Source organism: Bufo bufo, chromosome 7 (assembly GCF_905171765.1).
Source record: "Bufo bufo chromosome 7, aBufBuf1.1, whole genome shotgun sequence".
Classification (NCBI taxonomy): Eukaryota; Metazoa; Chordata; class Amphibia; order Anura; family Bufonidae; genus Bufo; species Bufo bufo.
This window is the reverse complement of record NC_053395.1, coordinates 67,631,111-67,703,199: the sequence shown is the minus strand read 5'-3', so window position 1 is coordinate 67,703,199 and position 72,089 is coordinate 67,631,111.

Here is a 72,089-nt window from a genome sequence, read left to right as displayed (position 1 = left end):
GGCTCTCACAAAACCCCTACGCGTTTCCCCTATTGCTAGGTTCATCAGGGGGTATTCACAGTCATGGGTAAAACCGTCATATTTGAAAAGATAAACCAGATATACTTATGATATAGTGGAGGACACAGGACCAGAGACGCAAACGATAACAAGCATAGGACCAAGGGACCAATTGATATGTCCCACCTGTGAAAAAATAGAGACACTATAAGGTTGAAAACTTAATATAGAATTATAATGTTGCCCCCCATATCACAACACTTACTTTGTGTCCTAAGCAGTCAAAAGACTAAAGGGCCCAGTACGATAAGGGCCAGCGCCTTACCCAAGAGGCTGTAACATAGTAACATAGTAACATAGTACATAAGGCCGAAAAAAGACATTTGTCCATCCAGTTCGGCCTGTTATCCTGCAAGTTGATCCAGAGGAAGGCCAAAAACCCTGTGAGGTAGAAGCCAATTTTCTCCACTTTAGGGGAATAAAAAATTCCTTCCCGACTCCAATCAGGCAATCAGAATAACTCCCTGGATCAACGACCCCTCTCTAGTAGCTATAGCCTGTAATATTATTAAGCTCCAGAAATACGTCCAGGCCCCTCTTGAATTCCTTTATTGTACTCACCATCACCACCTCCTCAGGCAGAGAGTTCCATAGTCTCACTGCTCTTACCGTAAAGAATCCTTTTCTATGTTTGTGTACAAACCTTCTTTCCTCCAAACGCAGAGGATGTCCCCTCGTCACAGTCACAGTCCTGGGGATAAATAGCTGATGGGATAGATCTCTGTACTGACCCCTGATATATTTATACATATTAATTAGATCTCCCCTCAGTCGTCTTTTTTCTAAAGTGAATAACCCTAATTTTGATAATCTTTCAGGGTACTGTAGTTGCCCCATTCCAGTTATTACTTTAGTTGCCCTCCTCTGAACCCTCTCTAGCTCTGCAATGTCTGCCTTGTTTACAGGAGCCCAGAACTGTACACAGTACTCCATGTGTGGTCTGACTAGCGATTTGTAAAGTGGTAGGACTATGTTCCTATCACGGGAATCTATGCCCCTTCTGATGCAACCCATTATCTTGTTGGCCTTGGCAGCAGCTGCCTGACACTGGTTTTTGCTGCTTAGTTTGCTGTTTATTAAAATTCCTAGATCCTTTTCCATGTCAGTGTTACCGAGTGTTTTACCATTTAGTATGTACGGGTGACTTGCATTTTTCCTTCCCATGTGCATAACTTTACATTTATCAGTGTTAAACCTCATCTGCCACTTCTCTGCCCAAGCCTCCAATCTATCCAGATCCCTCTGTAGTAGTATACTGTCCTCATCAGTGTAAATTACTTTACACAGTTTAGTGTCATCTGCGAAAATTGATACTTTACTATGCAAGCCTTCTACAAGATCATTAATAAATATATTGAAGAGAATAGGGCCCAAGACTGACCCCTGAGGTACTCCACTAGTGACAGTGACCCAATCTGAGTGTGTACCGTTAATAACCACCCTCTGTTTTCTATCACTCAGCCAGTTACTTACCCACATACAGATGTTTTCTCCCAGTCCGAGCATTCTCATTTTATATACTAACCTTTTATGTGGTACAGTGTCAAATGCTTTGGAGAAGTCCAGATATACGACATCCATTGATTCGCCGCTGTCAAGTCTAGAACTTACCTCCTCATAGAAACTGATTAAATTAGTCTGACATGACCGATCCCTCACGAAGCCATGCTGATATGGCGTTATTTGCTTATTTCCGTTGAGATGCTCTAATATAGCATCTCTCAGAAAACCTTCAAACAGTTTACCCACAACAGATGTTAAACTTACCGGCCTATAGTTTCCAGGCTCTGTTTTTGGCCCCTTTTTGAATATTGGCACCACATATGCCACGCGCCAATCCTGTGGGACATTCCCTGTCAGTATAGAGTCTGCAAATATCAGAAATAAGGGTCTGGCTATGACATTACTTAATTCCTTTAGGATACGGGGGTGTATGTCATCCGGTCCTGGCGATTTGTCTATTTTAATCTTTTTAAGTCGCTGATGTACTTCTTCCTGGGTCAGACAGGACACTTTTAATGGGGAATTTATTTTTACATTCTGCATGTCATCTGACAGTTTATTTTCCTCAGTGAATACATTGGAGAAAAAAATATTTAACAGCTTTGCTTTCTCCTCGTCGCTCTCTGCGACTCCCCCGGGTGTCGGGTGATGGCTCTCCCTCTGTAAGCAGAGAATTAAACACATAATATAAGGCATAATCAATGCCAAAGTGTTCATTTGCCAGTTCTCAGTAAATGGTCCTTACTTACGTTTAGGTTGCGTCCCAGTAACGTCCTGTTCCTCCTGCTACTCCCACTATCTCTAGTTTCCCTATATACCCTCTTACCAGCTGTTCATACTTGGCGCTGATTATCACGCCAGGCGGGTCACTTCCGGAAATCCGACGCCACCATCTGCGTCATTACCGGTCCGTGAGCCGCACACAGAGATTACCTTCGGTCCCTGCAGTGAGGGCACACGTCACTTCCGTCCGAGGTGCCTAAGATAACACCGCAGTGCGCCACCTCCGTCGTGTGGAACGCACAGGGCGGCCACATCCGGTCTCATGGAACGCATCATAGTGTCATATCCGGTCTGTGAGTCGTCCCATTTAGAATACGACAGATACTTTGTCAAAGGAGGCGGCCCCACAGACCTGACTACATCATGAATTGATGCACACGCAACGTGGACCTGAAGAGGCAATCTACTGTTTATATATGCTATTACAAAAGACAGTTAGCAAGGGGCAGGGAGATTAAGTGTGAGAATGATGAACAAACGTCCATTTACATAGTTTTCACCTAAGTGTCCTTCCTAGATAATAGGTGACCACTAGCACACATCAGATAGTTAGTGTGCAATATCTGGATACATAACGTATCCTATTTATTTTATCTTGGCTAGAATAAAATTACCGAGTAGCTCTATTCCTGATCAAAGGGATAAAGGGAAAGCACATAGCCACCCCCACAGATCATAGAAAACAAGAAAAAGTTAATCTTTCATTAATCCCAAGTGGTGCCTGGGATCTGAAGCGGTGAATCCAGACGCACTCCTTCTGGAGGATTTTCCGGTCCCAGTCTCCACCCCTTGGTGATAACGGGATGGTCTCTAGGACCGAAAATCTCAGACAACTGGGATCACCTCCATGGATGTCATTTACATGTGACGCGACAGGTGTGATCTTCTTCTTGACCACGTCGTTCACATGTTCACAAATCCGCCGCCTGACCTCTCTGATGGTCTTACCTATATAATCCGTAGGGCAAGGGCACTGGCAAATATATACCGCACCCTTGCTCTTACAGTTATAAAAGTCCCTGATTTGGTAAGTTTGACCAGTAGCTGAGCAGGTAATTGATTTTGCAGTGGAGATAAAAGCACAGGCTTTACAGGAGCCACACTTGAACATACCGCAAGGCTTGCGGTCCAGCCAAGTCCCCACTCCAATTGGTGTAGTGTAGTGGCTATGGACAAGGCGGTCTCTTAGACTCCTCCCCCGCCTATATGTGACACTCGGTTGTTTAGTGAGTACATCCCTGAGGTCAGGGTCCATGTGCAGAATAGGCCAGTACCTTTTCAGGACTGACATAACCTCCGTGTTTGCTGAGTCAAACATTGATATCAGGCGTATTGGTTGTTGCCCACTCTGTGCCTTAGGTTTAGGGACGAGGAGCTCCGTGCGTTCCCTACCTAGGGCATTCTGGAACACGCCCCCGAGAACCGTTTGGGGGTAGCCCCTCTCCCTAAATCTCGTCTGTAACTTCTTAGCCTCACTGTAGAACGCTTCACCCTCAGAGCAGTTTCTCCGGGTCCTCAAAAATTGGCCCCTCGGTATACCACGTTTGAGGGGTGTCGGGTGATGGCTCTCCCAATGTAACAGCGAGTTGGTTGCGGTTTCCTTCCTGTACATATTTGCAGTATGTTTTTCTCCTTCCCTGGTTATCCGTACATCTAGGAAGGTAATTGTGCACGGATCAAACTCGAAGGTAAACCGCAAACCAATATCGTTGCTGTTAAGGGCCCCGACAAACTCTCGGAGTTCCTCTGACCCACCCTTCCAAATCACGAATATGTCATCAATATAGCGTGTCCAGAAGGTGATCTTATCGGACCACCAGGTCACAACATCTGGGAACACGCATGTGTCCTCCCACCAGCCCAGGAAGAGGTTGGCATAAGTGGGGGCACAAGGGCTCCCCATTGCCGCCCCCCTGAGCTGGTGGTAGAACCGTGAATTGAAAAGGAAGAAATTGTGGGTCAGAGTGAACTCGAGAAGTTTGAGGATGAAGATGTTATGCGCTCTACAGTGGATATCTCTTGTCTTCAAAAAATAATCTGCTGCAAAAAGGCCCTTGTTATGTGGGATTGAACTGTATAGGGATTCAACGTCTATACTGGCCAATATGCATCCCGGGTCCACATTGATCGCCTCAATCTTGCTGAGGAAGTCCATCGTGTCCCTCGTATATGATGGTAGGGACACGACGAACTCCCTCAGCACGCGATCAATATAGATACCGCAATTCTGTGTTAGGGAATTCACCCCGGAGACGATAGGGTGGCCCCTTAGAGGTGTAATACCCTTATGGACTTTTGGTAATCCATAAAAGGTGGCTATGGTGGAATGAGCCGGGAGAAGAAAGTCATACTCCGCCATCAAAATCAATCTATCTGTAAGGGCATCAGTCAGAATGATCTTGAGATCCTCATGGTAAATGTCCGAGGGATTCATAGGTAACACCCTATAACCCTCCCTATCCTTCAAAAGGTCTAGACACATGGCCTGATAGGCTACATGATCAAGGATTACCAGGTTGCCACCCTTGTCAGATGATTTAATAATGATCGATTTATCTTTTTCGAGGGCAGTAAGTGCTGACATCTCTGCCCGAGACAGATTGAAATGGCGGGGAGATATCCCTTCCAGTTTTTCAAGATCGTTTATCACCATCTGCATGAAGATGTCCACACACTCATAGTTCATGGGTGGGGGCATCTTCCTGCTAGTGGGCTTAAGGTTGGTAAACGGTCCCTGGCCTGGAGGACGGCTACCCTCCTCTCCCAATTCACATAAGGAATGCAGTGAGGTCAAATCGCCCTCACTAAGACCAAGTCTGGCACATGTTTCTCTATCATTATCCCTAAAAAACTTATGCCACTTCAGACGTCTAGTGAACAAACTCAGATCCTTTGTCCAAGTAAACAGGCAGAAGTTGGTGGTATTATTTTATATGATATGAATTAGTAAAAGTTACGTCTTAAAGGTGTCAATACTGCTGGACATACGTATATTAATGGTGAGAAGCTAATTCCCTTGGACCCTGCACCTGAGCCCTCACTGGTGCCACCGAATTCCTTCATCTTCTCTCTCTCTCTCTCTCTATATATATATATATATCTATATATATATATATATATATATATATACATACACAGTACAGACCAAAAGTTTGGACACACCTTCTCATTCAAAGAGTTTTCTTTATTTTCATGACTATGAAAATTGTAGATTCACACTGAAGGCATCAAAACTATGAATTAACACATGTGGAATTATATACATAACAAACAAGTGTGAAACAACTGAAAATATGTCATATTCTAGGTTCTTCAAAGTAGCCACGTTTTGCTTTGATTACTGCTTTGCACACTCTTGGCATTCTCTTGATGAGCTTCAAGAGGTAGTCCCCTGAAATGGTTTTCACTTCACAGGTGTGCCCTGTCAGGTTTAAAAAGTGGTATTTCTTGCCTTATGAATGGGGTTGGGACCATTAGTGGCGTTGAGGAGAAGTCAGGTGGATACACAGATGATAGTCCTACTGAGTAGACTGTTAGAATTTGTATTATGGCAAGAAAAAAGCAGCTAAGTAAAGAAAAACGAGTGGCCATCATTACTTTAAGAAATGAAGGTCAGTTAGTCAGCCGAAAAATTGGGAAAACTTTGAAAGTAAGGGCTATTTGACCATGAAGGAGAGTGATTGGGTGCTGTGCCAGATGACCTGGCCTCCACAGTCACCGGACCTGAACCCAATCGAGATGGTTTGGGGTGAGCTGGACCGCAGAGTGAAGGCAAAAGGGCCAACAAGTGCTAAGCATCTCTGGGAACTCCTTCAAGACTGTTGGAAGACCACTTCAGGGGACTACTGTAATGACCGGCGACACGCACAGGGAGGGAAAAGGGAAAGCCCTGCCCAAGGGAGAGGGAAAGGTGGTGACCCCTAACTCACCTTGCGGCTGGCACCTGACTGCCCTGACGTCCCTAGACGGGTTCCTCACCCGTGCGGCGATCACGTGCCTAAACCCTGGCTTTCCCTAAAATGAGCCCTAGATGGTGAACGGGCCGGTGGGATCGCTAGTCCGCACCACTGACACTAAGAGGGAAACACCAGGGAGAGGACAGACAATACAGACAAACACATACACCCAGGTGGGCGACCACAGCAGACCACAAAGGTCCAACAGGGTTCCAGAGGGTAGCGTTCTGGACCAACAACCAGAGAACGCAGCAACACAGCTCCAGAGGGTCAGAATAGATGTCCAGGCAGGAAGCTCTATATCTGGCAACCAGAGAAGTGTGAGAGGGGAATATAAGGAGGTTGGGAGTGCTGGACAAGGAACAGCTGAGGAGAAGGAGCTACAGATCCCTGAGTGAGCCAAAAGGGTTTTGAAAGCAAACCCAGAAAGCTACCATAAGGAAACAGCCCTATCTTACATAGAGCGCGCAGCCAACCGCTGCGACTTCCTGACTCCGCGTATAACGGAGTCAGGCGTGGTTCTAGACACCCTCGTGACAGTACCCCCCTCTCTACGAGGGGCCTCCGGACACTCAGGACCAGGTCTCTCAGGATGAGAGGCATGAAAAACCCGAACTAGCCTGTCGGCCTTTACCTCAGACGCAGGAACCCACATTCTTTCCTCGGGACCGTAACCTCTCCAATGCACCAGATATTGAAGAGAGCGGCGGACCCGACGAGAATTAACAATTTTGGATATCTGAAATTCTAGATTACCATCCACAACAACAGGAGGGGGTGGCAGCGGTGACGGTTCTAGAGGTGGAACATATTTCTTGAGTAACGACTTATGAAAGACATTATGGATTTTAAAAGTCTGAGGTAACTCCAGGTGAAAAGTCACGGGGTTGACGATGGCTACAATTTTGTAAGGACCAATAAACCTAGGACCCAGTTTCCAAGAGGGAACCTTCAATTTTATATTCCTAGTAGACAACCACACATAGTCATTTACTCCTAGGTCCGGACCTGGTGACCGTCTCTTATCAGCCATGCATTTGTATTTACCTCCCATATTTTTCAAGTTAGCTTGCACCTTCTGCCATACCGATGAAAGCGATGACGAAAACCGTTCCTCTTCGGGAACCCCAGAAGACCCCCCCTCTTTGAGAGTACAGAATTGGGGATGAGAACCATATGCACCAAGAAATGGTGACTTGCCAGTGGATTCCTGACGACGATTATTTATGGCAAACTCAGCTAACGGTAAATATGATGACCACAACTCTTGGTTTTCAGACACAAAACATCTTAGATATGTCTCCAGGTTTTGGTTGGTACGCTCAGTCTGTCCATTCGACTGAGGATGGAAAGCTAAGGAAAAGTGTACCCCCAAACAGGAACAAAAAGCTTTCCAAAATTTAGAAATAAACTGGGTACCCAGATCCGAAACAACATCGGAGGGGACCCCGTGAAGCTTCACGATTTCACTGACGAATACCTTAGCATTAGGTAGTGCGGGTAACGCAATGAAGTGTACCATTTTGCTAAACCTGTCCAGACCCGCAGACAAAGGTAAGTCATTGATAAAATCCATTGACAGATGTGTCCATGGTCTATTGGGAATGACGAGTGGTAATAGAGACCCTGCAGGACGTGTATGTGAAACTTTTGCGCGCGCACAGGTAGAACAAGAAGACACAAAATCCAATACATCCTGACGCAACCTTGGCCACCAAAAACGACGAGACAATAGCTCCAAGGTTGCTTTACTACCCGGGTGCCAAGCAAGTGCCGAATTATAGAAACATAGAATGTGTCGGCAGATAAGAACCATTATGATGTTCCTTTAATAATTTGAAACGCAGGATCAACGGTACAAACAATTTCGCTGAGGGGCAAGAGACCGGGGCGTCCCCCTGGGCCTCTAACACCTTCCCCTCCAGAACAGAGTGTACCGCAGAAACAACCACTCCTCTTTGAAGAATGGGCACCGGATCACTCACATTACCCCCTCCAGGGAAACAACGAGATAGTGCATCAGCCTTGGTATTCTTTGCCCCAGGACGATAGGTAATCACAAAGTTAAACCTGGTAAAAAATAGCGACCACCTAGCTTGTCTAGGGGTGAGACACTTAGCTGATTCGAGGTACAGAAGATTTTTGTGGTCCGTAATCACAGTGACGGGGTGGACTGCCCCCTCTAAAAAGTGACGCCATACTTCAAACGCTAGTTTAATAGCTAATAGTTCCCTATTGCCAATATCGTAGTTCTTTTCTGCTGCAGATAGTTTTTTAGAAAAGAAAGCACAAGGACGCCATTTGCCAGGAGACGAACCCTGAGACAGCACCGCCCCCACTCCCACCTCTGACGCATCGACTTCAACAATAAAAGGCTGAGAGACATCAGGTTGGACTAGTACAGGTGCTGAGGTAAACCTCTCTTTTAGAGAGGAAAAAGCAACTTTAGCGGCGTCAGACCATTTAGAAAAATCAGTCCCCTTCTTAGTCATGTCAGTAAGGGGTTTTACAATAAGTGAATAATTTTTTATGAATTTCCTACAGAAATTTGCGAAGCCCAAGAACCGTTGCAGTGCTTTGAGGCTCTCAGGAAGATCCCAATCTGAAATTGCCTGGACCTTCCTAGGATCCATACGGAAACCTGAAGCAGATAAAAAAATAACCTAGGAATTGTATCTCCTGAACGGCGAAGACACATTTTTCAATTTTAGCATATAATTTATTCGTCCGTAGGACCTGCAGTACTTGTCTGACATGCACCTCATGTGTTCTCAGATCAGACGAATAAATTAAAATATCATCTAGGTATATTACCACAAACCTGCCGATTAGATGACTAAAAATGTCATTAACGAAATGTTGAAAGACGGCAGGAGCATTGGTCAGACCGAAAGGCATAACAAGATTTTCATAATGCCCCTCAGGGGTGTTAAAAGCTGTCTTCCACTCATCCCCCTCCTTAATACGAATCAGATTGTAGGCCCCCCTAAGATCAAGTTTGGAGAACCACCTAGCACCCGCAATCTGGTTAAACAGGTCAGGAATGAGAGGAAGAGGCTATGGGTCTCGGATGGTTATCCGATTTAATTCGCGAAAATCTAGGCAAGGACGCAGGCCCCCATCTTTCTTTTTAACGAAGAAAAACCCTGCAGCCACGGGTGAAGAAGAGGGTCTGATGTGTCCCTTAGCCAAGCTCTCGGAGATATAATCTTTCATGGCTTGTCTCTCTGGACCTGAAAGATTATATAACCTGGTCTTGGGTAATTTTGCGCCGGGAATAAGGTTAACTGGGCAATCATAAGGACGATGAGGTGGTAACTTCTGACAACCCTTTTCAGAAAAAACATCCTCAAAATCCGAAATAAATGTAGGTAGGGTAGTTATGGAGGCGACTAAGCAATTGCTATTTAAGCAATTTTCTCTGCACTGCTCACTCCACTCCAATATCTCCCTGGCCTGCCAATCCACCACTGGATTGTGCGCTACCAACCAGGGAAGACCCAGCACTACCAGAGTGGGAAGCCCCTCCAGAACATAACATGAAAGCATCTCGTTATGGTGGTCCCCTACCCGAAGGTGTAAATTATGAACAATGTGGGTGAGGTTTCTCTGAAACAGAGGAGCAGAATCAATAGCGAATATGGGAATAGGTCTCTGTAGCGTACAGAGAGATAAACCCAAAGTGCGGGCAAAATGGGCATCTATCAAATTTACCCCTGCTCCACTGTCTAGAAAGAAAAAAATAGTCTCCATCTTATCACCAAAAACAATAACCGCTGGTAACACAAATTGCGATGTACGTATGGAGGAAACGTATACCCCCCGGCTGACATCCTCCACACAGCCTGGGGTTAGTAGTTTTCCGACGGTCTTTTGTTTCTGAGGAAAGAAGGACAGACATTAATGAAATTACCCCTCTCCCCACGAAAAAAACAAACCCCACGCCTACGGCGAGCCTCAGGAGGACGGACCTGACGAGTAGTTCCTCCTAGCTGCATAGGCTCGTCTAAGTCCGTACAGACTAACTGCTGCTTGGGAGGGGTTACCAATGGCTCCGGTTTTTTCAACCTGTCCCTAAGGCGTCTATCTATTCGGATAGAAAGGGACATAACCGCATCAAGGGAAAAGGGGGTCTCATATAATGCAAGCGCATCCTTAACCCTTTCGGATAACCCAGAGCAGAACTGACTCCTGAGAGCCGGGTCGTTCCATTGAGTATCCGTAGCCCACCTACGGAAGTCAGAGCAATACTCCTCTACCGGCCGCTCTCCTTGTAGGAGTCTCTAAGTACAGATGATGTAGTAGATAGGTATAAGACCCCTGAATTCAGAACACACACAGTGTGACCTGAAGTCTGGGTGGGTCAAATTCTCAATCCACCCCCCAACCCTACCGTGAAACAAATATGAGTTTTGACATTGCATACATCACTACAAAATATACAGGAGAATACAGGACCACATACCTTATCCATCCAGTGACATCTCCTGTGATGTAGACTTTCCTCAGCGTCTTCATTCGGATATAAGACCGCCATGACACCTTCTTTCAGCCGCGTCTCATCTATGCAGAGTTTTATTATTATTAGTTATACAAAGGGGTCATTATATATTATAATTATACAGAGAGGCTATTAATAATGGGCCCTCTGTATAATTCGAATATATAAAATAGCCCCCCTGTATAATTATTATATAGAATGGCCCCCCTGTATAATTATTATATATTATGACCCCCCTGTATAATTATTATATATTATGGCCCCACTGTATAACTATAAATTATAGTTATACAGTGGGGCCATAATATATAATAATTATACAGGGGGACATTATATATTAGAATTATACAGAGACATAGGGCCCATTATTAATAGCCTCTCTGTATAATTATAATATATAATGGCCCCTATGTATAATATATGATGGCCCCCTTATATAATTATTATATATTATGGCCCCACTGTATAACTATAATATATAATGGCCCCCTGTATAATATATCATGGCCCCTCTGTATAGTATAAACCGGTGCCCATTTTTTCAAAATATTCTGGCCTCCTTTGTATCTCTTCTGCCCACCTCCATAGTGCCCCCAGTACTTACATAAAAAAATAATAATAATACTCACCTCTCTTCATCACCTCTTGTAGTCTCTGCTTGGGCGTCCCGGCGCAGGTGGTCAGGAACACATCACCCTGCCCTCCTGCGCCGCTTCATCATGTCATCTCGTGAGACCTGGCGCAGGAGGTCTCGGTGATATAATCGCGATCTCCTGGACTCCTGCGCCGCTCTGCTGCTTCTTAAAGCTTCAGGCCAGGCGGAACGGAAGGGATGGGAGCCATAGGCTTCCATCACCCTCATTTTACTGTCTTCTGCCTGGCGCCCCCTACAATTTGGTGCCCGGGGCAACGGCCCTCCTGGCCCCCCCACGCTACGCCCTTGGGTTACTGGCATTACGGTGATTGGCTGCCCGAAACGTGTCATCGGGTGCTATATAGTCAGTGTTAGTCAGGGAGAGCTGTGCTGAAGAAGGGAAAGATAGTGTAGGGAGTGATATTTTTTTTTTGTAAGTTGAAAGACTTGTCAGAGACCCAAAAGTCCTTTTAAGGACTATTGTTGTATGTGGCAGCAGCTATATATACTTGTAGCGCAACCTGCGCTAAATTGCTAAAGCTTTACAGACCCAAAAGTCCTTCTAAGGACTATTGTGTGTGGCAGCAATATCTATTTTTAGCGCATCCTGCGCTAAATAGTGTGCAATAGTTAGTCCGCTGCAGACAGCGACATTATCTGCTCTACATCTCCTATGTAACGTGTGCGCATCCCAAAAATATCAGTGACAACTAGTGTACTTTTTCCGTAGACGGTGTCCGCTGCGGATAGTGACATTACCTGGGGTAAATCTCCTGTGTACCATTTCCACATCCCAAACACCTGTGACATTCCCTGTAATTTTATATTAGCTGCTGTTGACATCAGCGACATTATCTGCAGTATTTCTCATGTGTAATGTGTGCGCATCCGAAAAATATCTGTGACATCCAGTGTACTACTTCTGTAGACGGTGTCCGCTGCAGACAGTGACATTAGCTGCGCTACATCTCCTGTGCAACGTGTGCACATCCAAAAAATATCAGTGGCATCCAGTGTACTTTTTTCATAGACAGTGTTCCCTGCGGATAGTGACATTACCTGGGGTACATCTCCTGTGTACCATTTTCACATCCCAAATACCTGTGACATTCCCTATAATTTTATATTAGCAGCTGCTGACATCAGCGACATTATCTGCGGTATTTCTCACATGTAACGTGTGGGCATCCCAAAAATATCAGTGACATCCAGTGTACTTTTTCCGTAGACGGTGTCCGCTGCGGACAGTGACATTGGCTGCACTACATCTCCTGTGTACCATTTCCACATCCCAAATACCTGTGACATTCCCTGTAATTTTATATTAGCTGCTGCTGACATCAGCGACATTATCTGCGGTATTTCTCATGTGTAACGTGTGTACATCCCAAAAATATCTGTGACATCCAGTGTACTTTTTCCGTAGACAGTGTCCACTGCGGACAGTGGCATTAGCTGCGCTACATCCTGTGTAACGTGTGCACATCCAAAAAATATCAGTGACATCCAGTGTAATTTTTCCATAGCCAGTGTCCGCTATGGACAGTGACATTACCTGGGGTACATTTCCTATGTAACATTTTCACATCCCAAATACCTGTGACATTCCCTGTAATTTTATATTATCCGCTGCTGACATCAGCGACATTATCTGTGGTATTTCTCCTCTGTAACGTTTCCACATCCCAAATACCTGTGACATTCCTCTCATGACATCAGTGACATTATCTGCGGTATATCTCCTGTGTGACGTTTCCACATCCCAAATACCTTTTTTTTTTTTTTTTGCGCATATGCTTACAAATTCTACGCTACAATACATGTGACATAATTTCAAGCATATATAATTTAATATGAAAGTAGGCAAGCAGTAAGGATCAGAAAAGTGACCGTGATGCTAATGGTGCACTCAGAGAACGTGGCCCTGGGCGCGTTGAAACTGTGCCTGCTGCCAAAGCACAAGAAAAACAATCATCCACGATACCTAGCTTCATGTCCCAGTTTGCAGGGTGGCGCAGGACACCAGTCTTGAAATCAGACCAGTGCAACCAGGTGGTCGGTTGGATTGCAGCAGATAATGCTACCAGTCGGTTAACCCCTTAAGGACCAGGCTAATTTTCACCTTCAGGACCAGGCCCTTTTTTGCAAATCTGACCAGTGTCACTTTATGTGGTGATAACTTTAAAATGCTTTGACTTATCCAGGCCATTCTGAGATTGATTTTTCGTCACATATTGTACTTCATGACACTGGTAAAATGGAGTAAAAAAAAATCATTTTTATTTATAAAAAAATACCAAATTTGCCAAAAATTTGGAAAAATTTGCAAATTTCCAAGTTTCAATTTCTCTACTTCTTTTTTTTCTTTTTCAATGTCTTTTTATTGATTTCAAGATAGAAAGGGGGGGTACAAACAGTTTGCAAATCAAGCTTACAATAGCCACGTTCAAATACATGGAGGCAGTAATAGTAGCATAATAGCATAGTAGTGTGTAGACAGGGATAGAGCATATCCTGAAAATTAAACAGAGGTAACATGGGACTTTTACGCCCTCCAAAATTAGAAGAATCGGGATGTTCAGTCCATTGGCTTAAGATATGTAGCAGGGAAAGCAAGGCAAAGAGAGTTATAAGGAAATTTCATGCCCTGGAATCTCCGCCGTCATCCCCTACTTTTAATTACCAGAGGTAACCATAACTCACAGGTGTTACTAAACTGTTAGGTGGGGATGTCGGTGAGGATAGCCGGGATGCATTGCTACCGTCTACACATGCGATGGTGTCTACAATCAAAAAATTAGGATATCATGACCGATAACGATTAATGAGAACAAAGAAACAAAACAAAACAAACAGGTGGAGAGGGAGAGGGGGGGGGGAGGTAGAGGTGCCTATTCAGGAGTTGTATAGCAAGATAGCAAGATATGTGAGTGTCATATATTGAAGTGGAGGAAATGAGCTGGGATTGTATCGTTCAAGATAATTGTCTGTATATTGAGGATTAATATTTATGAATTAGTGAGCCCAAGCAGTAAAGTAGGGATTAAGGTGTTAAGGATCTCCAGTTGTGCCAGGGGGACCAGATTTCCTTATATTTGTGGTGTGATCTCAATTCCCAATGAGACAATTCTTCCAGTCTGGAAATTGAGGATACTTTGTGAATCCAGAATGTCTCTGACAAAGGACCATTTGATTTCCAGCTTGTTGCTATGATAAGTCTGGCTGCCGCAATAAGGGGCCTTAAAAGACTCTTCTCAGATAGAGATATTGAATTTGGCATCATGTTTAGTAGAGCGATTTTGGGACAGCATGTAATCTTCTTTGGATCTTTTTTGTCTAAGATGCAATTTATATGAATGAAAACCTGGTTCCAGAAGGATTTTGAAAATGGGCAAGACCACCATATGTGCAGAAAGGTGCCTCTCTCTTTGAGGCATCTCCAGCACATGTCAGAGGTAGTGCTATACATTTGACTTAATCTAACAGGTGTGAGATACCATCTGGATATCACCTTGTATGTGTTTTCTTGTATGTTAGTACATCTTGAGGATAGTTTGGGTGAGAGTAAAATTTCTTTGGTGTCTTCGCTCGTGAAAGTAGTGTTTAAGTCTTTCTCCCATTCTTTCAAAAAGTAGAGGGATTTTGGCGAGTCTCCTAGAAGTAAGTTCTTGCTTATCGTATGTATGAGTTTCCTTGGTGTCTGTGTTTGAGAAATTAGATTTTCAAACCAAGAAGGTTCTCTGGTTTGGCATTCTTGCGTTAGGGCTAATCTTAGAGATTTCAATATGATATTGTGCTGAAGGTAGCTCAGTTTGGGAGTGTCAAAATACTCTCTCATATCCTGAAGGTTTAATATAACTCCATCCGAGTCTAGTAGGTCTGAGGGTGCAGTATTACTGTTGCGTATTTGTGCTGGAAGAGTTGTGTAACCTTCACCAATTGTGATGAGAAAATCACTGAGCTTACTTAAGTGAGAAGGGAATTTTGAGCAAATGTCTCTTATAATGTTTCATTTTCCAGACTGATAGGGTGGCATGAACTAATAAATTGTCCTTATTTACAAGGGGGGTTTTGTGGGGGTCTGAAAACACTTGCCCTTTTAGAGGGTACTTTGTTAGTTCTTTTTCTAGTGAAATCCAAGTTTTATGTTTAGGGTATCTCATCCAATCTATAATTCTGCTTAAGTGGACAGCATAAATGTACTTGTTTTGAGAGGGGGCGCCAATTCCGCCTTTGGTTATGTGCAATTTTAGAATATCGTGTGAGATCCTCGGTCTTATGTTGCCCCATATGTAATTGGAGCAAATTTTCTTGAAGGAGGCTTTGGTAGTTTGATTGGGAGAACCTGTATGAGGTATGTGAGTTTAGGTAGAACTAAGTTGTTGAACATATTCTTTCGTCCAAGCCAAGAAATAAATGTAGGTTTCCAGGAGTTCAATATATTTGGTATGGTTTTAATAAGAGGAGTGAAATTTAAGGTGAATAACCTATTAAGGTCAGGGGGAATGTTAACACCTAAGAATTTCAGGGATGTTTGGGTCCATTGGAAAGGCGAGTCTTTTTCTAGATATTTTAGAGCATTGTGGGAATATAGTATACCCATCGCTTGTGATTTGGTGATATTAATTTTGAAGTTGAATATTTCTCAGAATCTGTCTAGAATATCAATTATAAGAGGAAAAGCTTGTTTAGGATTTGAAATAACTAGTAATAGGTCGTCTGCATATGCGGCTTGTTTTATTTCAATAGTGCCGCATCTTACGCCTTTAATATCAGGGTTTTGTCTAATGGCTTGTAGCAAGGGTTCCATTGACAAAATAAATAGTAGAGGGGATAAAGGGCATCCCTGTCTAGTTCCGTTGTTTATGTGTACTGCCCGGGACAGAATGTCATTTATCTTTATATAAGCACAAGGGGATGCATACATAGAGAATATAGCCTTAATGAATGAGGTGGGGAATCCAAATTTCTCCAGGGTGCTATTAATAAAGGGCCAAGCCACTCTATCAAAGGCTTTCTCAGCGTCTGTCCCGAGCAGTACAATAGGACAATTTCTCTACTTCTATAATACATATTAATACCTACAAAAATAGTTATTACTTTACATTTCCCATATGTCTTCTTCATGTTAGGATCATTTTGGGAATGACATTTTATTTTTGGGGGACGTTACAAGGTTTAGAAGTTTAGAAGTAAATCTTGAAATTTCTCTGAAATTTTCAAAAACCAACTTTTTAAAGGGATTCTGTCACCAGGTTTCACCCCTGTCAGCTAAACATATGCTGATGTTCAGGGCTTAATCACGATTCCTAATGTGGGCTTATAAATGTGATCTGTAGCCTTATTTTGCTAAAAAACAGCTTTTACTAACCTGTTACTCAAAGAAATAAGGTGCCCAAGTGGATGTCAAGCGATGCAAGGAGCCCGCCGCACCCACCGCCGTTCGTGCCAAGCCTCCTAATCCTCTGTGCCGCCTCTCGCTCTCTCTCCCTCCCCCCTCCTCCTGCTGTAAGATCTCGCGCGTGCGCACAGGGCTCTGAGAGCCTGGCGCCAGAGTGCAGGTCCTACAGGGGGTTGATCGAAGTGCCGGCGCATGCGCACTTTGCTGTAAGAAGCCAAATGGAGAAGTCCGCACGGGCGCATCAGGCAGAGCCCTGTGCGCACGCGCGAGATCTTTCAGCAGGAGGAGGGGGAGCGAGAGGCGGCACAGAGGATTAGGAGGCGGCGCAGAAGTCTGGAAAGGCGGCGCTGGGCACGAACGGTGGTGAGTGCGGCCGGCACCTTGCATCGCTTGACATCCCCTTGGGCACCTTATTTCTTTGAGTGACAGGTTAGTAAAAGCTGTTTTCCCCGTGCGGGGAAAGTAACATGACCGTTTTATAGATCAGGTCGTTACGGACGCGACAATACATATGTGTAGTGTATTTAATTTATTAAATTTTTATTCAGTGATAAGTGTTTTTTTATCTTTTACTTTTTTCACTTTTTTTTTTTGACCCAGACCCACTTGGTTCTTGAAGATCCAGTGGGTCTGATGTCTGTACAGTACAGTACACTATATAGTGTATTGTACTGTATTTTACTTACACTTTGTCTGAACAGATCTATGCCTTTAGCACAGATCTGTTCAGCACCATGGACAGCAGGATGCCTGAGAAGGCATCCTGTTGCCATGGGAACCTTCCCCGTCTGCCACAATTGAGCAGACTGTGACACCATCCTGTCTGGGGGCTGCAAAGGCACAGCAGCCCCCCAATGGGAGAGGGAGGGAGCTCCTTGACTGTTAACCTTTTCCATACAGTATGCAATGTGCTGACACTCTGGCATACCCACTGGACGCCAATGAATATTCAAGAGGAGGCGGGCAGGGGATGAGAAACTGCAAAAAGCGATGCAAACTGCAGGTCTGAATTGACCTTCGGTTTTCTGCGATTGCCGATACGGGGGGTCACATGACCCCCCCACCGGCGTTGTGACAGGATGCCCGCTGAATGATTTCAGCGGGAATCCTGTTCCTATTAACCCCCGCCACGCCGCAATCGCGTTTTAAACCCATGACGTACCGGTACATCATGTGTCCTTAAGTACTCGGGAAACATGCCGTACCGGTCATGTATCCGTAAGGGGTTAAGCACCACCCTGTCTTCGACCAAGTCCAGTCTCAGTAGCCAAGAGTCTGCTCAACACAATCCTCACCTTGATCCTCCTTCCTCCCACCATGGAGAGTCTGGGCAAACAAGTGATCCCACACTCGGATATTGGACCTCTTTTCAGTGCCATTCCGTGATTTGGCCCTCTCGCCAAGCACGCTTGAAGAGGGACAGATCTTGTGCCCTGATTCCCAAACTCTTGAGCATCCACAGTCACAAGAAGATGACGAAGGGGAATGGCAATTACTGTTTAATGAGGTGGATGATGATGAGACAGTTGCCAATAACTCAACAGCAATTACTGTCTCAAGAGGTTGATGAAGAGGATGAGACAGAGTTGTCAATAACTGAGGTTGTGGTTAGGTCAAGTCAGGAGGATGAGCAGAGTGAGGAAGTGGAAGAGGAGGTGGTGGACGATGATGTCACTGACCCAACCTGGAAAGGTGGAAAGCCGAGTGAGAACAGCAGTACATAGGGGGAGGGATCTGCAGCACCGCAACAGGCTTGAAGAGGCATCGAGGTGGCAAAATGGAGAAGGCAGGCCACACCAAACAGGCCTTCAACTGTTTCATGGAGCACCCCCTTGCGGAAATCTCCCTTGCTTTGGCGCTTTTGGCGCTTTTTTGAGGAAAGTGCGGACGACAAAAGAATAGTGGTTTGCAACCTGTGCCGTACCAAAATGAGCCAGGGCATGAACACTAGCAACCTCACCACCACCATCATTATCCGCCAGCATTGTGCCGAACGCCTGGGTCCACTATCTGTGTCTGCGGGTCACACCACTGCCTCCTCTTCCCCTGTGTTATGTGCTGGCCAATCCCCTGTCGAAGGCGCAGGCCAGGATGCCTGCCACCCTGCATCTGGAACTTTGCAAGCACCATCAGCGACCACATCCACTTCCGTGTCCCAGCACAGCGTACAAATATCTTTACTCCAGGCATTTGAACACAAGCGCAAATACCCAGCCACGCACCCACAGACCATAGCACTATAGTTTGCAACCTGTGCCATACCAAAATGAGCTGGGGCGTGAACACTAGCAATCTCACCACCACCAGCTTGATCTGCTACATGGTATCCAAGCACCTTAATAAGTGGGCTGAACTCCTGGGTCCACAATCTGGGTCTGCGGGTCACACCACTGCCTCATCTTTCCCTGTGTTACACGCTGCTGGCCAATCCCCTGTCAAAGGCGTAGGCCCAGATGCCCCTCGCCCTGTACCTGGACCTTCACATGAACCATCAGCAACAACATCCACTTCTCTGTCCCAGCGCAGCGTCCAAATGTCCATAACACAGTCATTGAATGAAAGCACAAATACCCACCCACCCACCGGCCATAGCACTAAATGCGCAACTTTCGAAATAACTGGCACTTGAAATGTCATTTAGGCTTGTGGACACTGAGGCCTTCCATAGCCTGATGTCGGCGGCCATCCCTCAGTACGCATTTCCCAGCCGCCACTATTTTTCGTTGTGTGCCGTGCCCGCCTTACACCAGCATGTGTCCTGTATCATCACCCGTGCCCTGACCAATGCAGTTACTAGGAAGGTCCACTTGTCCAAGTGTCAGTGGTTATGTGCTTTTGGCCAAGGACGCTACATTTACCTGACGGCAAACTGGGTAAATGTTGTGGAGGCCGGGAGCGAGTCGTACCCTGGGATGGCACAGGTGCTACCGACACCAAGGATTGCGGGCCCTACTTCCATCAGGGTTTCCGCCACCACCTACATTAGTGACTCCAACCCTCACTTCCCCTGCTTCGCCTCCTTCTCCACTTCCACCTCAGAATTATCCTCTTGCAGCACCAGTCAGCCATCATTTGGTAGCTGGAAGCAGTGTAGCACTGCAGTTGGGAAGCTTCAACAGGCCGTGCTTAAGCTGAACTGCTTAGGTGACAAACAGCACACCGCCGCAGAGCTGTGGCAGGGGATAAGTGAATAGACTGAGCTGTGGCTCTCGCCGCTCAACCTACAACCAGGCATGGTTGTGTCTGATAATGGCCGTAACTTGGTGGTGGCTTTGGAGCTCGGGAAGCTCACATACATCCTATGCCTAGATCACGTGTACAACTTAGTGGCTCAGCTGTTTCTCAAACCCTACCCCAATTTGCCTGTGCTACTGGTGAAGGTGCTGTGCGTGTGCACATTTCCGCAAGTCATCGGTAGCTTCTGTTGGTCTGTCAACGCTGCAGCAGCGACAATTGCCAGCCTACGACCATTATGAGACGTGAGCACGCACTGGAACTCGACGTTCCACATGTTGGCCAGGCTTTGTGAGCAGCAGAGGTCAGTAGTGGAATACCAGCTGCAACATAGTCGTCGCCTTTCCAGTCAGCTTACGCTCTTCACAATCGACGAGTGGGCATGGATGTTTTAAGAAACTTTGAAGGTTTAACACAGATGGTGAGCGGCGATAACGCTATTATCAGCGTCACCATCCCACTTCTGTGTCTACACAAACGCTCGCTGCTCGTAATTAAGGCTGACGCTTTGCATATGGAAAAGGTGTAAATGGAGGGAATACATTACACAGGGTGATAGCCAGACCACCCTCAGTTCGACTTCTCAGCGCAAATTGGATGATGATGATGAGGAGGAGAAGGAGGAGCAGGAGACAGTTTCCTCCTCTACAGAGGGTGGTACCCATGGAAGTTTAATTCCATCTGTTCAGCGTGGATGGGCAGAAGAGGATGAAGAGGATGAGGAGATTGAGAGTCATCTTCCTGATGATGACTGCGAAGTCTTGCCTGTTGGAACTCTGGCACACATGACTGACTTTATGTTAGGCTGCCTTTCCCGTCACCAACGTGTTTTACGCATTTTGGACAACACCGATTACTGGTTGTTCACCCTTCTCGACCCCTGCTAAAAAGAGAACTTCTCATCTCTCATTCCTATGGTGGAGAGAACTACAAAAATTGTGAAATAACAGAAGGTCCTTGTTGAAAAATTGCTGCTAAAATTTCCAGCTTACAACACTGGCGGCAGAGTACGTAGTTCCTTGGGCAACCGAGGAGGGGAGACAAGGGGAACTCACAGCAGTTCCAATAGAGGCAGGGCAACACTCTCCAAAGCCTGAGACAGTTTCATGACACCCTGCCAGTACCCACACCCTGATGCGTGGCCTAGTGTCACAAAGAGGGAAAAATTTTGGAAGATGGTGAAGGAGTACGTAGCAGACCGTGTCAGCATCCTCAATGATCCTTCCATGCCTTATAACTACTGGGTGTCCAAGCTGGACATGTGGCACAAACTGGCACTCTAAGCCTTAGAGGTGCTGGCCTGCCCTGCCGCCAGCGTTTTGTCAGAGCTGGTATTTAGTGCTGAATACTGATAAGCACATCTGCCTGTTAACTGAAAATGCTGACAGGTTGACTTTTATAAAAATAAACAAGGCTTGGATTGCCCCTGAATTCCCTACTCCACCAGAGGAAAGCGGTTGAACATAAAGGCACTTTAAATGTGTTTTTTTATAATATACTGAATACACTGTATTCCCATGCACCCCTTCTACCACAAAAAAGGGTATATGGGTCAATTCTCCTTTTCTCGTTGTCCTCCTCCTCCTCTTCCATCATATCAACACGCTTATTAGTCTGCCCTCACTCCTAATGTTGTAGAGGGTCAGCTCACCTGCAGGCAGTCGCATGTAATGTTTTAGTGGGTCAGCTCACCAGCAGGCCTTCACTCTTTTAGAGGGTCAGATCACCTCATATTGGAGTGCTGGATCCTTGTAATTTTTGGCAGCCCTTTCACTTAGTGCATAGGCTTTATGAGTGTAGGAGTCCCGCTACCTGAACAATTGTGCCACAATGTCCCTCCTTTATGTGATATACAGGTTGTATCGGAGTGCCTCTTCATTGTAATTTTTGGCAGCACTTGCACTTTATATACAAGTAAATATACAGGAAAGATTGTCTCCTAATAATTTTTCCTCTAAAATCTATTTTATCTTCGGTTTTGAGGAATCAACACAGATGGTGAGCGTCGATAATGCTATTATCAGCGTAACCATCCCACATCTGTATCTTCTCAAACGCTCGCTGCTCACAATTAAGGACAACACTTTGCATGTGGAAGAGGTGGAAATGGGGGATGACATTACACATTCTGCATGGGTGGGCAGAAGAGGAGGAAGAGGATGAGGAGATTGATAGTCATCCTCCTGATGACGACAGGCACACATGGTTGACTTTATGTTAGGTTGCCTTTCACGCGACCCGCGCGTTATATGCATTTTAGACCACACGGATTACTGGCTGTTCACCCTTATCAACTCCCGCTACAAAGAGAACTTCTCATTTCTCATTCCTCTGGTGTAGAGAACGAGAAAAATGGTGCAATACCAGAAGGTCATTGTTGATAAATTGCTCCAAAAATTTCCAGCTGACAACGCTGGCGGAAGAGTCCGTAGTTCCTTGGGCAACCGAGGAGGGTAGACAAGGGGAACACACAACAGTTCCAACAGAGACAGGGCAACACTCTCCAAAGCTCACTCTGATGCGCGGCCTACTGTCACAAGGAGGGAACAATTTTGGAAGATAGTGAAGGAGTACATAGCAGACTGTGTCAGCATCCTCAATGATCCCTCAGTGCCTTACAACTGCTGGGTGTCCAAGCTGGACACGTAGCACAAACTGGCACTCTACGCCTTGGAGGTGCTGGCCTGCCCTGCCACCTGCTTTTGTCTGAGAGGGTATTTAGTGCTGCTGGTGGCATTATAACTAGTGATGAGCGGCATAGGCAATATTCCAATTTGCGATATTTCGCAAAATTTTGCCTGAATATTTACCATAAATTAGCAAATTCGTGATCTCCAGTCATTATTTACTTGATTGCGAAAATCAGCAATGCAATATATATTCGCGATAGAAATTTGCGATTAGAATATTCGCGATCAACACATGTGTAGGCAACTTTCCTATTGATTGCTAGGGATGTTGCTAAGTGCAAATATTTGCGATAAATTCACGATAAATTCGTGATTAGAATATTCACAATCAACACTATTCGCAAATACGAATATGTAGAACTATTTTCAAAATATTTCCCCAAAAATTCTCAAAGTGGCAATATTCGCTATTAAAATTTGCGATTTGAATATTCGCGCTCAGCACTAATTATAACAGATAAGCGTATCCACCTGTCAACTGAAAATGCTGGCAGGTTGATTCTTATAAAAATGAACAAGGCCTGGATTGACCCTGACTTCTCTACTCCACCAGAGGAAAGCTGAACATAAAGACACTTTAATTGTGTTTTTTATAATGTACTGAATACACTGTATTCCCATGCACCCCTTCCACCACAAATAAGGGTATATGGTTGAATCTTCCTTTCCTCATCCTCCTCCTCCTCTTCCATCATATCAACATGCTTATTCGTCGCATATAATGCCCTCGCATATATACCATCGCATATAATGTTTTACAGGGTCAGCTCACCTGCAGGCCCTCGCATATAATGTTTTACAAGGTCAGCTCACCTGCAGGCCCTTGCCTACAATATTTTACAGGATCAGCTCACCTGTGGGCCCTTGCATATAATGTTTTACAGGGTCAGCTCACCTGCTGTAACAGTCCTAAAGGCTCACCTGAGTCAGAGGACCGCTGGCTGGAGGTAGGAGTGGAGCCCAGTGGCAAGGACCGCAGGCAGGTAGTAGGTGCAGGAAGTCTGGCAGAGGCGTAGTCGGTAGGCAGGCGGTGGGTCAGGGCAGGCGGCAGTAAGCGTGGTCAGACAATCCGGATGGCAACGGTGGTAGCAGTTCAGTAGGTAGGGACAAGCAGAAGAGTAGTCGGTAGGCAGGCGGTGGGTCAGGGCAGGCGGCAGTAAGCGTAGTCAGACAATCCGGATGGCAACGGTGGTAGCAGTTCAGTAGGTAGGGACAAGCAGAAGAGTAGTCGGTAGGCAATTCCTGGTCAGCAGTGGACTTCCAGTTGTAGCAAGAGCAGCAGATGAGGAGAAGCTTGATCAAGGCTCAGAGCTCAATAATCAGCAAGCTAGAGTGCAAGGGGCTGGACTTATATAGGGAAGTACCAGGTGTGGGGAATCAAGGGTGATGAGCAAGGCTTGGCAAGACTGAGGTTACATAATAGGTTTCAGGGAGTAATGTTCAGAGAGGACGGTAGCCTAGTAAGCAGGGCTACCGCCTGGGATGTGGCTGGTCACGGGTTCGAATCCCGACAGTACTCCCCCCTTCCAAGGTGACCTCCGGGCACCGCAGGGGCAGGCTTACCGGGGTGCCGTTGGTGGAACTCTTTTACCAGTCTGGGGGCGTAGACATTTTCTTCTGGCTCCCAGGAGTTATCCTCGGGAGGGTAACCCTCCCACCCAATTAGGTATTGTAGTCTTCCCCGGTGGATCCTGGAGTCAAGGATCTTTGCGACAACGTATTCTTCTTCACCCTGTACCCTCACGGGTGGTGGAGGGGGCGAGTGGCGGCCTGTGAAGGTGTTCTCCACGTATGGCTTGAGGAGTGAGCAATGGAAGACAGGGTGCACCCTAATGGAGTCCGGAAGGTCGAGCCGGAACGTGACCTCGTTGATTTGTTCGGTGACCCGAAACGGACCCATGTATCTTTGGGCCAACTTTTTGGAGGGGACCTTCAATCTGAGGTTCCTGGTGGACAGCCACACCTTGTCTCCCACATGGAAGCCCGGGGTGGGTTTGCGACGTCTGTCTGCTCCCTGTTTAAAACGCCTCTGGGCGAGCTGGAGGTTGTCTATAATGTTCTTTTGTGCCTCCTGTAGGGTTGTTAGGCGTTCGGCCACTGCTGGGAGGGTGGAGGCGACGGGCAGGTGGGGAATGAACACCGGGTGCGAGCCTGTGTTAGCAAAGAAAGGGCTGTGCTTGGTTGAGCTATGCTCAGCATTGTTGTAGGCGAACTCGGACGTGGGGAGATGGTCAAGCCAGTCATCCTGCAGGTGGGAGCTGAAACAGCGTAGGTACTGCTCTAGGGTCTGATTAGTTCTTTCAGTCTGCCCGTTTGACTGAGGGTGGAAAGCGGAGGATAGGTTCACTTTAACCCCGAGCGCCAGGCAGAAGTTCTTCCAGAACTTTGAGGCAAATTGTACGCCTCGGTCGGAGACCACGTCGTCCGGGATCCCATGCAGCCTGAAGACCTCTCTGAGAATTAGATCGGCCGTCTGTTTGGCGGTGGGTATGCCTTTGTAGGGGATGAAATGGGCCATCTTGGTGAGACGGTCGACCACGACCAGGATAGTGTTCATCCCTTTTGAAGGAGGAAGGTCTACCACAAAGTCCATGGAGATCGAGCCCCAGGGGCGGGAGGGAATAGGGAGGGGTTGTAACAGACCCACGGGGGAGGAACGAAGAGTCTTATTGCGGGCACAGACCGCGCACGAGGAGATGTACCTCTTGATGTCCTCCTTGTATGTTGGCCACCAGAAGGAGCGGGAGAGAAGCTCCTGGGTCTTTCTTATGCCAAAATGGCCGGCCAGCTTGGAGTTATGGTTGAATTTGAGCACTTCGAGCCGTGCAATTTCTGGTACATATAGTTGTAGGTCCTGATGAAACCAATGACCGTTCTTAAACGTAAGGCTGATATTCCTTGTGGGGTGGGCGAGGAAGGGGTCATTTTCGTATCCTTCTTTGATTGTGCCCAGGAGTTCTTTAGAGTAGGTGGCCCCTACGACCCTTCTCTCGGGTAAGATGTTATTTTGGCCCTTGTTACTCTGTGAGGGCTCGGAAAACATTCTGGAGAGGGCATCAGCCTTGCCGTTTTTTGATCCAGGGCGATAGGTGATGAGATAGTTGAAACGGGAAAAGAATAGGCTCCATCTGGCCTGTCTGGCTGAGAGTCTCTTAGCGCTGCGGATGAACTCGAGGTTCTTGTGGTCAGTTAGTACGATTATGGGGTTGGTGGCTCCCTCCAGCAGGTGTCTCCACTCGGAGAAGGCATCCTTGATCGCCAGTAGTTCTTTGTTCCCGATGTCATAGTTCTTCTCGGAGGGGGACATCTGGCGGGAGAAATATGCGCACGGGTGTAATAGCATCCTCTCCCCTGTCCGTTGTGACAAAACTGCCCCCACCGCAGAGTCTGATGCATCCACTTCAACTGTAAATGGGAGCTCGGGGTTCGGGTGGATTAGGATTGGGGCAGAAGTGAAGAGGAGTTTCAACTTAGTGAAGGCCTCCTGGGCCTCGGGTGTCCAGGAGAAGGGTACTGCCTTCTTGGTGAGTTGGGTGATTGGTGATATGACCTTGGAAAAGTTCCGGATAAACTTCCGATAGATGTTGGCGAAGCCAATGAATCTTTGTATCTCCTTCTCGTTTTTCGGAATGGGCCAGTTCATCACAGCTTGGACCTTCCCCGGGTCCATACTTAGGCCCTCTGGGGAGATGATGTATCCGAGGAACTGAGTGGTGGTTCGCTCAAACTCGCATTTCTCTAGCTTGATATAGAGAGAGTTCTGTCTGAGTCTCTGCAGTACCCTGCGGACGTGTTCGCGGTGCTGCTCGAGGTCTTCAGAGAAGATCAAGATGTCGTCCAGGTAAACGACTACAAACAGATCCAGCATGTCCCTGAGGACGTCGTTAATGAAGTGCTGGAAGGTGGCGGGAGCATTGCAGAGTCCGAAAGGCATGACCAGGTACTCGAAATGACCATAACGTGTCCGGAAGGCGGTCTTCCATTCGTCCCCAGGGCGGATTCGGACGAGGTTGTAGGCCCCTCGAAGGTCGAGTTTGGTGAAGATCTTCGCTTTCCGGAGTCTCTCAAGGAGTTCGGAAATCAGTGGGAGCGGGTACCGATTTTTTACGGTTATGTCATTAAGCTTTCTGTAGTCTATGCAGGGACGCAGGGAGGAGTCTTTTTTCTCTACGAAGAAAAAGGGGGCTCCCGCGGGGGAGGTGGAGGGCCGGATGAACCCCTTCCTCAGGTCCTCGTCCAGGTACTCTTTCAGAGCCTTGAGTGCAGGCTCTGAGAGGGAATAGATACTGCCAAAGGGTATTTCGGCCCCGGGCAACAGTTCTATAGGGCAGTCATAGGGTCGGTGTGGTGGCAGCTTGTCTGCGTTTTTCTTGTCGCAGACATCCTGGAACTCGCGGTATTGAGGGGGTAGCAGATCCTTGACGGATAGTTTTGAGATGGTGGTGTCTTCGGGTGGAAGGACGGGTTTGTGGGAGCAATTTAGCGTGCAGAACTCGGATGGGAATCGTATGCAGCGGGTTTCCCAGTCCACCGAGGGGTTGTGGGTGGCCAACCATGGGATGCCCAAGATCACTGGGAACTTCGGGGAGGCGATCAGAGAGAAGTGGATCTTTTCACGGTGATCAGGTTCTATGAGGAGTTGTAGTTCGGTGGTCTCGTGAGTGGCCGGCCCCGAGGAGAGTGGGGATCCGTCGACGGTTTCCAGGTCAACGGGGGCTGCCTTGATTGTCAGTGGAATGTTCTTTTCGCGGGCGAAGGTTAGGTCCATGAAGTTGCCTCCCGCCCCGGAGTCTAACATCGCTGAACAGGGGAGTTGTCGCCCCTCAATGTCGATGAGGATGGGGACGATGAAGTGGGATCCATGAGCCGCCGTGTTGTTATTTTCAGGGGCTGCTGGCGGGGTTGGAGTCTGTGGTTTCTCCTTTAGCTCCGTGACGGCAATAGTCTTTCGGATCTTATGAGGACATTTGATGGCAAAATGACCCGGCTCCCCACAGTAGAGGCAGAGGTTTTCGGCCAGCCTTCTCTCCTTCTCAGCTGTGGATAGAGACCTACGTAGAGCGTCGACCTGCATAGGTTCAGTTACTGACTGGGGGTCGCGCTGGGCGGTGGAAGAGAAGGAGTAAGTGGGTCTGTGGTCCGAGGACCAGAGTCTTTCTTTCTTCCTCTCGGAGAGTCTTTGATCTATCCGGATGCATAACTGAATGAAGTCATCCAGATCGTCCGGGGCCTCAACTCTGGCGAGTTCGTCCTTTATTAATTCTGACAGGCCTCGCCGGAATTGGCTTCTCTGTGCCGCTGGGTTCCAGGTGGTGTCCGTGACCCAACGGCGAAACTCGGCGGTGTATTCGGCGACGGAGCGTCTCCCTTGCCGCAGACCATGTAGTCGCGCCTCGGCTGTCGCACAGCGGTTGGGGTCATCGAAGACTTGGCTCATGGCGGTGATAAAGTTGTTTAGGTTGTCCAGGAGCTGACTGTTAGTCTCCACGTATGGTGATGCCCATGCTAATGCTTCATCCGTCAGGAGATTGACCACGAATAGCACCTTCTTTTTCTCGGTGGTGAAGGGGGCCGGGTACATCTGAAAATAGATGCGGCATTGGTTTAGAAACCCCCGATACTGGCGTCTGTCGTCGCTGAATCTTGATGGGAGTGGCATGCGGGTGTCTGCGGGCGCGCCGCGGACGTCCAGGAGTTGCCTCTGTAGTTCAATAATCTCCCTCTGTTGGCTTTGGACTACGCCTTGGAGCTGGGCAAATTTCTCCTGATATGTAGTACCAAATTCTTGAAGTTCGGAGACCTGCTTACGCAGAGTGGCCATTGCGGACTCCATAGTGCGGCTGATTATTCTGTAACAGTCCTAAAGGCTCACCTGAGTCAGAGGACCGCTGGCTGGAGGTAGGAGTGGAGCCCAGTGGCAAGGACCGCAGGCAGGTAGTAGGTGCAGGAAGTCTGGCAGAGGCGTAGTCGGTAGGCAGGCGGTGGGTCAGGGCAGGCGGCAGTAAGCGTGGTCAGACAATCCGGATGGCAACGGTGGTAGCAGTTCAGTAGGTAGGGACAAGCAGAAGAGTAGTCGGTAGGCAGGCGGTGGGTCAGGGCAGGCGGCAGTAAGCGTAGTCAGACAATCCGGATGGCAACGGTGGTAGCAGTTCAGTAGGTAGGGACAAGCAGAAGAGTAGTCGGTAGGCAATTCCTGGTCAGCAGTGGACTTCCAGTTGTAGCAAGAGCAGCAGATGAGGAGACGCTTGATCAAGGCTCAGGAGCTCAATAATCAGCAAGCTAGAGTGCAAGGGGCTGGACTTATATAGGGAAGTACCAGGTGTGGGGAATCAAGGGTGATGAGCAAGGCTTGGCAAGACTGAGGTTACATAATAGGTTTCAGGGAGTAATGTTCAGAGAGGATGGTAGCCTAGTAAGCAGGGCTACCGCCTGGGATGTGGCTGGTCACGGGTTCGAATCCCGACACCTGCAGGCCCTCACCTTCAACCTATTAGAGGATTAGCTCACCAGTAGGCCCTCACCTATACAATCTATAATAGGGTCAGCTCATCTGCAGGCCCTCGGATATGATGTTATACAGGGTCAGCTCGCCTACAATCTTTTACAGGATCATCTCACCAGCAGGCCCTCACCTACAATCTTTTACAGGGTCAGCTAACCTGCAGGCCCTCGCATATAATATTTTACAGGGTCAGATCACCTACAATCTCTTATAGGTTCAGCTCACCTGTAGGCCCTCGCATATAATGTTTTAGAGGGTTAGCTCACCTATAGGCCCTCGCATATAATGTTTTACAGGGTCAACCTACCTGCAGGCCCTTGCATATAATGTTTTACAGGGTCAGCTCACCTGTAGGCCCTCACCTACAATCTTTTATAGGATCAGCTCACCTGTAGGCCCTCGCATATAATGTTTTAGAGGGTTAGCTCACCTATAGGCCCTCGCATATAATGTTTTACATGGTAAACTCACCTGCAGGCCCTTGCATATAATGTTTTACAGGGTCAGCTCAACAGCAGGCCCTCGCATATAATGTTTTACAGGGTCAGCTCACCTGCAGGCCCTCGCATATGTTTTACAGGGTCAGCTCACCTGTAGGCCCTCACCTACATTCTTTTACAGGGTCATCTCACCTGATGGCCCTTGCATATAATGTTTTATAGGGTCAGCTCATCTGTAGGCCCTCACCGAAGACCTTTTAGATGGTCAGCTCACCAGCAGGCCTTCAAACATAATTTTTTCAATGGTTAGCTCAGCAGCAGACCCTCACCCCTAATGTTTTAGAGGGTCAGTTCAGCATTTCCTTGCTCAAAATGATTTTGAAGGTTACCAGCAGGTCATCAATCATACTTTTTAAAGAGTGTGTATGATGCCTTCCTTTATGTGTAACAAATGGTGTATTGGAGTGCCGATTCCTTGTAATTTATGGCAGCCCTTTCACTTAGTGCATAGGCTTTATGAGTGTAGGAGTCCCACTACCTGAACAATTGTACCACAATGTAAATGAGGCCCTCCTTTATGTGATATACAGGTTGTATCGGAGTGCCTCTTTCTTGTAATTTTTGGCAGCATTTGCACTTTATATCCAAGTAAATATATATACAATGTTTTCGCTAAAATCTATTTTTTCTTCAGTTTTGGGCGTATTATTGTCAGTCTGTAAAAGTGCCGTACTACTCGGACAACATAGTTCCCAGCAGCGACCTGGGAGTCCAAGATGCTTCCAGACATCCTCCATATGCTGTTCCCGAACCATTTCCGTGGTGTTTCCATCAATTTCTGACCCTTTCCTATGATCCATACAGCCTCCCCTCTTCAGAGCAGGGGGTGTCTGGTTTAATGCTTGGGTTCACTCATTGCCCGAACACCTAATGCTTAATGCTTGATCAACACCACCTTTCCCCAATAAACCCTGCCAAAAAAATATAAAATCCTGTCCCTACATGATCTGTCCCTTCTGCTGCAGCTCTCCCTGACTAAGACTGAGTCGAACCACGTTCCGGCCAGGCAATATCTGTAATAACAGTAACCAACATGGCTATAACACTACAGTGAGTGCCAGTACCTCTGCGCACGTGCGGGAAGGAGACTCGAGAATCGCGCTGGAGCACACTATGATGCTCGAGTAAAAGAGTTTTTGGCCGAGCATATTCGCCCAACACTAATGGAGAAATCTTTGTGAGGTAAAGAGCTGGTTCTAGGTTTGTTAGAAAGAAATTGTCACGTATATTTACGGTAATCATGGAATAACTCCTTTAAGATGAACTGTATAAAAAAGCAATGGTGGAATTCATATGAATTGTATGTAAATGTTATATGCTTTGAAATCATCTAACAAAAGGAAGAAAAAAAAAACACCTTGTTATACAGTCAAGTTCATGTGTCCATAGAGAGTTAATAATAGTAATTTACTGAAATTTTGGATATTTACATGGTAATGTACTTTGATATTCACATGATTTACTTTCTGTTACTGAAAACATAAGCAGCATAAACATAAACAGCATAAAAAAGGTTCTATTGAACTTTTATGTTTGTTTGCCAAGTTAATTGTTTTCTCTTGATTAAAAATGTCTTCCTCTTCTGTGCCTTAATAAGAAACCCTGCCAACTGGATTGATAACCTCCTTGTCAATTTAATAATGTTTGCCCTTTTAATAGGCATTTGATTTGCTCCATAGAGACCAACAGAGAAAACCGAAAAAGACAAATAAATCAATACATCACTTTTGATGACCATCTTGTACAAGTGTAATCAGATTCAAGTTATTGGATTTTTTTATTGAAAAACTTTTCAAGTACATTTGAAAGCTTTATCTTTGCTCCCACTGGATACTGTTCTCATTCTGTTGGTTGGAAATCAGTTTAAAGGATATAGGATTTGCTTTATACTGTGCTATATAATTAGCAGATTAGTCATAGTGGTATGACAATGGAGAGAGCTTGTATTGTTACTGTACCCGTACTTGATCTAAAAGATATAAGTAGATTTTTTAAAATTCAGAAACAATGTAAATAATTTTGGCCCATGGTATTTATGTGCTTAGTATTTATTATAAACTATCATAAGCATTAGGCTGTTTTTACATAGTCTGGGTTTGTTCAGTGTTTGATCAGTGATTTTAATCAGTGATGGTGAGCCCAAATCAGGGGTGGATCAAAAACACAGAACAGGCTCAAATCTTCCCTTTATACTGTAATTCTGTGCATGCTCCATTCCTGGGTTTAGCTCACAGTCTCAATGGTTTTGGAAATTACTGATCAAAGACTGGGTGAAAGTGGATTTAGAAGGCAACATTTTGCACTGTACAATATACAGTGGTTCTTTGGGTTGCAATGGCCTTGAGAGTTTCATTAGTTTATGCGCTACACCAAAGAGTTAAGCTGATTTCACACAAGTGTTTTGATCAATGTTAGATCAGCAATTATCATCAGTGACTATGAGCCAAAATCAGGAATGGAGGCTACACAGAGATAAGGTATAATGGAAAGATCTGCACCTCACTGATCAAACACTGACTTTATCGAAGCAGCCTTAGAGTGTTTCACACAAAATGTAGACAGTAATGTTGCACATAAGTTACAACTAGTAGTGTTGAGCGCGAATATTCGAATAGCGAATATTATTCGCGAATATCGCCACTTCAAGAATTTGCAAACATTTTTTTCCATCTGAACACATGATTCCTCTCTGCTTCTTGCTTGTGGGCCAATGAGAAGGAATCAATGTCAAGTTCACAACAATACTTAGTGCACCAATCAGTAATCTGTAGTCAGACCTGCTAAAATGTGAAGTTGCACGTAGTGCAAAAAAATATTCTAATCACTGCCGATTAGCGCAATTGCAAATATATTGGAGCACTTGACGCTATCTGCATATAAACCTATTGTAATGTTCTGCCATGCCAACCATTTTCTCCAGTCTCAGGAGAAACTCATGAAACTTCTAGCAGCTTGAAAAAAGTAGCCAAAGTGACCCACGCCTATATTTCACGTTAAGAATTCGCATTGTGCGATTTTTACATTGCCGATTTTTCGCATTCGAAAAATAATCTCGAATTCTCGAAATTCGTGAATATATGACGAATATTCGAAAGAAAAATCGTGAAATATCGCAAACTCGAATATAGCCCCTGCCGCTTATCACTAGTACGTAGTGTTGATCGAGCATGCTCGGCCGAACACCAGTTCAGCTCGAGCATCTCGATGCTCGGCAAATGGCGGTATTCGGCCGAATACCGCATGGGCTCGAGCGCAATGCTCGAGTCTCCTCCCCGCACGTTTGTTGGCTGCTATGCAGCCAATAAACATGCAGATAAGTACTGCCCATCACTGTAATGCGGTTGGTTACTGGAATTACAGTGATGAGCTGGCCGGAACGCGTCATCGGGTGCTATATAGCACCCTTAATGCTATCTATGACTGACATTTTTAAATTATCAGCTGTGACTGCAAGGTCGAGAAGTAAACATAGTAACAAAAGAGACACACAGTAGCCAGCGGTATCGTGACGTCGCTGGTAGGGAGGTTTCAAAAGCTTGGTTCCACCCCCTTCACAATTAGACTGCCCAAAACCCCTGAGGACGGAAGTGTTTGGCAAAACATGTCGGGGGGCAGAGCGTGAATGTTACATGTGTTTTAAACAGCAAGTGACTGCAAAAGCAATAGACATGCAGCCTGAATGAGCAAATAGGGAGTGATAAGAGGGAACCCACAGACTCAAAGGTGCAGCGCACTGTGGGACAAACAGTGTGATCCCATAACAGCACGGCAGATACCGTGGGAAAATAGTGGAGCCTGTTAGGCAGAAAGGAATGGGAGCCCCATAGGTAGCCCCACTGCAAAAAAATAAGGCAACAACAAGCGGAAATTGCAGTCACAGCTGATAATTTTAAAATGTCAGTCATAGAAATTTTAGTGATAAAGAAATAAACGTTACATTTTATACATAGGCATAAATTAACACATGTAAACCTAGATATAGCACCCGATGACACGTATTCGGCTCAGTGTTAGCCAGGGAGAGCTGTGCTGAAGAAGGGAAAGATAGTGTAAGGAGTGAAATTTTCTTTTTTCAGTTGAAAACTTGTCAGAGGCCCAAAAGTCCTTTTAAGGATTATTGTTGTGTGTGGCAGCAGCAATATATATTTTTAGTGCAACCTACGCTAAATTGCTAAAGCTTTACAGACCCAAAAGTCAGTTTAAGGACTATTGTGTGTTGCAGCAATATTTATTTTTAGCGCATCCTGCGCTAAATAGCGTGCAATAGTTAGGCCGCTGCAGAAAGCAACATTATCTGCGCTACATCTCCTGTGTAACGTGTGCGCATCCCAAAAATATCTGTGACATCCAGTGTACTTTTTCTGTAGACGGTGTCTGCTGCGGACAGTAACATTACCTGGGGTACATCTCCTGTGTAGTGTTTCAACATCCCAAATACCTGTGACATTCCCTGTAAGTTTATATTAGCCGCTGCTGACATCAGCGACATTATCTGCGGTATTTCTCCTGTGTAACGTTTCCACATCCCAAATACCTTTGACAATCCCTGTAATTTTATATTAGCTACTGTATCCTGCGCTAAATAGCGTGCAATAGTTAGGCCGCTGCAGAAAGCAACATTATCTGCACTACATCTCCAGTGTAACGTGTGCGCATCCCAAAAATATCTGTGACTCCAGTGTACTTTATTTGTAGACGGTGTCCGCTGAAGACCGTGACATTACCTGGGGTACTTCTCGTGTGTAACGTTTTCACATCCCAAAATATCTGTGACATTCCCTGTAATTTTTTATTAGCCACTGGTGACATCAGCGACATTATTTGCTGTATTTCTCCTGTGTAACGTTTCCACATCCCAAATACCTTTGACAATCCCTGTAATTTTATATTAGCCGCTGCCGACATCAGCGACATTATCTGCGGTATTTCTCCTTTGTAACGTGTGCGCATCCCAAAAATATCTGTGACATCCAGTGTACTTTTTCGGTAGACGTTGTCCGCTGCGTACTGTGACATTAGCTGGGGAACATCTCCAGTGTAATGTGTGCATATCCAAAAAGTATCAGTGACATCCAGTGTACTTTTTCGGTAGACGGTGTCCACTGCGGACAGTGACATTAGCTGGGGTACATCTCCTGTGTAACGTTTCCACATCCCAAATACCTGTGACATTCCCTGTAATTTTTTATTAGGCGCTGCTGACATCAGCAACATTATCTGCGGTCTATCTCCTGTGTGACATTTCCACATCCCAAATACCTTTTTTAATTTTTTTGAGCGTACAATTACAAATCCTACGCTACTGTATGTGTGACATACTTTCAAGCATATATAACATTTAATATGAAGAAGGCAAGCAGTAAGGGACAGGGAATTGGCCGTGATCTGATGGTGCACGCAGAGGCTGTGGCCCTGGGCGCGTTGAAACTGTGTCTGCTGCCAGAGCACAAGTTTTATTACACCCCGCCAGCACTCAGACTCTGATGCGTGGCCTAGAGTCACAAGGAGGGAAAAATTTTGGAAGATGGTGAAGGAGTACGTAGCAGACCGTGTCAGCGTCCTCAATGATCCCTCTGTGCCTTACAACTACTGGGTGTCCAAGCTGGACACGTGGCACGAACTGGCGCTCTACGCCTTGGAGATGCTGGCCTGTCCTGCCGCAAGTGTTTTGTCAGAGCTGGTATTCAGTACTGCTGGGAGCATAATAACTGATAAGTGAATCCGCCTGTCAACTGAAAATGCTGACAGGTTGACTCATAAAAATGAACAAGGCCTGGATTGCACTTAACTTCTCTATTCCACCAGAGGAAAGCGGCTGAACATAAAGGCACTTTAAATGTGTTTTTTATAATGTCCTGAATACACTGTATCCCCATGCACCCCTTCCACCACAAAAAAAGGGTATATGGTTCAATTTTCCTTTTTATTGTCCTCCTCCTCTTCCATCATATCAACATGCTTATTAGTCTGTCTTCGCTCCTAATGTTGTAGAGTGTCATCTGACCAGCAGGCCCTCACCTACAATCTTTTAGAGGGTAAGCTCACCTGCAGCCCCTCACATGTAATGTTCTAGAGGGTCAGCTCATCAGCAGGCCCTCAACCATAAAGTTTTACACGGTCAGCTCTCCAGCAGGCCCTCACCTACAATCTTTTAGGGGGTCAGCTCACCAGTAGGCCCTCAACCATAATGTTTTACAAGGTCAGCTCACCAGCAGGCCCTCACCTACAATCTTTTAAAGGGTCATCTAACCTGCAGGCCCTCGCATATAATGTTTTAGAGGGTCAACTCAAAAGCAGGCCATCACCTACATTCTTTTAGAGGGTCAGCTCTCCTGCAGGCCCTCACATATAATATTTTTAATGGTTAGCTAAGCAGCAGGCACTCTCCCATAATTTTTTCAATTGTCAGCTCAGCAGCAGGCACTCACCCCTAATGTTTTAGATGGTCAGCTCAGTAGCAGGCCCTCGCCCGTAATGTTTTAGAGGGACACCAACAGGCCCTTGCTCCTAATGTTTTTGATGCCCTCCTTTATATGTAGCAAAGGGTGTTTTGGCGTGTCGGTTCCTTGTAAATTTTGGCAGCCCTTTCATTAATGTGCATAGACTTTATGAGTGTAGGCGTCCCACTACCTGAACAATTGTACCACAATGTGATTGAGGCCCTCCATTATGTTATATATGCAGGTTGTATCAGAGTGCCTCTTCCTTGTATTTTTTGGCAGCACTTGCACTTTATATACAAGTAAATATACAGGAAAGAATGTTTCCTAACAATTTTTCCTCTAAAATTGATTTTATCTTTGGTTTTGTGCGTATTAGTGTCAGTCTGAAAAAGTGGCGTACTACTCGGACAACATAGTTTCCAGCAGCGACCTGGGAGTTAAAGATGCATCCAGACATCCTCCCCATGCTGTTCCCGAACCATTTCGGTGGTGTTTCCATCAATTTCTGACCTTTTCCTATGAACTAGACACCCTCTCCTCTTCAGAGCAGTGGGTGCCTGGTTTAATGCTCGGGTCCTCCCATTGACTTCCATTGAGCTCGGGTGCTCTGTAGAGCACCCGAGCATCCCGAGGTGTTCGACCCGAGCACTTTGGTGCTCGATTAACACTAGTTGTAACTTCTTTCTTTGCAGATCCTGCAAATAAAGGAATCAATTTACAGATTTATTGGCCAAATTTCAATTAAATATAAAACATGTATAATCTGCACATGCAGTTATGCTTTTGTATTCCCTGTCTATTTATACCCAAATGGATCTGAGAAGCTGAATTAAGCTTTATGTTCTCCACTGAGAATAAGTGTTAGGGCGCATTGACATGAAAGTGGTTTGGTTCCATATCCAAGCCACAGTTTTTGCAGCTTGGATGTGGACCCATACACTTCAATGGGGCCGCAAATGTGTTTTGCTGATCTGCAATTTGCGGACCGCAAAACACGGCACGTTTGTGTGCATGAGCCCTTAAAGTGTTTTTCATAAAGAGGTTATCTCAGGAAAAAGATTCTGTATTTTTTAAACCAGTGCCTTGACCTGAATACTTTTGTAATTTCATGTAATTTAAAAATTTTGTATAGCCACTGTTACCTAACAAAATGTATTTGAACAGCACCTCCTGCTGTTTGTTCTTTTCCTTATTTCTCTGTTCACAACAGTAACAGTGCTGAGGTGGTAACACATACTCAGTTCTATCACTGTTGCTCTGACAGTTACAGGGAGAGAAAGACATGCCCCTGAACTTCCAGGCTGAAATAAATCTAGCAGAGCAATAGGAGCAATAAATGGGGAGATCTCTGGATCCATGTGAGATGCTGGCCTGTTTCTAAGTTTGTTAGAAAGGGACTGTCATATATTGTATGATGACTGATTTTCATTTTTTAGATTAAGCATGCGAAATCCCTTGAATCCCCCCCCCAACTTCTATGGTTGTGTAAACCAATTACAAGATCCTCACTGTAATGTAATGTGAATTGAAAAGATTTGAGAATGAATAAACTTACGCAGGGTAAGTGAATAAATGTATTTACTAAGTGTGATTAAATATACGATAACACAAACAAATCACATACAGAATAATAAAAAGTAAATAAACATCACTAGTAGAGTTTAGCGAACACCTGGATGTTCGGGTTCGAGAAGTTCGGCCAAACTTCCCGGAAATGTTCGGGTTCGGGATCCGAACCCGATCCGAACTTCGTCCCGAACCCCATTGAAGTCAATGGGGACCCGAACTTTTGGGCACTAAAAAGGCTGTAAAACAGCCCAGGAAAGAGCTAGAGGGCTGCAAAAGGCAGCAACATGTGGGTAAATCCCCTGCAAACAAATGTGGATAGGGAAATGAATTAAAATAAAAATAAAAAAAATAAAAATGAACCAATATCAATTGGACAGAGGTCCCATAGCAGAGAATCTGGCTTCACGTCAGCAGAGAATCAGTCTCTTCATGCCATAGCAAAGAATCTGGCTTCATGTCAGCAGAGAATCAGTCTCTTCATGCCATAGCAGAGAATCTGGCTTCATGTCAGCGCAGAATCAGTCTTCATGTCATAGCAGAGAATCAGGCTTCACGTCACCCACCACTGGAACAGGCCACTGTCACACATTTAGGCCCAGGCACCCAAGCAGAGGAGAGAGGTCCCGTAACAGAGAATCTGGCCTTATGTCAGCGCAGAATCTGTCTTCATGTTATAGCAGAGAATCAGGCTTCACGTCACCCACCACTGGAACAGGCCACTGTCACACATTTAGGCCCAGGCACCCAGGCAGAGGAGAGAGGTCCCGTAACAGAGAATCTGGCCTTATGTCAGCGCAGAATCTGTCTTCATGTCATAGCAGAGAATCAGGCTTCACGTCACCCACCACTGGAACAGGCCACTGTCACACATTTAGGCCCAGGCACCCAGGCAGAGGAGAAAGGTCCCGTAACAGAGAATTTGGCCTTATGTCAGCGCAGAATCTGTCTTCATGTCATTGCAGAGAATCAGGCTTCACGTCACCCACCACTGGAACAGGCCACTGTCACACATTTAGGCCCAGGCACCCAGGCAGAGGAGAGAGGTCCCGTAACAGAGAATCTGGCCTTATGTCAGCGCAGAATCTGTCTTCATGTCATAGCAGAGAATCAGGCTTCACGTCACCCACCACTGGAACAGGCCACTGTCACACATTTAGGCCCAGGCACCCAGGCAGAGGAGAGAGGTCCCGTAACAGAGAATCTGGCCTTATGTCAGCCCAGAATCTGTCTTCATGTCATAGCAGAGAATCAGGCTTCACGTCACCCACCACTGGAACAGGCCACTGTCACACATTTAGGCCCAGGCACCCAGGCAGAGGAGAGAGGTCCCGTAACAGAGAATCTGGCCTTATGTCAGCGCAGAATCTGTCTTCATGTTATAGCAGAGAATCAGGCTTCACGTCACCCACCACTGGAACAGGCCACTGTCACACATTTAGGCCCAGGCACCCAGGCAGAGGAGAGAGGTCCCGTAACAGAGAATCTGGCCTTATGTCAGCGCAGAATCTGTCTTCATGTCATAGCAGAGAATCAGGCTTCACGTCACCCACCACTGGAACAGGCCACTGTCAAACATTTAGGCCCAGGCACCCAGGCAGAGGAGAGAGGTCCCGTAACAGAGAATCTGGCCTTATGTCAGCGCAGAATCTGTCTTCATGTCATAGCAGAGAATCAGGCTTCACGTCACCCACCACTGGAACAGGCCACTGTCACACATTTAGGCCCCGGCACCCAGACAGAGGAGAGGTTCATTCAACTTTGGGTTGCCCCGCAATATAATGGTAAAATGAAATTAAAAATAGTATTGAATGAGGAAGTGCCCTGGAGTAGAATAATATATTGTTAAGGGTAGTTAATATCTAATCTGCACAAGGGATGGACAGGTCCTGTGGGATCCATGCCTGGTTCATATTTATGAACGTCAGCTTGTCCACATTGGCTGTAGACAGGCGGCTGCGTTTGTCTGTAATGACGCCCCCTGCCGTGCTGAATACACGTTCAGACAAAACGCTGGCCGCCGGGCAGGCCAGCACCTCCAAGGCATAAAAGGCTAGCTCGGGCCACATGGACAATTTGGAGACCCAGAAGTTGAATGGGGCCGAACCATCAGTCAGTACGTGGAGGGGTGTGCACAGGTACTGTTCCACCATGTTAGTGAAATGTTGCCTCCTGCTAACACGTTCCGTATCAGGTGGTGGTGCACTTAGCTGTGGCGTGTTGACAAAACTTTTCCACATCTCTGCCATGCTAACCCTGCCCTCAGAGGAGCTGGGCGTGACACAGCTGCATTGGCGACCTCTTGCTCCTTCTCTGCCTTCGCCTTGGGCTTCCACTGGTTCCCCTGTGACATTTGGGAATGCTCTCAGTAGCGCGTCTACCAACGTGCGCTTGTACTCGCGCATCTTCCTATCACGCTCCAGTGTTGGAAGTAAGGTGGGCACATTGTCTTTGTACCGGGGATCCAGCAGGGTGGCAACCCAGTAGTCCGCACACGTTAAAATGTGGGCAACTCTGCTGTCGTTGCGCAGGCACTGCAGCATGTAGTCGCTCATGTGTGCCAGGCTGCCCAGAGTTAAGGACAAGCTGTCCTCTGTGGGAGGCGTATCGTCATCGTCCTGTGTTTCCCCCCAGCCACGCACCAGTGATGGGCCCGAGCTGCTTTGGGTGCCACCCCGCAGTGAACATGCTTCATCCTCATCCTCCTCCACCTCCTCCTCATCCTCGTCCTCCTCGTCCTCCAGTAGTGGGCCCTGTCTGGCCACATTTGTACCTGGCCTCTGGTGTTGAAAAAAACCTCCCTCTGAGTCACTTCGAAGAGACTGGCCTGAAAGTGCTAAAAATGACCCCTCTTCCTCCTCTTCCTCCTGGGCCACCTCCTCTTCCATCATCGCCCTAAGTGTTTTCTCAAGGAGACATAGAAGTGGTATTGTAACGCTGATAACGGCGTCATCGCCACTGGCCATGTTGGTGGAGTACTCGAAACAGCGCAACAGGGCACACAGGTCTCGCATGGAGGCCCAGTCATTGGTGGTGAAGTGTGTCTGATCCACAGTGCGACTGACCCGTGCATGCTGCAGCTGAAACTCCACTATGGCCTGCTGCTGCTCGCACAGTCTGTCCAGCATATGCAAGGTGGAGTTCCACCTGGTGGGTACGTCGCATATGAGGCGGTGAGCGGGAAGGCGGAAAATATGCTGTAGCGCAGACAGGCGAGCAGCGGCAGGGTGTGAACGCCGGAAGCTCGAACAGACGGCCCGCACTTTATGCAGCAGCTCTGACATGTTGGGGTAGTTGCGAATGAACTTCTGCACCACCAAATTCAGCACATGCGCCAGGCAAGGGATGTGCGTCAAACCGGCTAGTCCAGGGCTGCAACAAGATTTCGCCCATTATCGCACACCACCAGGCTGGGCTTGAGGCTCACCGGCAGCAACCACTCGTCGGTCTGTTGTTCTATACCCCGCCACAACTCCTGTGCGGTGTGGGGCCTGTCCCCCAAACATATGAGTTTCAGAACGGCCTGTTGACGTTTACCCCGTGCTGTGCTGAAGTTGGTGGTGAAGGTGTGTGGCTGACTGGATGAGCTTGTGGAAGAAGAGGAGAAGGAAGCTGAGTAGGAGGAGGAGGAGACAGGATGCAAAGAATGTTGCCCTGCGATCCTTGGCGGCGGAAGGACGTGCGCCAAACAGCTCTCCGCCTGGGGCCCAGCCGCCACTACATTTACCCAATGTGCAGTTAGGGAGATATAGCGTCCCTGGCCGTGCTTACTGGTCCACGTATCTGTGGTTAGGTGGACCTTGCCACAGATGGCGTTGCGCAGTGCACACTTGATTTTATCGGACACTTGATTGTGCAGGGAAGGCACGGCTCTCTTGGAGAAGTAGTGGCGGCTGGGAACAACATACTGTGGGACAGCAAGTGACATGAGCTGTTTGAAGCTGTGTGTGTCCACCAGCCTAAATGACAGCATTTCATAGGCCAGTAGTTTAGAAATGCTGGCATTGAGGGCCAGGGATCGAGGGTGGCTAGGTGGGAATTTACGCTTTCTCTCAAATGTTTGTGAGATGGAGAGCTGAACGCTGCCGTGTGACATGGTTGAGATGCTTGGTGACGCAGGTGGTGGTGTTGGTGGTACATCCCATGTTTGCTGGGCGGCAGGTGCCAACGTTCCTCCAGAGGCAGAGGAAGAGGCCGAGGCGGCGGCAGCAGCAGCAGAAGAGGCCGAGGCGGCGGCAGCAGCAGAAGAGGCCGAGGCGGCAGCAGCAGAAGAGGCAGCAGGGGGAGCCTGAGTGATTTCCTTGTTTTTAAGGTGTTTACTCCACTGCAGTTCATGCTTTGCATGCAGGTTCCTGGTGTCACGGCTGTATGTGAGCAACTATAGTATACACAGTAAAAGAGCTACTGACCGGACCCAAACTAGGGAGGATAAAGGGTGACCCCTGTTCGACCCTCAAAGCTCTCCCTATGCTGCTAAAGCACATGCCCGGATCCAAATGGCGGAACGAGGCATGCCCACGTGCCTAAGACTGATGACCACTGTAACCCCTACAATAGTGGAAGGGGCACGGCCACCGGTGCCCTACTCAGTATATGGAGGGAACCGTGGCCACCTCAGATCCAGTCAGAAATAATCAGGTACACAACAATGTCTGTACACTTAGCTGAAGGTGTTGCAGCCGCAGAGAAGACGGATCCAAGGACAGCTGGCAATATCCGGAGTGCTTGCTGCAGCAGAACACAGGTCCAGTGAACTGATAGCTACAAGTGAAGATACTAAAGCAAGAGCTACAACTGAAATGAGAACTATAATCCACGCCCTACAATAGGAGGAGGGGTGATATAAAGAGAGGGAAATCAAACGCATAAGGAACAGCTGGGAGGAAGGAAACCAAAAGTAAACAGAGCAGTGAGAACTCCTCCCAGCTCTAGTAGTGACATCATCACAGGGGTGGAGAAACAGAGCTGTGAGAACGTCCCAAAGCTCTGGTAGTGACAGTACCCCCCCTCTACGGGTGAACTCCGGACACCCAGGACCCACCTTCTCAGGATGAGCCCTATGAAATGCCCTGATGAGGCGAGTGGCTTTAATGTCCGACACCGGAACCCACATCCTCTCCTCAGGACCATAACCCTTCCAATGAACGAGGTACTGAAGAGAACCGCGGACAATGCGAGAGTCCACAATTCTGGAAACCTCAAACTCCAGATTGCCATCAACCAAAATCGGAGGAGGAGGCAAAGAGGAGGGTACCGTGGGCTGGACATATGGTTTTAAGAGAGATCTGTGAAATACATTATGTATCTTCCAAACCCGTGGAAGATCAAGACGGAAGGCAACAGGATTGATGACTGACAAGATTTTATAAGGCCCAATAAACTTGGGACCCAATTTCCAGGAGGGAACCTTCAGTTTAATGTTTCTTGTAGACAACCACACCAGATCACCCACATTCAGGTCCGGACCAGGCACACGTCTCTTATCAGCCACACGCCTATACCTCTCACTCATCTTTTTAAGATTACTCTGAATCTTTTGCCAAATGGTAGACAAAGACGAGGAAAATCTCTCCTCCTCAGGTAAACCAGAAAGAGCCCCTCCCGAGAATGTCCCAAACTGCGGATGGAACCCATATGCACCAAAGAATGGTGACTTATCAGAAGATTCCTGACGACGGTTGTTCAGAGCACACTCAGCAAGAGGGAGAAATGAACACCAATCCTCCTGGTTCTCTGCCACAAAACAGCGCAAATATGTCTCCAGATTCTGATTGAGGCGCTCAGTCTGACCATTCGACTGCGGGTGAAAAGCAGAAGAGAAGGACAGCCGAACCCCCAGGCGAGAACAGAAAGCCTTCCAGAACCTGGACACAAACTGCGTGCCTCTATCGGAAACAATATCAGAGGGAATGCCGTGTAATTTAACAATATGGTCGACAAAAGCTTGCGCCAACGTTTTAGCATTGGGTAAACCAGGGAAAGGTACGAAATGAGCCATCTTGCTAAAACGGTCCACCACCACCAGGATCACCGACTTCCCCGAGGAACGAGGAAGATCCGTGATAAAGTTCATGGACAGGTGTGTCCAAGGACGGGAAGGTATGGGTAACGGGAGAAGGGAACCTGAAGGCCGTGAACGAGGGACCTTAGCGCGAGCGCACGTCTCACAAGCAGCCACAAAACCGTCCACCGACTTACGAAGAGCCGGCCACCAAAATCTCCGAGCAATGAGATCTACCGTGGCTCTACTCCCGGGGTGACCAGCAAAAACCGTATCATGATGCTCCTTAAAGAGTTTGTGACGTAGCTCAGGAGGCACGAACAACTTCCCAGAAGGACAACGGGCAGGTGCCTCAGTCTGGGCAGCCTGGACCTCGGCCTCCAAATCGGAATATAGAGCAGAAACAACTACCCCCTCCGCCAAAATGGGACCCGGGTCCTCTGAGTTTCCTCCTCCCGGAAAACAGCGAGAGAGAGCATCAGCCTTCACATTTTTTATCCCAGGTCGGAATGTAACAACAAAATTGAATCTGGAGAAGAACAGAGACCATCTGGCCTGTCTCGGATTCATACGCCTGGCCGACTCCAAGTATGCCAGATTCTTATGGTCGGTAAAAACGGTGATAGGGTGCCTGGCCCCCTCCAACCAATGGCGCCATTCCTCGAAAGCCAACTTGATGGCCAACAACTCCCTATCTCCCACATCATAGTTTCTCTCTGCCGGGGAGAGTTTTTTAGAGAAAAAGGCACAGGGTCGCCATTTGGCAGGAGAATGGCCCTGGGACAAAACCGCACCCACACCCACCTCGGAAGCATCCACCTCAACAATAAAAGGTAAGGAAACATCGGGATGCACCAAGACGGGAGCAGACGCAAAACTCTCTTTAATCTTAGAAAAGGCTGCAAGCGCCTCCTCCGACCAAGAGGAAAAATCCGCCCCCTTTTTTGTCATGTCAGTGAGGGGTTTGACAACAGAGGAATAATTCAAAATGAACTTTCTGTAATAGTTCGCAAAACCCAGAAAGCGCATCAATGCCTTCTGATTCTCAGGAAGCTCCCACTCAAGTACAGCACGGACCTTCTCCGGATCCATGCGAAAACCAAAAGCAGAGAGGAGAAAACCTAGAAATTGAATCTCCGATACCATAAAAAGACATTTCTCCAGCTTGGCGTACAATTTATTTTCCCGCAGAATCTGCAGAACCTGAAAAAGATGATCCTGATGGGTCTGAACATCAGGGGAAAAAATCAAAATATCATCAAGATACACCAATAAAAATCTCCCCATTAAATGGTAGAAAATACTATTAACAAAATGCTGAAAGACGGCCGGAGCATTCATCAGGCCGAAAGGCATAACGAGATTCTCGAAATGCCCGTTAGGGGTATTAAAGGCCGTTTTCCATTCATCCCCCTCTCTGACCCTGACCAGGTTGTACGCGCCTCTCAAATCCAATTTGGAAAACACCTTGGCCCCAACAATTTGGTTGAAGAGGTCCGGGATCAGAGGAAGGGGATAGGGATCGCGAATCGTGATACGGTTCAGCTCCCTAAAATCTAGGCAAGGTCTCAGAGAGCCATCTTTTTTTTTAACAAAAAAAAAACCCGCGGCCACAGGTGACTTTGAGGGTCGAATATGCCCCTTCTCGAGACTCTCAGAGATATAAGTTTGCATTGCGATTCTTTCCGGTTGTGAGAGATTGTAGAGGCGTGCTTTTGGCAGCTTGGCGCCGGGAATGAGGTTAATGGGACAGTCAAACTCCCGGTGAGGAGGTAGCTCCTGAACACCGCTCTCGGAAAACACGTCCGAGAAATCAGAGAGAAATGATGGCACAGTTTTTGTAGACACCTCTGCAAAAGTCGCTGTGAGACAATTCTCTCTACAAAAGTCACTCCACTCATTTATTTGCCTTCGTTGCCAATCAATAGTGGGGTTATGTCTAGTGAGCCAGGGTAACCCCAAAACTAGAGGAGAAGGCAATCCGTTAAGGACAAAACAAGATATATCCTCCACATGAGTGTCACCTACAGCTAGCCGGATATTGTGAACAATGCCCTTCAGAGATCTCTGTGAGAGTGGAGCAGAGTCAATAGCAAAAACAGGTATATCCTTTTCTAATGTGCAAACCTGAAAACCATGCATGGCTACAAATTTAGTGTCAATAAGATTGACGGCCGCTCCACTATCGACAAAAATTTCACAAGAAATGACTTTGCTCTCTAGCGCCACCCTGGCAGACAGGAGAAAACGGGAACTGCAGGTCAGAGGAAAAGCATCAATTCCTACATCAACTTTGCCCAAAGTAGCAGATGAAGCAGAGTTTGATAATTTACCTTTTGAGGTTTTTCTCTTATTATCACTCTTAGTACAGTTCAAGAATCTCCTAGACGGACAAACATTTGCCAAATGACCTATGCCCCCACAACAAAAACACACCATACTCTGAGGACTAAATCCTCTTTTATCAGGGGCAAGTCGACCTAGCTGCATGGGCTCCTCCTCAGAGGGGAGCGAGACAGGATGAGGCCCCTGCACACTGAATGAGTCCGCACCACTGCACCTAGACTGACAATGGCTGGACAGAGAGGTCTCGTTTCTTTCTTTTAGACGCCTGTCAAGGCGTGCCGCCAATGGCATGGCAGACTCTAAGGACGTTGGTCTCTCATGGAAAGCAAACGCATCTTTCAATCTCTCTGAGAGACCATGACAGAACTGACTCCGGAGTGCAACATCATTCCAACCCGAATCAGCTGCCCATCTCCGAAATTCAGAACAATAAAGCTCCGCAGACAGTTTGTTCTGGCATAAAACACGTAAGTTAGATTCGGCCAGAGCAACACGATCCGGGTCATCATAAATCTGCCCCAGGGCCACAAAAAATCTTTCCACGGATCGAAGGGAGGGATCCCCTGATGGCAGCGAAAAAGCCCAAGTCTGAGCATTACCCCTGAGCAGGGAGATGACAATCCTCACCCTCTGCTCCTTAATTACCAGAGGAGTGGGGACACAAGCAAAAATGGAGTTTGCATGCCTCTCTGAAGCGAACAAAATTCTCACTGCCCCCGGAGAACGTTTCCGGAAGTGAGACCTTTGGCTCGCAACAGACTCCATGAGCCGGAGCAGAGCCCAATGCTTGAAGCTGAGTCATAGATTGACGGAGATCCGCTACTTCCAAAGAAAGACCCTGCATGCGGTCAACCAGGCCAGAAAGCGGATCAATGTCAAAAAAGGACGGTTTTGGTGGATTATAATGTCATGGCTGTATGTGAGCAACTATAGTATACACAGTAAAAGAGCTACTGACCGGACCCAAACTAGGGAGGATAAAGGGTGACCCCTGTTCGACCCTCAAAGCTCTCCCTATGCTGCTAAAGCACATGCCCGGATCCAAATGGCGGAACGAGGCATGCCCACGTGCCTAAGACTGATGACCACTGTAACCCCTACAATAGTGGAAGGGGCACGGCCACCGGTGCCCTACTCAGTATATGGAGGGAACCGTGGCCACCTCAGATCCAGTCAGAAAATAATCAGGTACACAACAATGTCTGTACACTTAGCTGAAGGTGTTGCAGCCGCAGAGAAGACGGATCCAAGGACAGCTGGCAATATCCGGAGTGCTTGCTGCAGCAGAACACAGGTCCAGTGAACTGATAGCTACAAGTGAAGATACTAAAGCAAGAGCTACAACTGAAATGAGAACTATAATCCACGCCCTACAATAGGAGGAGGGGTGATATAAAGAGAGGGAAATCAAACGCATAAGGAACAGCTGGGAGGAAGGAAACCAAAAGTAAACAGAGCAGTGAGAACTCCTCCCAGCTCTAGTAGTGACATCATCACAGGGGTGGAGAAACAGAGCTGTGAGAACGTCCCAAAGCTCTGGTAGTGACACCTGGTCATGCAGGTTGTGCTAAGGTTCAGAACGTTAATGCCTCGCTTCAGGCTCTGATGGCACAGCGTGCAAACCACTCGGGTCTTGTCGTCAGCACATTGTTTGAAGAAGTGCCATGCCAGGGAACTCCTTGAAGCTGCATTTGGGGTGCTCGGTCCCAGATGGCGGCGGTCAGTAGCAGGCGGAGTCTCTTGGCGGCGGGTGTTCTGATTTTGCCCACTGCTCCCTCTTTTGCTACGCTGTTGGCTCGGTCTCACCACTGCCTCTTCCTCCGAACTCTGAAAGTCAGTGGCACGACCTTCATTCCATGTGGGGTCTAGGACCTCATCGTCCCCTGCATCGTCTTCCACCCAGTCTTGACCCCTGACCTCCTGTTCAGTCTGCACACTGCAGAAAGACGCAGCAGTTGGCACCTGTGTTTCGTCATCATCAGAGACGTGCTGAGGTGGTATTCCCATGTCCTCATCATCAGGAAACATAAGTGGTTGTGCGTTAGTGCATTCTATCTCTTCCACCCCTGGTGAAGAGCTAGGTGGATGCCCTTGGGAAACCCTGGCAGCAGAGTCTTCAAACAGCATAAGAGACTGCTGCATAACTTGAGGCTCAGACAGTTTCCCTGATATGCATGGGTGTGATGCGACAGACTGATGGGCTTGGTTTTCGTGCGCCATCTGTGCGCTTTCTGCAGAAGACTGGGTGGGAGATAATGTGAACGTGCTGGATGCACTGTCGGCCACCCAATTGACTAATGCCTGTACCTGCTCAGGCCTTACCATCCTTAGAACGGCATTGGCCCCCACCAAATATGGCTGTAAATTCTGGCGGCTACTGGGACCTGAGGTAGTTGGTACACTAGGACATGTGGCTGTGGCAGAACGGCCACGTCCTCTCCCAGCACCAGAGGGTCCACTAACACCACCACGACCATGTCCACGTCCGCGTCCCTTATTAGATGTTTTCCTCATTGTTCCCGTTCACCACAATTTTGAGAATGGCAAATTTGGGAATAGTTTTTCAACCCAGAAAAAAAATAGGGCTTTTCGCTACAAATAACTTGACCAGATTAAACAGTACAGATTTGCTTGAATAGAAATGTGAGACCTGTTTTTTTTTGCACTGTGTGACAGGTTAAGGTTTAATCTCAGAATCAGACTTCTATCTGCACGGTAGCGTGTGTCTTAGGTTTTTCTGAATGACACTATCAGTACCTTCAATGTAAGATATCCTTTTTGGGAAAGATTTCAAGTAGGCCTCAAATACCAGAAACTAGTTATTTTGAGAATGGCAAATTTGGGAATAGTTTTTCAACCCAGAAAAAAAAATAGGGCTTTTACGGTCGCTACAAATAACTTGACCAGATAAAACAGTACAGATTTGCTTGAATAGAAATGTGAGACCTGTTTTTTTTTGCACAGTCTCAGCCTGCACCAGATGTAGTATATGGCCAAAAAATAATCAGACTGTTGATGGTTAAATGCACTTGGGTGACACAGGCTCAGCCTGCACCAGATGTAGTATATGGCCGAAAAATAATCAGACTGTTGATGGTTAAATACACTTGGGTGATACAGGCTCAGCCTGCAGCTGATGTAGTATATGGCCAAAAAATAACCAGACTGTTGATGGTTAAATGCACTTCGGTGACACAGGCTCAGCCTGCAGCTGATGTAGGATATAGCACAAAATAACCACACTATCGATGGTTAAATACACTTGGTGATAGCTTGTGCTGGCGCACCACAAGTCACAAAATGGCCGCCGATCACCCCAGAAAAAAGTGATCTAAAAACGCTCTGGGCACCCTCAAAAAAGTGAGCAAGTCAATAATAGCACTTCAATGATCCACAGCTGCAGATCGATCACAGAATGAAGTCTTTTGGAGGAGTTAATCTGCCTAATCTCGCCCTAACGTCGCAGCTGCAACCTCTCCCTACACTGATCATAGCAGAGTGACGTGCGGCGCTACGTGACTCCAGCTTAAATAGAGGCTGGGTCACATGCTGCACTGGCCAATCACAGCCATGCCAATAGTAGGCATGGCTGTGATGGCCTCTTGGGCCAAGTAGTATGACGCTTGTTGATTGGCTGCTTTGCAGCCTTTCAAAAAGCGCCAAGAAAGCGCAGAATACCGAACCCGAACACAGACTTTTACGAAAATGTTCGGGTTCGGGTCCGTGTCACGGACACCCCAAAATTCGGTACGAACCCAAACTATACAGTTCGGGTTCGCTCATCCCTAATCACTAGCCTAAATATAGGTTAGGGATCTGGTCAATCATGCTAAAACATATGGCTTTCTACCAAGTTTTAACAGATGACCGACACCAAGGTGTGCAAGAGATAGGGCAAATCAATACTTGAATCCTACCTAAGATAAAATTTCTGGTGGAATCCCAATTAATTGTTAGCGCAGACAACAGTTATTGCCATCAGCCCCTCCTGCACTGTGCATTATACAGTACAGACCAAAAGTTTGGACACACCTTCTCATTTAAAGAGTTTTCCTTATTTTCATGACTATGAAGGCATCAAAACTATGAATTAAAACATGTGGAATTATATACATAACAAACAAGTGTGAAACAACTGAAAATATGTCATATTCTAGGTTCTTCAAAGTAGCCACCTTTTGCTTTGATTACTGCTTTGCACACTCTTGACATTTTCTTGATGAGCTTCAAGAGGTAGTCCCCTTAAATGGTCTTCCAACAGTCTTGAAGGAGTTCCCAGAGATGCTTAGCGCTTGTTGGCCCTTTTGCCTTCACTCTGCGGTCCAGCTCACACCAAACCATCTCGATTGGGTTCAGGTCCGGTGACTGTGGAGGCCAGGTCCTCTGGCGCAGCACACCATCACTCTCCTTCATGGTCAAATAGCCCTTACTTTCAACGTTTTCCCAATTTTTCAGCTGACTGACTGACCTTAATTTCTTAAAGTAATGATGGCCACTCGTTTTTCTTTACTTAGCTGCTTTTTTCTTGCCATAATACCAATTCTAACAGTCTATTCAGTAGGACTATCAGCTGTGTATTAACCTGACTTCTCCTCAACGCAACTGATGGTCCCAACCCCATTTATAAGGCAAGAAATCCCACTTATTAAACCTGACAGGGCACACCTGTGAAGTGAAAACCATTTCAGGGGACTACCTCTTGAAGCTCATCAAGAGAATGCCAAGAGTGTGCAAAGCAAAAGGTGGCTACTTTGAAGAACCTAGAATATGACATATTTTCTGTTGTTTCACACTTGTTTGTTATGTATATAATTCCACATGTGTTAATTCATAGTTTTGATGCCTTCAGTGTGAATCTACAATTTTCATAGTCATGAAAATAAAGAAAACTCTTTGAATGAGGTGTGTCCAAACTTTTGGTCTGTACTGTACATGTCTCTGAGATGACTCAGGAATGTGGTCTTATCAGCACAATGGGGGATGGGTATTACATTTACAAGGCACATCTTTACACAGAATGATAATAATAAAAGGGAACAGAATTTAAGGGACAGAACCAATCAATACTTAAAAAATATCCTTACAATACACACAGGGTTTATGCATGTTCTACATATGCTCTACATTATAATTTCTTAATGATATGGGATTACCTTGAGAAAAGATATGACTTATATTATAGAAATATCATTGATGTTACACTTATGGGTCCAAACTCCAGCTATTGAACTGATCAAGAAAACACCAGAAAAAAGTTCTCACACAAGTGGTCCTTCAGACTTTCCTGCTTGGTGTGAGAACAGTATTTTCAATTCTCTGGGAACTAACTAGGCCACTCACATATCAGGCTATTTTTACATTGTTCACATGTACCTGTCTATATTTTAATGCTATTTGTTCTACGAAAACTATAACATGACCTAAAAAAGTAATCTATATATTTTGTAGACATTTGTAAGCATGCAGTGTACTGAAACACACTGCTTAATACTGTTTCATGTAAAATGTGCTTGTAAATATGTTATCATAAAGTTGCATAGGGAGGGGGAGATTCTAACAAGCCTCCCAGGGTTAACTCCGTCCCACACAGTGCACAGATCAGAAGGAGCAAGAAGGTCAGTGTGTGCAATGTCTGACCTCCGCAGCCATTTTGGAGAGTTATCCAAACTCCATACTTAATTTCATGTACCAGCCCATAGAAGGGAAAAGATTACAGAAGAACCAGCCAACTCAGAGAGGGAATGATAATATTGACAAAGGAAGGTAACTGTCATTCATCAGCCTCCTTTGCATCAGCCTCCTTTGCATCAGCTGGAGAGATCCTAAGTAGAGTTGAGCGGACACCTGGATCAACAAGTTCGGCCGAACTTTAGAAAAGTTCGGGACCCGAACTTGACCCCGAACCCGAACCCCATTGAAGTCAATGGGGACCTGAACCTTTGAGCATTAAAATGGCTGTAAAAATGTCATGGGAAGGGCTAGAGGGCTGAAAATGGCATCAAAATGTGGTTAAGAGCATGGCAAGTGCTCTGCAAACATATGTGGATAGGGAAATGACTTAAGATAAAATGAAATACGTAAAAAAAAAAAAAATCTTGATCTAGGAGGACGAGGTCCATATGAAGTAGGAGGTTGAGGAGGCGGTGGATGTGGCGGTGTAGGTGGAAGCGGCGGTGGAGGAGGAGGAGGTGGCCTACCCTGCTTTTTGGTTTTAAATTAATTTTTCTTTTTTTAAATTAGGGTACACCCCAAAACATTGGGAAATATAACCTGTGATAACCCCCTCCAGTCGTCCTAAACACACGTTCAGACAATACACTGGCTGCAGGGCAGGCCAGCACCTCCAAGGCGTAAAGGGCAAGCTCAGGCCATGTGCCCAATTTGGAGACCCAGAAGTTGCAGGGGCTGATCGTGTAGGCGTGTGCAAACTTACTGCCCCACCATGTCGCACGTCCCCGTGTTGTTCACGATACAATGCAATATCTGCTCTATCAACTTTTGATGTTCTTTTCTGCGCCTACCATGGTGATCACGGGTGGCGGGGAATCAGGGTTCCACGCTGGAGAGGGAGCGAGAGAAAGAGATCACATCCAAGGGAGGATTAATTTTTTCAAATTTAAAATTATAGATTTGAATTATGGGACAAATTAAAGTGTGACAACTTTTTAAAGTTTAAGCATTAAATGAGAGGATATGGCGCGCATTAGTTACTGAAGAATTTATTAAATTTTATTCCCTGTCAACTATGCAGAGCAGGGGTTTCTATCCGGCAAAATTAGAAAAATGTCACCTGACAATGTATATGACGATTTTTTTACATTTATGTTCCTGTCAACTATGTAGAGGTGCCCCAGTGACATCCACCAACCATTTGGATATCTTCTCTATCAACTTTCGATGTTCTCTTCTGAGCCTACCATGTTGATCACAACTATCGACGAATCAGGGTTCCACGCCGGAGAGGGAGCATGAGAAAAAGAGACCAAATTTAAGGGAGATAAATAAAAAAGAAATTTGGGGGTCGAGTGGAAATGTGGTAAAAGCTGTTAAATTGAAAATGTGGGAAAAATTACAGAAGCCCAAATGTGGGCCAGAAGAGTAAAGCGGAATTATGGGAAAAATTATTGAGGCGAAAATTTTGAACACATTACAGAAGCCCTAATGTGGGCCAGAAGAGTAAAGCATAAATGTGGAAAAAGCTGTTAAAGCGCAAATGTGGTACAAATTACAGAAGACAAAATCACAGAAATATAGTGGCAAATATGGGGGAGCTGCTCAAACCCCAAACACTGTAGCGTGTTTCTCATTGGGGGAGCAGTCCCACCGCATGTGGACCGCAGCAAACAACCATCCCCAGCAAAAAATGCGTACAATAGAGGATGCCGGCACGGTCCACATGCACCACATAGGCATCCTACACAAAACTGAGCATTGTGCGGATGAAAATATAATTATATAAATCACAGAAAAAAATGCTCCTAACGGATATGCCACTGACTGTACTAGCTAATCATACAAGCAGATATTAAAAGCTGAGACTTTTGCCAATATATTCCTGTCAGGAACACATCGGAGCCCATCATGCACCACCTCGCGGTCTCTCAGCATGGTAAGGGTCCTACCACTACGCTAACTATGGTGTGAACACGGTCTGAAGGTGATGAAATCCAGCTCACAGCCAAGCTTCCACACAACCGCATAGCAGGACAACTAATGCAATGTGAATAAAACAAGACTGTAAGCCACACCCATATCAGACCGTGTGATGCAAAAAAGGTGCAAAAAAATGTTTAAATGCCAGGTAAAGGCACATTCAATACATATAAAACAAAATCACAGAAATATAGTGGCAAATATGGGGGAACTGCTCAAACCCCAAACACTGTAGCGTGTTTTTCATTGGGGGAGCAGTCCCACCGCATGTGGACCGCAGCAAACGACCATCCCCAGCAAAAAATTCGTACAATGGAGGATGCCGGCACGGTCCACATGCACCACATAGGCATCCTACACAAAACGGAGCATTGTGCGGATGAAAATATCTATACTAATAAAAGCCCTGTGTACGTGCTCAGGGCTGTTGTCCGTGCGTGTGTGTCGATTAGTGAAGTGCGCATGCGCGGCGCACAAACCAATCAGCACACACTCCATCGGATCAGAGTTTTATCCAATCCGATGGTATATTTTAACTTGAAGCGTCCCCATCACCATGGGAACGCCTCTATGTTAGAATATACCATCGGATTTGAGTTAGATTGCGAAAAATCAGATCCGACAGTATATTCTAACACAGAGGTGTTCCCATGGTGATGGGGACGCCTCAAGTTAGAATATACTAAGAACTGTGTACATAACAGCCCCCTGCTGCCTGGCAGCACTCGATCTCTTACAGGGGGCTGTGATCGGCACAATTAACCCCTCAGGTGCCAGGCAGCAGGGGCCAGACTCCCCTCCTTCCCCAGTATTAAAAGCATTGGTGGCCAGTGCGGCCCCCCCTCCCTCTTCCCTCCCCAGTATTAAAAGCATTGATGGCCAGTGCGCCTCCCCCCTCCCTCCCTTCCTCCCCAGTATTAAAAGCAGTGGTGGCAGTGGCCACAGGCTAACAACCCCCCCAGCGATTAAACGGGGTCTCCGATCGGAAATGTCGCTCCGCTGCCACCAATGATGGGGGGGAGGGGGGTTGTTAGCCTGTGGCCACTGCCACAAATGCTTTTAATACTGGGGAGGAAGGGAGGGAGGGGGGGGAGCACTGGCCACCAATGCTTTTAATACTGGGTAAGGAGGGGGGTCTGGCCCCTGCTGCCTGGCAGCACCCGATCAGGGAGCTGAGATCCGCACAATTAACCCCTCAGGTGCGGCACCATTTTTTAACTATTGATTATGACATCTGAGTGGTTAAACTGCTGAGATCAGAGTTATCTCCAATCCTGGCAGCGACAGCAGCGACACCCACAAGCAATAGCATTGACTCAGCTCCTGAGCCCAATCCATCACAACGCCATACTATTACAGCGATTAGCGTTAACATGCTACTCTCGCTGATATATTAGTAAGGTGCTAAGTGGCAAGTAGTTAAGAATGGAAATGCTATTTCTTTCCAAAACAGTGCCACATTTGTCCATAGGTTGCATGTGGGATAACATTTCACCGCATTCACTTCAATGGAGCTGATCTGTGATACCAGGAACATCCCATACATATATATAGCAATGTTTCTGGAGAAAGCAGGCATGTTTTCAAATCCTGAACAACCTCTTAACATATACTGTTTAAAAACACAACATTTGAACTGATGAAAAAATGACGGGGTCAGTTGTAACATTTATAAAATTGAAGAATAGTTTCTTACAAGCCTCAACTTTCACAACCCTTTCTATAATCTGGTGACTCCCCTTTTTTATTTTTTATTTTCTTTAATCCACCATTTTCTAAAAGATAATAATGGGTCAATTATCCCATTGTTACTGCTGTTAATACATGGAAAGAAGCTGTTTATATGCTATTAAGATGAAAAATAAGCAAATGTTTATGAGAGAATTAATTTCTAATGAGCACAGATGGGAAGAATATAAAATGAACGCCACATCATATGCACATTTATTTTGTAATTAAAATGCATTTATTCTTTGGTGCTTCTGCCTGTTTCCAAGAACACCAAGGGGATATTAAGCACATGTTCATCTCCAGTAAGATCACATTTCCTGTATCAATGTAATGATATTTAAAGAGAAATAGAGTAGTATGCCAAGTCAAACGTATTGACCATTTTATGTGATGCTCTGTTTAAGGAGAGTAAATCCTGTATTACAACAGATATCTGACTAATATATGTCCGATCAGACCAATAGATGGTGTGTATAACAAAAGATCTGTGTGCAAACTGCTATCTGACCAATGATTCGGCAGAAAATCTGTCAGCTAATCTGTTGGTGAAATACAGGCCTAATATATGGGTTCATTGGTGATTCTGATCAAATTTCACCAACTGATTGTCTTCACACTCTATCAATTCATCAAATAAGGATTTAACACCACATACAGATCCATTACAGATAAACATTGAAGGGCATTTAAATGGAAAATATCAAGCTGGTAGGAGTGTATTGAATAAAGTTTTCTTTAGCTACAATGTATGAATAGTATTTAAAGGGGTTGTGCAAATTCATTGTATTGAAGACCTAGTCTTAGGATAGGTTATTAATACAGATTGGTGAGTAGAGATGGCCTTGCGGTTCGCCCGGCGGTTGTTTCGCGACGAACTTAGCTTGTTCGCTGTTCGCCGAATGGGCGAACATATAGCAATATTCGCGCCCGCCATTTTCTTTTACATTGTGAAGAACTTTGACCCATGACACATCCATCAGGTGGTACAGGACAGCCAATTGAGACGATTCAGCACATGGACATACCCCCTACCTTATAAATAAACCTGATCTGGGCGCCATTTTACATTGAGTCTTTGCCAGTGTAGGTAGAGGTTGCTGTGTGGAGCAGGGACAGGCTGTTAGGGACACAAAACTAAAGTTGAGCGGACACCTGGATGTTCGGGTTGGGCCGAACTTGAAAAAAAAAATTGGGTTCGGGACCCGAACTTGACCCCAAACCCGAACCCCATTGAAGTCAATGGGGACCCAAACTTTTAAGAACTAAAATGGCTGTAAAAATGTCATGGAAAGAGCTAGAGGGCTGCAAAAGGCAGCAAAATGTGCTTAAGAGCATGCCAAATGCTCTGCAAACAAATGTGGATAGGGAAATTAATTAAAAAAACATAAAAGACCTTAAAAAAATAAAAATTAAATGATGTAGGAGGAAGAGGTTGAGGAGGCGGTGAATGGGTGGATGTGGCCGTGTAGGCTCACGTGGCAGTCTAGGTGGAAGCGGCGGCGAAGGAGGAATAGGTAGCCAACACAGATGTGTGTTATTTAGCATTTTTACATAGGGGTATCCCCCAAAATATTGGGACATATAAAAAAAAAAGGAACAAGTGCACTTGAGTACAAGGAAGGATGGTTGAGGCTGTTAGAACTGTCTATTCCGCACAAGGTACAGACAAGTCCTGAGGGATCAAAGCCTGGTTCATTTTAATGAACGTGAGCTTGTCCACGTTGGCTGTGGACAGGCAGCTGCGTCTGTCTGTAATGACGCCTCCTGCCGTGCTAAATACACCTTCAGAAAGTACACTGGCTGCAGGGCAGGCCAGCACCTCCAAGGCATACAGGGCAAGCTCTGGCCATGTGGACAATTTGGAGACCCAGAAGTTGAATGGGGCAGAACCATCAGTCAGTACGTGTAAGCGTGTGCACAGGCACTGTACCACCATGTTGTTCAAATGCTGCCTCCTGCTAATACGCTCCATATCAACAGTTGGGTCCGGTTGTTGCGGCGAGGTGACAAAGCTTTTCCACATGTCGGCCATGCTAACCCTGCCTTCTGAGGTGCTGGCACTGACACAGCTGCGTTGGCGACCTCTTCCTCCTCCCCTGCCTTCACCTTGTGCTTCCACTTGTCCCCCGGCGTCAGTCGGGAATGCTCTCAGAAGCGCGTCTACCAGCGTGCGCCTGTAGTCGCGCATCTTCCGATCACGCTCCAGTGAGGGAATTAAGGACGGCACATTGTCTTTGTAACGGGGCTCCAGCAGGGTGGCCACCCAGTAGTCAGCACACGTTAAAATTTGGGCAACTCTGCTGTCGTTGCGGCGGCACTGCAGCATGTAGTCGCTCATGTGTGCCAGACTGCCCAGAGGTAAGGACAAGCTGTCCTCTGTGGGAGGCGTATCGTCTGCGTCCTCCTTATCCCCCAGCCACGCACCAGTGATGGGCCCGAGCTGCGTTGGATGCCACCCCGCTGTGAACATGCTACATCCCCATCCTCCTCCTCATCCTCCTCGTCCTCCAGTAGTGGGCCCTGGCTGGCCAAATTTGTACCTGGACTCTGCTGTTGCAAAAATCCTCTTTCTGAGCCACTTCTAAAAGACTGGCCTGAAAGTGTTAGAGATGACCCCTCTTCCTCCTCCTCCTCCTCCTGGGCCACATCCTCTTCCATCATCGCCCTAAGTGTTTTCTCAAGGAGACATAGAAATGGTATTGTAACGCTGATAACGGCGTCATCGGCACTGACCATGTTGGTGGAGTACTCGAAACAGCGCAACAGGGCACACAGGTCTCGCATGGAGGCCCAGTCATTGGTGGTGAAGTGGTGCTGTTCCCCAGTGCGACTCACCCGTGCGTGCTGCAGCTGACACTCCACTATGGCCTGCTGCTGCTCGCACAGTCTCTCCAGCATGTGCAAGGTGGAGTTCCACCTGGTGGGCACGTCGCATATGAGGTGGTGAGTGGGAAGGCTGAAGTAACGCTGTAGAGCAGACAGCCGAGCGGCGGCAGGATGAGAACCCCGTAAGTGCGCACAGACGGCCCACACTTTATGCAGCAGCTCTGACATGTCGGGGTAGTTGTGAATAAATTTCTGCACCACCAAATTCAGCACATGCGCCAGGCAAAGGATGTGCGTTAAACCGGCTACTCCCAGAGATGCAACGAGATTTCGCCCATTATCGCACACCACCAGGCCGGGCTTAAGACTCACTGGCAGCAACCACTCGTCTGTCTGTTGTTCTATACCCCGCCACAACTCCTGCGCGGTGTGGGGCCTGTCCCCCAAACACATCAGTTTCAGAACGGGCTGCTGACGTTTACCCCTGGCTGTGCTGAAGTTGGTGGTGAAGGTCTGTCGCTGACCGGATGAGGAGGTGGTAGAAGAGGAGGAGGAAGCCGAGTAGGAAGAGGAGGCAACAGGAGGCAAAGAATGATGCCCTGCGATCCTTGTCGGCGGAAGGACATGCGCCAAACAGCTCTCCGCCTGGGGCCCAGCCGCCACTACATTTACCCAGTGTGCAGTTAGGGAGATATAGCTAGGTGGCTAGGTGGACCTTGCCACAGATGGCGTTGCACAGTGCACACTTGATTTTATCCGATACTTGGTTGTGCAGGGAAGGCACGGCTCTCCTGGAGAAGTAGTGGCGGCTGGGAACGACGTACTGTGGGACAGCAAGCAACATGAGCTGTTTGAAGCTGTCTGTCTCCACCAGCCTGAATGACAGAATTTCAAAGGCCAGTAGTTTAGAAATGCTGGCATTATGGGGCAGGGATCGAGGGTGGCTAGGTGGGAATTTACGCTTTCTCTCAAAGGTTTGTGAGATGGAGAGCTGAACGCTTCTGTGTGACATGGTGGAGATGCTTGGTGACGGAGTTGGTGTTGTTGGTGGCACATCCTCTGTTTGCTGGGCGGCAGGTGCCAACGTTCCTCCAGAGGCGGAGGAAGAGGCCGAGGCAGCAGCAGAAGAGGGAGCAGGAGGGGCCTGAGCCCTTTCTTGGTTTTGAAGGTGCTTACTCCACTGCAGCCCGTGTCTCATGCAGGTTGTGCCTGGTCATGCAGGTTGTGCTAAGGTTCAGAACGTTAATGCCTCGCTTCAGGCTCTGATGGCACAGCGTGCAGACCACTCGGGTCTTGTCGTCAGCACATTGTGTGAAGAAGTGCAATGCCAGGGAACTCCTTGAAGCTGCCTTTGCTGTGCTCGGTCCCTGGTGACGGTGGCCAGTAGCAGGCAAACTGTTTTGCCGATGGCTGCTCTGCTTTTGCACCCTGCTCCTGCTTTTACTACCCTGTTGGCTCGGTCTCACCACTGCCTCTTCCTCCGAACTCTGAAAGTCAGTGGCACGACCTTCATTCCATGTGGGGTCTAGGACCTCATCGTCCCCTGCATCGTCTTCCACCCAGTCTACCTCCCTGACCTCCTTTTCGGTCTGCACACTGCAGAAAGACACAGCAGTTGGCACCTGTGTTTCATCATAATCAGAGACGTGCTGAGGTGGTATTCCCATGTCCTCATCAGGAAACATAAGTGGTTGTGCGTCAGTGCATTCTATGTCTTCCACCCCTGGGGAAGGGCTAGGTGGATGCCCTTGGGAAACCCTGCTAGCAGAGTCTTCAAACAGCATAAGAGACTGCTGCATGACTTGAGGCTCATACAGGTTCCCCGATATGCACGGGGGTGATGTGACAGACTGATGGGCATGGGTTTCAGGTGCCACCTTTGCGCTTTCTGCAGACGACTGGGTGGGAGATAATGTGAACGTGCTGGATGTACTGTCGGCCACCCAATTGACTAGTGCCTGTACTTGCTCAGGCCTTACCATCCTTAGAACGGCATTAGGCCCGACCAAATATCGCTGTAGATTCTGGCGGCTACTGGGACCTGAGGTAGTAGGTTCAATAGGACGTGTAGCTGTGGCAGAACGGCCACGTCCTCTCCCTGTACCAGAGGCTCCACCAACACCACCACCACCACGACCATGACCGCGTCCCTTATTAGATGTTTGCCTCATAGTTAGTGTTCACAAAGCATAGTAAAAAGTGGTTAAGTCTGTTTAAAATAATTAACCGCCAATAAAAACCCTGATGTAGGGTATTGCACTCAATTATTTTTTTTATATGACAGCTGTATTTGTGGCCTAAATTTCACAGTCACTTATGCACGTCTAATCCCAGATGTGCAGTATATCAGAGGTTTTTTCACCCCAGTAACCAAAAAGCCGTATTTCTGGCCTAAATGTGACAGTCACTTATGCATGTCTAATCCCAGATGTGCAGTATATTAGAGGGTTTTTTCACCTTAGTAACCAAAAAGCCGTATTTGTGGCCTAAATGTGACACTCACTTATGCATGTCTAATCCCAGATGTGCAGTATATGAAACAGATGTATTTTTTTCACCCCACTAAACAAAAAGCTGTATTTCTGGCCTAAATGTGACAATCACTTATGCACGTCTAATCCCAGATGTGCAGTATATGAAACAGATGTATTTTTTTCACCCCATTAAACAAAAAGCCGTATTTCTGGCCTAAATGTGACAATCACTTATGCACGTCTAATCCCAGATGTGCACTATATGAAACAGATGTATTTTTTTCACCCCAGTAAGCACAAAGCCGTATTTCTGGCCTAAATGTGACACTCACTTATGCACGTCTAATCCCAGATGTGCACTATATAAAACAGATGTATTTTTTTCACCCCACTAAACAAAAAGCTGTATTTCTGGCCTAAATGTGACAATCACTTATGCACGTCTAATCCCAGATGTGCAGTATATGAAACAGATGTATTTTGTTCACCCCAGTACGCACAAAGCCGTATTTCTGGCCTAAATGTGACAGTCACTTATGCACGTCTAATACCAGATGTGCACTATATGAAACAGATGAATTTTTTGTACCCCACTAAACAAAAAGCTGTATTTCTGGACTTGCAGACATGCAGATAGCCTGTGCTGGTGCACTATTGTTGCATAAAATGGCTGCCGATTATGTATTGATATTGACTAACTGAAGGAAAAAAAGTTCGTTTTCAGTAGTAGTTGGCTCAGGGCAAGCTTAAAAAAATTGTGCACTGCACCCACAAAACACATTTGCTTTAGATTGCTAAGTAAAGAAGCAGTTCTGAATCTTCATAAGATTTCTCCCTGATCTCTCCCTCACAGTAGCTGCAGCCTCTCCCTACACTAATCCGAGCAGAGTGACGGGCGGCGCTACGTGACTCCAGCTTAAATAGAGGCTAGGTCACATGCTGCAGTTGGCCAATCACAGTCATGCCAATAGTAGGCATGGCTGTGATGGCCTTTTAGGGCAAGTAGTATGACGCTTGTTGATTGGCTGCTTTGCAGCCTTTCAAAAAACGCCATAAAAATCAAGAGCCAGAGACGAGGTAAGGCCTAAATAAGTGGGCCACCAAAGGAGGAGTAAATGAGAAAAGGGACGGGAGGGAGGGGCATGAAACGGGGGCCCTCCTGCTTGGACTGAGAGGTATAAATAGGGGTGGGAGCTCCTCCCACAATTACAGGCTGTACACAGCCTTAACAATTTGTAGTAGGAGCTGAGCGAGGAACAGAAGAGGCATGCCTACGTACTGCCCAGACCTATCTGGCTGGAGTGTGCCCGGAGCCAGAGACGAGGTAAGGCCTAAATAAGTGGGCAAAAGATGAGGACTGGCACGGTGTAGGGTGCAACAGATTTATTGAGCAGTATGAGACCTATAATGCTAATGAACAAAAGGCTCTGGCGATTTCGACCTGTGGATTGGGAATGTACCTTGCGTAGCATGACGACCGCCAACGACCCACCCGCGTTAGACGGCCCGTTGCTTCCGATAATCGGTAGGCCCCTTTCTTCTGCCCTTTTCGTCTCCAACATCCGCACGCTGGCAGCAGGGTTGGGGTTCAAACGTAGCACGATATCCGGGCACTCCTTCCGCATCTTGCGCCGGCACCTGATGACTGATGCTGCGGAAGCGCCCCCTATGCGGATGCGGAAGGAGTGCCCGGATATCGTGCTACGTTTGTACCCCAACCCTGCTGCCAGCGTGCGGATGTTGGAGACGAAAAGGGCAGAAGAAAGGGGCCTACCGATTATCGGAAGCAACGGGCCGTCTAACGCGGGTGACTGAAGAGAGGCTAGAAGCTCGTTGAGCACCTTGATAGGACACCAACAATTGGACGTGGGGAAGAACTCTACCTCGGTGGGAGGACCGGCCTGATTAGTTTTGGTAGATGGGATGGATAATGTAAAATGGTCCGAATGCCAGGCAAGATGCCGCCTGAGCAAGGTCGCACGGTTGACTGCGCAGCAGGTGAACTCCCCAGGCCTGAGAAACCCGTAGAACCCCAGGTACATGGCCACTTTGGTGATAATGCTTGCTGAGTGACCAAAAGGGAGACCGTCTAGGGCTACGCACAATCTGCGGAATAGCTCGCCTGAGACTGGTTGCCTGCGCACCTGGATCGCCGTGCTGACCTTCTGAATGCCCCTGAGAGTGGCTTTGATGGCCTGATTAGCCAAAATGAATTTGGCAGAGGGGTCACCGAGCATCCGATGGTGCTGAATGCCGGCCAAATACAGTTTGATGGTGTTGAATGACAGGTGGCGTTGAGAGTGGCAATGAGCTATGAATGCCATGAGAAATGTGACTTCGTCCACCTCCCCCCGCGGATGGGTGTCTATGAACTGACTATAGACCTTGAACCTGGCGTCGTAATTCCTGGCGGTGTTGGCGGCTAGAGAATGCCGGACTAAGGTCTGGGCGGACGCTATCAGGGGCCCTAGTCCAACAGGAGGGAGCTGAATGGCGGAGCTGGAATACCGACGGGGTCTGCCTCTGGAAGTTCCTGAAAAAGATGTCGTAATTAAAACGAGATAGGGCGTCGGCTGCCACGTTCTTTGCCCCCTGGATATGGAATGTGAAAATATGAAAATTAAACGTTAAAGACAGCCAAACAAGCCTACACAGCAGGGACATGATTCTGGGAGACTTGGCCCTCCCTTTTGTGATGACCTCCACCAGTACTTGACTGTCCGTCCTAAAAATTACTGATTTGTTCGCCCAGAGAGGACCCCACACCTGAGCGGCCGCCACTATTGGGTATAACTCCAATAGCAGGGATGATTTCATGGACCCGGGCTCGAATATGAGTTCCACCGGCCAACTGCCGACCAACCACTGCGGATGGAAGATGGCCGCGAACCCCCGGGAGGCCGCGGCGTCGGTGAAGACCGTGGGGGACGCGGCATCTGGGGATGGCACGAACAAGGAAATGCCATTCCACCTGGCCAGGAAAGCCTGCCACATCTGGAGATCCGCCATGGCATGCCTGTCCAGTTGGACGGTGGAGTCCCGGTCCGGAGCTGATGGGAGGAGACAGAGGAGCCTGGAAGTGAACGACCTGCCCTGGGGCATGATCTTGAAGGCGCAGTTGAGGTACCCTAACAGGGACTGGAGCTCCAGTTTGGACAGGACCCTGGAAGAAGCCACGGAGGAGACGGCAGCCTGGATCTTAGCCAGCTTTGCCGCGGGGAGGCTGGCCTCCATGCGGACCGAATCCAGGATGATGCCCAAGAAGGTAACCCTGGTACCTGGACCCTCCGTCTTGGCAGACAGCACGGGGACCTCGAGGCTGGCGAACAGCTGGAACAAGCTTTCCAACCCCGAGGGGGTGCCCTGGGGCCTCTCGATGATCAGGAAGTCATCTAGGTAATGGATGACCATGTCCAGACCTCCGTGATGAACTAGGATCCAATGCAAAGCGCAAGCGAATCTGTTACGGGCTGCTTTTGGAACAGAAGGTGAGCCGGTTGGCAAAATAGTACCCGTCCGCCCAATGTAAACCGTAAAATTTCCATGACTGGGGAAGGATGGGGAGCAATTTGAAGGCGTCTGCTATGTCGGCCTTGGCCAACCAAGCCCCTTCCCCGGCCTGCAGTACGTACTGTATGGCCTCATTGATGGACGAGTACGTCATGGAGAACTCCTCTGATGGGATCAAGGAGTTCAGGATGGGAATAGGCGACATGTGTTGAGCCGACAAATCATAGATTAAACGCCTTTTATTAGAGGACTGCTTGGAGACCAGGCCAATTGGGTTCACCCTCCAAGTGGCGAAGGGGATGGTCTTGAACGGGCCCAGCAGGAACCCCTTCCGGACCTCGTCCTGCAATAAGGTGGCTACTGCCGCCGGATCGTGGGTAGCCGACTGCAAGTACCTTCCCTCCCAGGAAACTTGAGGGAGGGCAATGAAACCCGTGTGGAACCCCCTCTCGAATCCGGCGAGAAGGAACTGGGCTAGCTGGCGATTGGGATGGTCCTGTAATAGAACGCCCAAGAGCTCGATGTTGATGTTGGCCAGTCATAGGTTTTTGTGCTGCCTTTTCGGGCAGCTGGGCCGAGGATGGGCCCTGAAACAGAGGGAGCAGATATGCAGCGCTCGACAGCTATTGAACCCGCAACCCCCAGCGTTGAAGTTATTGCACACCTGACTCTGCCCCAAATACGTGATGGGCCTACCCAGCTTATCGGTTGAGGCCTGGAATCGCTGGGCGATGGAGGGGCCTGGCAGTGAACCCTCCCGGGCTGGGGTAGGAAGGTTGGGACACCAGTCTGCGGTGTGCTGGATGGACTGACAAGCCGCGCACGTGGGAGCCCTTAACCCGGCGAAATGACGACAGAATAACTCCATGTCGAGATTCGCCCAGTCCATGATGAATTGAAACTGGGCGAGGGCAGCGGCTGCCTTGGCCGAGAATGACCGGTGGTAGTCATAAAAATTGGTTCCACCGTACTTGTACCCCAAGTTGGTGACCCGGTACAAGTACGAGTCCAGTTCCTCACGTCTGTGTGGCTGGACGGAGCAGATGGTGTCCCGGTAGAGGCTGAAAGCTAGGACAAATTCCGGAATGGATAGTTTACGGTTCAGACGGGCGTCCTTGGCCCTGAGAACCACTGAAACTTCCCCGCAATTGATTATTTTATTCTCAGACACGTCCTGAGACGCCAAGTTGACGTCCTTCCCTGCCAGGATATCCCTTTTTAAATTCTCCGGGATGAAGTGCGAGGGAGCAATCTGGGGGCTGGCACGGACCGTACCTGGCTCCGCGTCCTGGGAAGTTGAAGGAATGGCAGGAGGAGCTGGGGATGGAGGTGCCGCCAGAGGCCGGGACTCCAATTCCCCCATTCTGGCTTGAATATCCGCCACCGAACCGGCCAGACTGCCGATGGTGGACTGCAACTGCAGCAGGGACAGCTGGATGGAAGAGAGAGAGGGCTGGTCGTTAGAACCCTCTGGCTCCATCATCAGGAGACGGTAGAGCCCCGCCTTCCTTGCAGACGCGGGATGCCGGATTCCCCTCCTGTTAAGCTCCGCAATGAGTTTTGGGATGGTCCAGCTACGCAGGGATGGGTTACTGGCGCGCCCCGACACCGAAGACCCGGGTAAGGACAGGTTATCGTCTGATTCAGGAGCTTGAGACATCTTACACTGCATGAAAAGAGGTAAGCAAATATACAAGTGATTAAAAGCTCCCCCCCCCCAGAAAATAATATATATATATTTTTTTGTGTCCGAACAACTGGGCGAGAGCAGCGGGGGGACGGAAATGAACACGGAGAAGGGAGGATCGCCACCTACCTGAATCGAACGGACCACGCTACCAATGGAAGCTCGTGATGAAGCAAGCTCTGTGCTGCGGCGGGGCGCAACAGCAGCCACTCGGCTGGACCTTACCTGAGTTTGCACAGTGGAGCGACCGGACACGGAGGAGCCCCGCGACACGATAGAGGCTGGTTCGAAGTTCCGGTGGCCTGAGGCTCTGTTTACGTGGAGAAATAAGCTGTGTTGGTACGAGACCCGGGGAGAGGTGTGAATAATAGGCACTGACATGAAGTGACGGAGGAATCTGAGAGAACCAAGACACCTGAGCGATTCAGGGAATACCTGACACCTGAGCGATTCAGGGAATACCTGACACCTGAGCGATTCAGAGAATACCTGACACCTGAGCGATTCAGGGAATTCATGACACCTGAGCGATTCAGGGAATACCTGACACCTGAGCGATTCAGGGAATACATGACACCTGAGCGATTCAGGGAATACATGACACCTGAGCGATTCAGGGAATACCTGACACCTGAGCGATTCAGGGAATACATGACACCTGAGCGATACAGGAAATACATGACACCTAAATGAACTTGGAAAAGAAAAACACGTAACACTTGAGCGAATCAGGGAACCCATGACACCTAAGAGAATCAGGAGAAATACACGTGACACCTGAGCGATTCAGGGAATACATGACACCTAAGCGATTCAGGGAATACATGACACCTAAATGAACCTGGAAAAGAAGAACACGTAACACGAGCGAATCAGGGAACCCATGACACCTAAGAGAATCAGGAGAAATACACGTGACACCTGAGCTATTCAGGGAATACATGACACCTAAATGAACCTGAAAAAGAAAAACACGTAACACTTGAGCGAATCAGGGAACCCATGACACCTAAGAGTATCAGGAGAAATACACGTGACACCTGAGCGATTCAGGGAATACATGACGCCAGAGTGTTACAGGAATTACATTGCACCTGAGCATCTCATGGAATAACATGACACTAGGGCGATTCAGGAATTACATTGTACCTGAGCGATTCAGGGGAAACGTGACACTTGAGCGACTAGAGAATACATTGGCCCTGAGTGAAACAGGGAGTACATACGCCTGAGCGATTCAGGGAATACATGCCCTTGCGTGACCCGGGGAACACATGACATCTGAGCAATTTAGGGGATGCCTGCCACCTTGTAAAATGGAATGACCAAGATACTAGGGCCGAACAGGGAAACATGCCACCTGCGTGACACCGTAAACGCCCGACCTATGACAACACCAACACATGGATAACAAGAATTAAAATCAACATTGATTTGCTTTCCCCCTTTTTTTTTTCTTTTTTTCAGCAGTGCGGGGGTTAAGGGCAGCAGCTGCCAGGCTGCATGGAACAGAGAAGCGGCGCCCGCCGCGGGGCCGGCCGACAGAGGTCTATGGCTGGCTGCGCTGCCAGCCCTGCTGCCCTCAGGCTCCCCGGAACCAGCCCGACACCCCATGCTTACCCCCGGTGACAGGAACAGCCGGGGTGCGTGCGGTCGGTCCAAGGAACGACCAGCTGATGAGGCGCCCCCCCCCTTTGAAGTCAGGCGGTGGTCAGGACCCTGCCAGGGCCCGGACCGGCCAGCAAGGAGTCCCGATCAACGCCTGAGGCCACCAGACCGCACGGTGGAATCCCGTTCCCCTCCTGAGGGCCGCGGCGCCAGATGCCGCTCCAGTGCCAGCCGAACCGCCCCCCGGCAGCGACGCCTGCGCCGGCGGTGCCCAGTACCTAAATGGGGGAGGCAACTGAAGATGCCGAGCGTGGCCTGCGACCGGAACCCCTGCGCGAGGACCGGAAGCCTACCTCGGCTGCAGGGATCGTCCGGACAGGAGGTATACGAGGCATGGGGAGAAGCGCCCGCAGCCGCCGGTAGACCTCGTACGCCTAGCAGTGCCGAAGCACTCACTCACCAATGGCGCCGCGCTCTGGGACCCACGGGGACTCGAAACCGGAAGTGGCGTCACGGAAGGATACGAACCGGAAGAGGCGTCACGGATCAGCAGGGGTAGAGACCAAGCATGAAACGGGCGCCCTCCTGCATCAGACTAGATCATCCATGGTGCCACACCAACATTTTGACAAAAGAGACCGTTTTCTTCTGGCTACCTGCCTCAGCTACTATTCTGATGCTGTTACCCGCCTGATGCCAAACATCTGATGCCAAGTGCTACTTCTTTTACCTACCATCTTCAGCGAGCACTAGTATTGCCACCCACCTCCACACTGTCAACTTGCCACTCTGTGGCCTACTGACGCTGCCATGTCCACACTATGTCACCTTGCCACTCTGTGGCCTCCTGGTGCTGCCATGTCTACACTATGTCACCGTGCCACTCTGTTGTATCATGCTGCTGATGCCATCTCCACACTATGTAACTTGGCCACCCACTGGCCTCCACATACTGCTGCCAACTACATACTCTGTGATTGTGCTACTCGGTGTCCTCCTCATACTGCTGCCACCTCCACACTGTCATTGTGCCACTCTGTTGCCTTCTGATGCTGACGCCACCTCTAGACTTTGTCATTGGGCCACTGTGTGGTCTCCTCATGCAGCTTTCACCTCACCACTCTGTCATAGGGACACTCTGTGGACTTCACATGCTGTTCACACCCTCCCCACTTCATGACTGGGCCACTATTTTTGCTTTTGGCCTGGCTGACATCATTTATTTGACATTTCTTCTGATCTGTCAGAAGGAAGGAAAAATTAAACGCACAACAGATCCGGTCTGTGTAGCAGCTGTAAGGCCTATATGTGCCCATCAGAATTGGCTTATGATTTGGTAGACAAAAGCAGGAGTGGGTACAAAACACAGAAGACATGCAAATATTCCATTCACGTGTCATCTGTTTTAGATCCACTCTTGTTTTTATTGGCATTAGCAATACTGAGCAAATGATGACCGAGTGAAGGTGTATGCTCCAAAGACAGGATCCGTTTTTTGTGGGTTATTGTTCTAACGGATCAGAGGAAGAGCAAATTAATCAGTGACGTCAACACAAACTTGCTGCTGACATCGTCTCCACTCTGTCAGGGGGCTCTACTTGTATAAGCGTGTAATAGAACAGGTTCTGTAGACATCTATGTGTAATCAGCTGACAAGGGTGTAAAAGGAGTGCACTTCTTCTTGACACTAACATCGACCTATAAGGCAGAATTCATACTTGAGTTATTAGGCCAGGTTTGTCAAATTTAAGTATACTTATAATTTTAATCAAGTTTTGGTTTAATAAAATTAATGTTAAAATATTTAATAAATTTAATAATAAAAATTTAATGTTTTGTAAGACAGGAGAGAATTGGCCAGTCTTCTGTTTATTCAACGATGTGGTGTTGCGATGGAGAAAGCATTCCAACAAAAAAATTACTCTCCACCTGGAGCCGAATCCTGTCAAGATTGATGCAAGTGCGGTATTGGCTGCTCATCCAGCAAGATACTTCTGGGGGAACCTGCCTGCCAGGCTTAGGCCTCTACTAGCGACATACAATGAGAAGAAGACAAAACTTCAAGATTGCTTGGATGCTGGAAGAGTTGCAAAATGAATCAAGATTCAAACCAACCAGGGCCCAGTCTCTTCGTCAGGGGTTCCCAGTCATCATGGAATGGAAAGAAGGGCATCCTTATTATATTTAATACATTTAATAATAAAATGTTTAATAAATTTTATAATAAAAATAAAAATTTTCCTAACACAGGAGGAGGAGGACATCCTGTGGTGCACGGAGAAGGTCTTCGGATTCCCACACAGACGTCTCATAAATAAAATGTAGCTTCCAAAAGCAGCTCCTGGGAAGATCATCCATCATTTATTCGCCCCGCTTTATTTTGGAAGTGTGTAGAACCCATGTGGGACCCCCACGCTGCAGTTTGATCATGGAGACACCGAATTTTATAATATATATGGAATAAATTTAATAATAAAATGTTTCAAAATTTTTATAATAACTTTTAATTATTTTCTTAGGAGAGAATCGGCTAGTCTTCAGTTTATTCAACGACGTGGAGGGTGTTGCGATGGAGAAAGCATTCGGAAAAAAAAACTATTGCTCTACACCTGGAGTCGAATCCTGTCAAGATTGATGCAAGTGCGGTATTGGCTACTCATCCAGCAAGATACTTCTGGGGGAACCTGCCTGCCAGGCTTAGGCCTCTACTAGCGACAGACAATGAGAAGAAGACAAAGCTTCAAGATTTCTTGGAGCCCGGAAGAGTTGCGAATTTAATCAAGATTCAAACCAACTAGGGCCCAGTCTCTTCGTCAGGGGTTCCCAGTCGTCATGGAATGGAAAGGAGGGCATCCTTATTATATTTAATACATTTAACCCCTTAAGGAACGGGCACATTTTTACCTTAAGGACCAGGCCATTTTTTGCAAATCTGACCAGTGTCACTTTATGTGTGAATAACTTTAAAACACTTTTACTTATCCAGGCCATTCTGAGATATTTTTTTCGGCACATATTGTACTTCATGACACTGGTAAAATGGAGTCAAAATTTTTTTTTTTATTTATAAAAAAATACCAAATTTATCCAAAATTTGGAAAAAAAAATTACATTTTCAAGTATCAATTTCTCTACTTCTATAATACATAGTAATAACTCCAAAAATAGTTATTAATTTACATTCCCCATATATCTACTTCATGTTTGGATCATTTTGTGAATGCCATTTTATTGTTTAGGGACGATACAAGGCTTAGAATTTAGAAGCAAATCTTGAAATTTTTCCGAAAATTTCTAAAACCCACTTTTTCAGGACCAGTTCAGGTCTGAAGTCACTTTGTGAGGCTTACATAATAGAAACCACCCCAAAAAAAAAACACCCCATTTTACAAACTGCACCCCTCAAGGTATTCAAAACTGATTTTACAAACTTTGTTAACCTTTTAGGTGTTACACTAGAATTCATGGAAAATAGAGATACAATTTCAAAATTTCACATTTTTGGCCGATTTTCCATTTTAATATTTTTTTCCAGTTACAAAGCAAGGGTTAACAGCCAAACAAAACTCAATATTTATGGCTCTGATTCTGTAGTTTACAGAAACACCCCATATGTGCTGTACAGTCACATGGCAGCGCGCAGAAGGAAAGGAATACGGTTTTTGGAAGGCAGATTTTGCTGGACTGTTTTTTTGACACCATGTCCCATTTGAAGCCCCCCTGATGCACCCCTAGAGTAGAAACTCCCAAAAAGTGACCCCATTTTAGAAACTACGGGATAGGGTGGCAGTTTTGTTGGTACTTTTTTAGGGTACATATGATTTTTGGGTGCTCTATATTACACTTTTTGTGAGGCAAGGTAACAAGAAATAGCTGTTTTGGCACCGTTTTTATTTTTTGTTATTTACAACATTCATCTGACAGGTTAGATCATGTGGTATTTTTATACAGCAGGTTGTCACGGACACAACAATACCAAATTTTTTTGGGTTGTTTGTTTCAGTTTCACATAACAAAGCATAAAAAAAATTAAAATAAAATGATTCTTTAGTGTCTCCACATTATGAAAGCCATAGTTGTATTTATTTTTTGGGCGACTGTCTTGTGTAGGGGCTAATTTTTTTTGGGATGAGATGCCAGTTTGATTGGCACTATTTTAGGGTGCGTATGACTTTTTGATCGCTTGCTATTACACTTTTTGTGATGTAAAATGGCATTTTTTTACACCATTTTTCTTTTTTTTACAGTATTAACCTGAGGGGTTAGGTCATGTGATATTTTTATAGCGCAGGTTATTATGGATGCGCCGATACCTAATATGTATACTTTTTTAAATTTATGTAAGTTTTACACAATGATTTCATTTTTGAAACAAAAAAATAATGTTTTAGTGTCTCCATAGTCTGAGAGCTATAGTTTTTTCAGTTTTTGGGCGATTATCTTGGATAGGGTATGATTTTTGCGGGATGAGATGATGGTT